Below are 51889 nucleotides of genomic sequence, written 5' to 3' on the forward strand. Positions count from 1 at the left end.
TTAAAAGGTCAACGCGGGACAAAAGTCAACAAGGGGAGTAAAATCAATTTGCTGTCAACAAAAGGTATTACTTTTGCCTATATGAGCAAGTCTTCAACACTATTCCAAACTATCTCCCTAATCATTGAACTGTATTCAATTATCCCCAATTTCTCCGAAGGTTCTTCTGACCACCCCGTGGAGGTTCACCTAACGGTGTGTTAACGCGCGTGTTGCACACACACTAACAGATGAAACTCATGAAAGAGATATCCAATTAATCGAAGAAATTTACGGTACAATCCAAAATCGCTTTCGTCTCCTCTGTACACTCCTCCCTTCCCTTTGTCAGTTTTTCCAGATCTCTTCCCTTCCTCCCAGTCTCCCACCAGTTCCACGAACGCAAGCTCGCTGTCAAAATTTAGAACCCAAAGTCCCAAACCCCATATTTCCACCAATTAATAATTAATAAGATGTATATATGTAATCAAACACCTTTCGCGTGCTTCTTTGAAGATCTAATTCTGGGATTTGTTTCAAACAGTCGTTGAGCATAGATCCTTCATCCTTGTTATAGAATGATAAGCAACATCGGAAATCAACCCAGAAACATATTAATTAGCTGTGAGCAATTTGAGCCTTGATTCTCCATTAGATTTCGTCAGAATTGAACTATTGAAGGCAGCAGAGGTTATCAACAAGGCTACAAACTTGATTGCATGTTTGATTTGTTGGAGTAAATAGACAGAGATTAAAACAGAGAAGATGATGGTGATGGTGACGCGCCAATTCTCAGTGAGTGAGTAAGATGGTGGGATTGGGGGAGGGTAATTTGTGACCAGAAGAGAAAGGGTGAGAAAAAGAGGAATTGAGAGGATGAGGTCGATTAGTCCATAAATGGATAACTAAAATTTTACACGTGCCATAAAGAATTTTAAGAGAGGACGAAAGGAAAATTTAGGACATTAACATTAGATATGTTTTTGGAGAATTATTTCTGTAATTTTCTGGTATATCTTGTCTTAATTAGTATAGGTTAATCTTGATAAAAAATGATATATAATCTCTTATTTAACGGGATACTCAATGTAATGCATATATATAAGGTCTCCTTATCAAAAGATGATGTTTCTCCCTATTTTTAAATATTTATGTAATACGCTCTATCAATCCATGTAAAATGTTTTCAAATATTTATGATCGTAAAACATAGCTACTCATATGGATCACGAATTATGCATAAGACTAATCGAGTGAATCAAAATCTAAATGTCACAAGGAATAGGTGAATTTGTAATCTTAGCCCTATTTCACTATATTTATGATATCGTATGACTGTTTTTCAAAATTTTATTTCATCAAGATAATTTGTCTAAGACATTGCCGACCACAATTTGAATTTGTAAAATAAATTTAAATGTTCAAATATCTCAAAAATTATAATTAATATTTTAGGTGCCCGAAAAATTCCGAACAAATTCTTACGCGTTTCCATTACTGCGCTCTATCAATTCATCTACAAATTTTTGGATAATAATGTTTGAGTAACATAGCTCCCCTTAAGAGGGTATGGGGTATAAAGAGCTCCTCGTGTCGATCGAGGATCAAACATTACCTAAAATTAGTGAATTTTTCTACCACGGTCATAGTACAATATAACGATGATATCTTACGGTCGATTTTTAAAAATTTTATTTTCTCAGTATAGTTAGTTTATGAAAAAGACATATATAACCTAATATGAATGTTATGCAACATAGTAGGCACGTTGTGATTCACGTGAGTACAATCTATAAAATAAAAACTCTGACCGTTGGATGTGGTCAAACTACAAAGATATTGATATGGTACAAAATTCACCAAATTATGTAATCGTTTGGGTCTCGATCTACACGGTCAATCCTAATTTAAACACTACCTCCCTAAGGGCAACCATGTTGAGCGATTAAAATTATTTTAAAATTTTTACATGAGTAGATAGAACTAACTATCCTGATTGCGTGCTAATTTTTGGATAATTTTTAGAGGGTCATAATTATTTTTTATGATTTTTAGAAAGATGTTAGATCATTCAAAATTAACTAAAAGTCAAATAAATGGACACTGGTGCAATTATGGCCACTCGTTTGTTAATGTCATTTTGTTTTGATTATTTTGAAATGATATCACAACTCAAGAACATTTAAAATATCATAGGTGCCCAAAAAATTCCACAAACATTCCTACGCATTTCCAGTACTGCGCTCTATCAATTCATCCCAAAAATGTTGGATAATAGTGTTTGAGTAACATAGCTCCTCTTAAGATTGTATGAGGTACAAAGAGTTAACCGTGTGGATAGAGAACCGAACGTTACCTAAAATTAGTGAATTTTCTACCACGGTTATAGTACACTATAGGGACGATATCCTTCGGTCGATTTTTTAAAATTTTATTTTTTCAGTATAGTTATTATATAAACAGACACATTTACATATAACCTAATATGAATGTTATGCAACATTAGTAGGCACGTTGTGATTCACTTGAGTAAAAAATTATAAAAATAAAACTATGACCGTTGGATGTGATCATGCTACATAGATATGGATATGGTATGAAATTCACCTAATTTTATAACTGTTTGGGTGTCAATCTACGCGGTGAACCCTAATTTAAACATTACCCCCCTAAGCCGTGTCAATCCTAATTTTATAACCCGTGTCGATTAACATTATTTTAAAAATTTTACATGGGTAGATAGAGCTAACTACCTGATTGCGTGTTAATTTTTGGAGAATTTTTAGAGCGTCCGAATTATTTTTTTATGATTTTTAGAATATGTTAGATTCTTCAAAATTAACTAAAAGTCAAATAAAATGACACGTGGCGCAATTCTAGCCACTCGTTTGTCAATGTCATTTTGTTTTGATTTTTTTTAAATGATATTGCAACTCAAAAAACATTTAAAAATATCATAGCACCCGAAAAATTCCACAAAAATTTATGGTCAGCCTAAAGCAAATCCAAAGACCATGATGCACCTCAAGCTAATTAAGCGAATGATATTTCCTGGTTTTTTAGAACTTCATGGTTTGCGACGTGCAGAGAGAAGGGAGTAGAGAAAAAAGAACATGATAAGTAGTGGGATTTAGTGTATTGCTCTTAAGATAGAACTCCTCAAGACCAATAATGAATTAACAACAATTATAGAGGCAATTATGTGTATGCAAACCTAGTATAGAACTCCTCAACACCAATACTGAGCTGACAATAATTGAGGGAAGGCGATTATGTGCGCGCATGCCTATGATAAAACTCATCAAAACCAATAATGAGCTGACACTCATTTTTGACTTTAAATTATGTTTGAATCCTTGAAATCTTCCAAGAATATTATTAAACAGCAACACCAAGAAAAAACAACAACAAATTTCTAATATGTCACAGAGATGCACTATTTCCACATATGTAATTTTTTGAAAATTTATCTTTGTAGGACATAGTTGTCCGTAGAGAGGTAAAAATATACATAAGGTTGATTGTATGGATTGGTAATGTTATCAAAATTCTATAAATTTTCTACCATAGTCATAGTTTACTGTAATGATCACAATCCTACAATCATTTTTTTTCTCTTTTCAAATATACATTTAATCATTTACAGGTAACATAGTAAACAAAATATACTATTGGGACTTATGAACAGTACACATGAGGTGAACATAATTCAAACATAATTTTTTTGAAACCATATTGTTAAAGTAAATTCTTTCAGTTACGACGTAATTAGGTATGTAGTACAAAAGTTTCATGAAATATTGACAAAATGTTTTAGATTACTCGTCTATTTATTATTTTAATTTATTAGTTTCATGTTAATATAAGAGAGGATAAAATTTGGAATTACCGAAAATAAAACCCGTGAGCCGTGTGCTTGTCTTTTGCAATTTACACAATTACACCTCCCACTGTCAGACAAAATTTTCTCTTTTTTACCCAATAGTGGCCCAGAGGGTACCTACTTTTTTTTCTCCATCCCTACTTGACAGTGATGTTAGGTAGCGGAGGAGAAATTCTTACATGCGGCGAACGCACCATGTGTCCAGTGCGACCGCCCACTCCTTTGTTGACACATGTTCCATAAATCCACATCGATAGCAAACGAAACAGACTGACGGAAACTGGTATCTCCGATCAACTTCTCTCCCTTCATCCTCAATCCTCCGGCGATCCCTGAGCAAGGTATTGAAACGGTCCTCCTATGCTTTTCACGATCCAGACCCTAGCAATAACCCAGCTCTTAGTTTCTCACTCAAATCTCCATCTCCTCTTTATACCCTCAATCTCCTCTTATTTCCAGCCATATATGTTCTCTGCCCCTAGTTTTTGTCGCGGATTCACAATGCTTTCCATCGCCAACGGCACCGTCGAACAATTTGACTCCACCGCCGCCAAAGATGCTACACCTCCAAGACGGAGGCTGAGATCCAACTCGTTGTCGATAAAGTGCAAGCGGGTTGCGATTGCTCCGTTACGCGCCGCTGAAGACGAATCAGAGAGGAGCGTCGACGAGATTGGAGGAAGCACCAGTGATTTGACTCCTCAGAAGCGGAAGTTGAGGTTCGATTCGTCGTCGCCGATGAAGCCTAGGCCGGTACTGGCGTGTGATAATATTGCAGACGTGTCGGCACAGAATTGGCTGGTCGTATATACCAACTGGTGCGTTCGACGCACGGCATAATTTCTCGTAGCGGAGTTAGTGAAAAGAAGCGGGGCCGACTATATATGTGGCTGATTATTCACGGGTGAATGCTCACTGGGTGAGCTGAAGAATTTTCGCAATTTTCTCAGCGGAGTGGTGCAATTATACATGCCCCTTGATTATACATGTGTGGCACCATGACCTTTGATCACACACGCGCATGTTCCATTGTAGCATGCCATCTATTATATTGCCTTATAAAAAGAGCATGACATCAAGTTGATTATCTATTCTGGTGGCTACCTCATGCACACGTGTCTGTTCATACTTATGGCTCACAAGGCTTCCACATGAATTATCATGGGCTGCTGCAGGACTGGAACATGCCACATCCACACTGTTCAATACTCTGATTACATGCCTCCGGGCCGCCACCACGTGTATGATATGGCTGCATATGCTAATCAAGTTTATTCCATGGTACATATTATTCTCCAGCCTCATGTCATTACGTACATGGCTTATTCGGCATCCACCCGACCGCATCAAGTATATTACCACTGAGGACTATTCTTATATATGCATTCCTGGTGCACTAACAAATCTCCTCTCCACACCCATGTCTATATATATTGATTCGCGGCCCCACTATTTGATCTTTATTATTCACCGGGGTTTATGACTTCATTACCGTGGCGCCGCCGCCTCCATTATTGGTTTTCTATTATTTATTGGGCTAATGACTTTTTGGACAGTTATTTGCCCAGACACATGTATCACATGTATGTCAAATCTTGGCTACATTTATATATTTCCCCCATGAGGTACAACTACCATCGGGACACTTTCTTATATGAGCAAGTTATGTGCCCGGATACTTATATATTTTTCCGGTGAGGCACAATTACTACTTGGATGTTTTCTTATATGAGCAACGAGCTTTGTTGACATTCCATTCTTTATATATTATCTATGACATCTTCAAGAGTCTCCGGTACGCTTTATTTTACACTCTTGAATCTTGATTACATTATCGTCATATATGTTTTCCATTACGCCGTATATACCACATCATTCTTGGGCATACTTGCTATATGTACACATACTAAGGTCACGCCTCATGGTCATGTCACACGGTAATGCCTCCGGGCTAACACCTAAATGGCTACGCCTAAAAGACTACACCTCATAGCTACCCCATATGCTTATTTCCTACGATATATCTCTGTGCATACTCTTTACGTTTGTTATACATAATGATTTTGTATTATTATTCTTGAGCATGCGTGTTACACTTACACACATTCACATATGTCACGCTAAACGCTAACACCTCACGATAATGCCACACGATGACGCCTCAGAGCTAACACATAAAAGGCAACACCATACGGCTACACATCTATGTTGATCACTTGCGGCTTGTCTTTATGTGAACTCCAAATGATTACGTTTCATGCTTAATTATATAATTGCCTATTGTTCATATTTTTACATATGCTTGCTTGCCTCATGATAGTCACATATTTGTGCGACTTTTATCATGCTAATTATTTCTATTACATAGTTATTTTGTTTATTTTATTATTTTTAATTAATTTTATTTGTTTTTAGGTTTATTTGACTTCCAAAAAGAAAAGGAGATTAATTGAATGTAAATGGGGTTTTAGATTTAGACACCTGGTTGGACGTGAGCTCATGTAGGTTAATTAACCTATATATTGAAGAGAAGAAAACTCTGGAGCGGTACAGAGGAGAGAAGAGGGACATAGAAGAGACGAAAAGAGAGAAGAGAGGCAGAGGAGAGAAGAGATAAAAAAAGAATAAGAAAGAACAGGGAGAAAAGAATTGGCCGACATATTCGTCCTCTACGGCTCTGCCGATCAAGTTTTGTCTTCTCCACCTTTAACATCTTTCATGTATTTTCTGATGTTCTTATTTAATATTATGTGTAACTAAACTCCTTAGTAGTTAGAGGCTGATCAAACCTCTAGATATATCTTTGATTTCAAACCTCAATTAATTTATATTATTTTATATGAGAATTTCTTCACTGATCATTGATAATTCTATTGTATGTTTCATTGGGTCGACACTTTGATGCATGTTTTATGGTTTATTATTTTCAAGTGTTTATGACCGACATATCGTTGCACATTCTATGAGAGATAACAAGTTCTTTGCAGGTACTTGTGTGAAGTAATTCCTTAGTAATCTAAGGCTATCAACATTGACCTTAGATTCTTTGTTGTTACTCAAACGTTCTTAAAACTTCATGATTTCAGTTCTTTTGGTCTAGATACTGACATTTCATAGATCAATTAATTGAGAATATAGTTAAGTTGATACCGACGTTTCGCTTAACATGACAAGTAAGATAACGTAATATGGTTAATGACCTAATGACATTGGCTTAACTGTGAGTGCATTCATCTATAATTATTGACATTGTTTTGAGGTGATTGAAGCATATCTAGTGGTGGAGAGAAGTTCCTACCTATTGTTTCTCTCATATTTACATCTATATTCATTTTTAATATTTTGTTTTCAGTAGTACTTCTGTTTCATTTATTTTGTTTCACCAATCAAACCAACTCCGATTACACTACAAATTTGTGTGGTAGTCCACCACTGTATCCAGTTAGTGTGTATTTAATTTAGAAATTTTTGGTTGAGTCTAGATTAGCTAATTAATTAGATTTCTGCTCCTAGGTCGAGTTTGGCAGATTTCTAGTTTACGCGTCTATTTGTGTTTTTTGTGTCTTTAAATCTTAGTTTCACCAATCCTCTGCGGGTAATAACCTTTATTTGTCATTTGCTACATTGATATAATTGTCTTGATAATATGGTATCATTGTAGGTGCTTTTGTGCCTATCACCTCACTATTTTTTTATGGTTACTCTCTCCACGGGTTCTAACACCCCAGGCTTAATCTCCACGGGTTCCTTACACCCACGTATACGCCAAGGGCTCTAACACCCGCGGTTTTTGCTAACGGGGATCCTAGGTCACTCACCAGATCCATAGACGTTCTGACTACTAGTTAACCCACGAGCCTAGCATCGAGGTCCTAGGTCACTCTCCAGATCTATGGATGTTTTGGCTGCTAGTTAACCCATGAGCCTAGCACTGAGATCCTAGGTCACTCTCCAGATCTATGGATGCTCCAACCGCTAGTTAACCCACGAGCCTAGCACTGAGATCTTAGATCACTCTCTAGATCTATGGATGCTCCGCCACTAGTTAATCCACGAGCCTAGCACTGAGATCTTAGGTCACTCTCTAGATCCACGGATGATCCGGCTGCTAGTTAACCCGCGAGCCTAGCATTGAGATCCTAGGTCACTCTCCAGACCCATGGATGCCCCGACTGTAGGTCCGCCTCTGGGCCTAGCACTTACACCCCTGGCCCGGCTATTCTTCTCCGCCCTGGGCGAGTAGGTACACTCCCCAACCCGGCTCCGCTTCTCTTCTATGGGCGATTACGTACACTCCCGGGCCTGATCCGGGCGCGTATTTAGACGATCCCCGACCCGACTTTTACATATCCGAAAATCGGGGGACTTGTGCATCCGCCCCACCATGACTCGAATACCAGGGAACTTACGCATCTTTTCCGCCACGCCAACTAAGGCTGGTCCCTAGCATTCCCTGGCACGGCCTGATTTAGCTCTAAAAGAATTATGTTTGGTTTGATCTCATGCATGGGTACATAGGCACTCTAGCACTCACCTAAAGGCAACCATCTAGCACATACATCGTCATATGATCTCCCGGATCACACATAGAATGCATCACCATATGAACCCCCGGATCATACATGTCCTACATATCACCATATGATCCCCGGATCATGTTGGCACATCGTATATACCACCACATGCTCCTCCGGATTGTAACATTCGTCTCTTGATTTCGGTTCTGCCAGAACCATACTTATCTTCTCACCTGGTCTTTCCAAGACCTGGCATCTTTACGCCCGGTCCAACCCAGATGGAGATCGGGGGACTTATACATCATACCCGCCGCACATACTAATGATTCACCACGTGCATACTCATCATACATCACATGCACACTCATCATGCATCGCCATCGCATGTCCACATACCATACTCGCATCATACAGTCTCTCTAAAACCCCACATCATTGTATACATTTCATCTACATGCTGGAAATAGCTCAGCTGGTTAGAGCTTCCGGTTGTTAACTATAAGGTAGCACCGCCCGGTCCATCTCTCTCTTGCATAAGGACTTAGGAGACTGGGGACTGGTATTGCCGCTGTTAGTGCTCTGGCACTCGTTCAGGCTCACATTCCCGATGTTGCGTTTGACAAAATCTCCATCCAAGAGAGTCTCTTGACCGGAAATTTGGAGACTTGTTTACATCACGCCATTTAAAGGGCTAAACATCGTAATTGTTCGCCATTTTAGGGTCTGATTGGTCTGAAAGCCCATTATATGCATTATTAACCCACGAGGGATGTTTGGTAATCTTACTAGTCACACACTATTTTTTGTCCCTATAAAAATGCCTCTCATCTCTACAACAAGGTAAGCCTTCTAAACCTCCACTCTCACTTATTTTCCTACCTAACTCTACACATGTCTATCTTTGTAACTGACTTGGGCATCAGAGTGTTGAAGGCCGGTTAGCCCCGTCTTCACTCCATAATGTCGTGTGCTTGTGGTTTACAGATGACAGAGTGATTCATCGGTTCGCCGGAATTCCCCAGCCGGAATCCCAACGTAACATAAAATAAAAACATAGTAAAGAGAAATTAATCACACGAAGTCTACACTCAGCAGATTGAGAAGTAGAAACTTACAAATAATAACATGAGATCAAGCTTTGCAAATCATTAGGAAAAAGCCGATTTCTAGCATGACATAATAGTGAGGTGGACTGGAGTTTCCCTGGTAAAAGAGAGCAAAGCAAATGGTTATACTTAATAGTAGAAGGAACATTATAACTTGAGAAAGAGGGAAAACATAAGATAAATATGTAATTATGTACACATGCAAGCTCTTCCCCAGTTAAGAGTCATGAAACTTCAACATCAGCAAGTCATACATACATATGAAAGACATACATTATAAGCAATGAAGAAGATGGTAAAAACAAGTCTACACGAAAGATAGGTAAATATGTTTAGTTCATGGTTTTTATTGTTATTTGCTTTAAATACCCTCCTTCCTTCAGTTCACTTGATAACTCTAAGCCATTAAGTTTGAACTTGTTTTCTGAATTCAAGTTCTTGATTCTATGCATCGTGTGAAACATACACAGTATTCAGTGAACTTGAACTCAGAAAAAAAACTATAAAATTTATGTTTCTGAGTTTATAGTGAGGGTATGCAGCGCTTAATATACATCAACAAATGTTGACTGCTCCTAGTCACCAAGTTACATTCTTCCTCCAAACCAGCACTGCCCTGTAATTTCATTGCATCAGTAATCTCCTAATCACACGTACATAAACTCATATGTTTCCTATACCGATTGAGGCGAAAACCATTTCGAAGCATATATGTTAGCGGATAGCAGTTTCGACAAGAGTTTACATGGATTAGTGCGACTAGTTGAATAGAAGAACTTAGTTGGACAATATCCACTAGTTTATGACATCAAAAACAACCGAAGAGGTTTGAACAAAATTGTACAACAAAACCGTAATATTTTTTCTCTCCGTCTGCAATGCAAAGTAGGATGTAAAATAAGCAGTATGATTTCGAACGATTCTAAGTTCTAAAGAAGTAGGATTCATGTTCTCTAAAGTCTAAATACTAAAGCTAGCGAGATGAACAACACAACATGAAAATTGATAAAAAGGAAAATTTCAAAGCTTAGCAGTGTATACCTTAGATTGATAAAAAAAAATTCACAGAGAAGCAAAAAAGCAAGAAGAATCTCAGAGCAACCCTCTTTCATTTGATACCATACCCACTCCGAACTGACCACCGTACAAGGTACAACAAAACTCGCAAGAGGTTGTCGCCGCCGATGGCGGTGCTCCAAGTAATTCCGACGAAACCGGAGCTTAAGGTTTCTTGATTCTAGATATTCTCTTCATTATGAGCATACTCATATCAATCTCCTTTGAATTTGAACATTATTTTGCATATTTAGATATTTCCTCTCGGCATGTCACACTCAGTGTCACACTACTTATCACACATTCTTTCACACCTCACATATACTGTCACACCCGCTATCACATAACCTATTACACTAACTGTCACACCATTTGTCACACTACATATCACACCCGTTGTCATACTACATGTCACACTTGTTGTCACACCCCCTGCTACACTACCTATTACGCCCGATGTCACACTATCTATCACACTAACTGTCATACCCGCTATCATACTCGCTGTCACATTACCTATCACACTAAGTGCCACATGACTCACACCCCCTATCACACTAACTGTCACATCCACTGCCACACCCGTTGTCACACCCGTTGTCACACCCGTTGTCACATTGTTTTATGTGACTGTTATGACAAGAAAGAAGAAGAAGAAGAAGAAGAAGAAGAAGAAGAAGAAGAATTGGTATGGGCACCCAGAGAAATGCTATGAGCACCCATGATTGCATCTGCATCTTCTCTGGTGCAACACTTGACATCGCCAGGGATGTGGTCGCTCACATCTTCTCGAACAAGCACGAGTGTCCTCATCAGCCTCTATGGCCGCAAATTAGCCCCGCCACTACTTCCTTCCTCGAACCGCCACCCTACGCCCACGTGATTTGCACTTCTCCATGAGCAAGACTACACCACTACTTCCTTCATGCAACAAAAATGGTGGAAGAGGTCGGGATCAGTGAAGAAGATGCGTGCAATAGAGAGGAAAAAAGAGAGTTTAGGATCAGTGAAGAAGATGGGCGCAGTTGGAGTCGTACCAGGCTTGCTCCTTAAGTCGGAGATATGTGGCCGAGCTTCTGGAATTGAGCTTTGGCGTCGGTCAAATCGGTTGGGTCTTTGATCGACCACTGCGGTTGGTGCTGATCGGAGTATGTGATTGTGGTGGTCGTTGATCCGGCGACGGCCAAGCTTGGATGGCAAGGGGGTCGGCGAAGACGGAGTCAGAGGCAATCGTCAAAGGAGAAAGAGAGAGATGTGGAAAAGCTGAGTGGCACAAGTCATAATTATCAAGCAAATTCAGGGCAACAGTCTAACAAATGTTATGAGGTGATTTTTTTTCTAATTCCTACATCTTTCTTAATTTTTTTTTGGATTAAATACTTGTAATACCCTATATTTTAGGTGTAAAAACAGTTTTGTCCTTCTACTTTCAAATTTAATCTGTATATCCTTTAACTCTTATTTTTTAACAGTTTTGTCCAATATTCCGTTAGTTGACCGTCAAAAAATTTCGTTAAGCCGTTAAAATGTCTAGAATATCCCCAATTCAAATCAGATTTTTTTTTCTTATGCCTTTTTTATTTTCTTTTTCGGTTTTTCTTGTTTTTAAATTTAATTCATCATATGTGCTATCAAATATATATAATTGTAATCAACACAAAATATCAAATTAATTGTAAACAAGAGAATGACGATCTTGCTCCCTATTAAGTTATCTTTAATTTTGTTGAACGCTTACGAGAACTTGGAGCAGATGTAAAACAAGTAAAATGGAATGACTCTCCTCACGTATGTGTGCTTCAAAACTCAAACTTAGAGCGAATGATAGTGAATGCATTACTTGAAAACTTTATAACTAGTCATTGCACTATGTTTCCAATTATAATCTAATCATTGTCGTACGACAAGAGGTTTAGTTCCAAGCATTACTTTTGAACCTTTTTTCTTCCTTTGGTCAGAACACCCAAGTCCATTATTAGAAATTTTCTTAATTTGCTTGTGCAGTAAGAGGAGAATTAATGACAATTTCTTAACATCAAGTTGGAAATAAATAATTTGAAACTATTTTGGCATCAAAGTATGGTTATGATAGTAGAAGTCTTTCTTGTCTTAGCATTGTAGAAAATAATCAAAATATGTTTGTAGAGCATCATAATATAAAGGAAGTTTCTAACTGAATTTGAGTACTGACACTCACATGTCATTTTAGGCATTATCCAATTGATTATAAGATGTTTACAATTAATTTGATAATTTGTGTTGATTACAATTATATATATTTGATAGCACATATGATGAATTAAATTTAAAAAGAAAAAGAAAAACCAAAAGATAAAATAAAAAAGGCATAAGAAATAAAAGAAAAAAATCTGATTTGAAATGGGGTAGACATTTTAACGATTTAACGGAATTTTTTTACGGTCAACTAACGGAATGGACAAAACAGTTAAAAAATCAGAGCTAAAGAATATACATATTAAATTTGAAAGTAAAAGGACAAAATTGTTCTTACACCTAAATTATAGAGTGTTACAAGTATTTAATCCATTTTTTTATGTTATGTGTCTAAAATACTTTTTTATAAGAAGCCTAAGAAAATACCCAATATTCTAATATTTAAGCAAGTGTAAATAACATAAAACATAAAAGCCCGTGGGGGTAAAGTGGCTCAGAGCCCATGTGGACGTGTCAATATCCAGACTCCAGTTGGAGGCACCCGCAACCTTCTCTCCTTCACTTGTTGCTGTAGACTCGCTTCTCTCTTTGAATTCTGATACATTTTGCTTCGATGATAAGTGCATGCCACCTTCACTTTCACTTCCACAATTTCACCCAGTTACTCTTTCACTCGCACAGTTTAGTAATTTCACTTCATTTCTCTTTCACGTATTAGCCATTTCAGGGTTCTATTATGTCTGGCCATTTGAGAAGACCGCCGGAGGACATGGCTTGCATGAAATTGGGAGTGAAGTCTGAAGCGTTTCATCGGGAAGGCCAGACATGGTAAACACTTTTCTGCTCTGATCCAACAGATTAATACATATAATATAGAATTCATTAGTCACATATTAACTCCCATATGTATGGTGTTCGATAGGTTGCTTCTTGTATTTTAGCAAGTGTGATCTTTTGTAGTAGGCTTGAGAAAGCAAGAAAGTAGAATCTTTTGTTCATCAGTGATCAGTTTATGCATTTCTAATGTTTATGAGGGATGGCACCATTGGCACAGATACACAAGCTAGTCAGAAATCATATTGTCTAGTCCAGGACTCCAGGCTACTCAAAATTTTGAAGTTGACAAGGTTCCACTGAGATAAAAGCTATGGAAATTTAGTTTGAAATGGGGTGTGGTTTTTCAGAAAAGAAATATTCTGATGGAAAATTCATTAGCAACAGAAAGTGGTGAGAGTTTGTGGAGATAAATCCATCCGTGGGATCAAGATTGATTTTATATAGAGGGATAGCCGGATAGGATGCAATGATTTTGATTTTTGGTTGGATATATATCTAAATATTGAATCAGAATATCCATGCATGTACAAGATGATCGTGGGTTTATTTCCTGGATCTGATTTATGTTTTTCTTACAGGGTTTGCACAACTGGGCTACCAAGCGATATTATTGTTCGAGTTGGCGAAATGTCTTTCCACCTCCATAAGATAGATCATAGATGTGCATGAGATAGATCATAGATGTTCAGTAGTTAATTAAAGCATGTTGTCTAAGCAGTCTAGTCAGTGTGTGAGCCATTTCGAGTGCACAAGGACCTCTATGTGTTGTTATTTCTGCATTCGCTCACGACAACTCTTCTTTTTATGTACATTACCATTCTCTAATCGGCATTTTTAATTTGGAACTACTGCAGTTTCCATTGCTTTCTAAAAGTGGTCTACTAGAGCAGCTTATCGAGGAGTGTTCTGATGAGGAAGGCTCACCTTGTACGCTGCAACTTCATGGTGTGCCTGGAGGAGCTAAAGCTTTTGAGCTTGTAACCAAATTTTGTTATGGTGTCAAAATAGAGCTGACTGCTTTAAATGTTGTCATCCTTAGATGTGCAGCAGAGTACCTCAGGATGACTGAAGAGTACGACCAAGGAAACCTCGTTGCACAAACAGAGATTTTCCTTGATGAAATTTTCGGCAGTTGGAGAGACTCCATAATAGCTCTTGAAACATGTGAAGAAGTGCAACCATATGTTGAAGAGCTCCATATTGTGTCAAGATGCATTGATTCACTAGCTACAAAAGCTTGTTCAGACCCAAAGTTGTTCACCAGGCCTATGTCAAGAGGAAGTGACATTAAGAAGACAGCAGGCACTGTGTCATGGAATGGAATAGCTGCTGAAAGTAAGCCACAATCACCCGGTGAAAATTGGTGGTATGAAGATACATCCTTCCTGAGCTTACCTCTCTATAAACGCTTGATTCAAGCTGTTGAATCAAAAGGCATGAGTCCTGAGAGTATTGCGTCTTCTCTCATAGCTTACGCTAGAAAGTATCTCCCCTTGATGAATCGGCTATCAAGCTTTAATGATGCAACTCATGCAAATTCAGGCACAAACATTTCTGATGAAGACCAAAGGGCTTTGCTTGAAGAAATTGTGGGGTTGCTTCCTAATAAGAAAGGAGTAACATCCTCCAAGTTTCTGCTCAGGCTCTTAAGAACTGCTATGATATTACATGCAAGTCAATCATCCAGAGAAAATTTGGAGAAAAGGGTAGGTGCACAGCTGGACCAAGCTGTTCTCATTGATCTTCTAATCCCAAATATGGGATACTCAGTGGAGACTCTCTATGACATAGACTGCATTCAGAGGATTCTTGATCATTTTATGTTGGTAAATCAGCCTTATCCATCTTCTCCATGCATAATCGAAGAGGGGCAATTGATGAGTGGTACTGATTTTTTGACACCTATTACAATGGTGGCCAGTCTGGTAGATGGATATCTTGCCGAGGTAGCACCAGATGTTAATTTGAAGTTACCAAAATTTCAGGCACTGGCTGCAGTTATCCCCGAATATGCCAGGCCGCTAGATGATAGCATTTATCATGCCATTGATGTTTTCTTGAAGGTAAGGCAAACTTCTAAGTGCATATCATGCATTCATGCCATGTTTAACTGAAGTCTGATATGTACTTGCTCATTATGTCTTTTTCTGAAGTACTAGCATACTAGGTACTATATATTGAGATCATATGTTTGTGTAACCTTAGTTATGTATCCGTTTGTGCCTGCTAACTAGTAACCACATTGTCTATCAGGCACATCCTTGGCTTACAGATGCTGAAATGGAACTACTATGCAGACTGATGAACTGCAATAAACTGTCATTGGAAGCCAGCACACATGCAGTGCAGAACGAAAGATTACCTCTTCGCGTAATTGTTCAAGTCCTCTTCTTTGAACAGCTTAGACTACGAACATCAATTTCTGGCTGGATGTTTGTTGACAATCTAGAGAACTCGCAAAGTGGAAACCTTGGGCTCCCCAGCAAAAATGATGGTTCCAATCGAGTAGACACCGCACAACTAGAACGAGCTGTGGGGTTTGATTATGAGGTGAGGGAGCGTGTTTTGGAGCTTCAGAAAGAGTGTTCAAGTATGAAAAAGGAGCTTCAGAAGTTGGTGAAAAACAAAAGAAGTTGGAGCATTCTTCCCATAAGGTTAGGGTTTAGAAAAAAGGTTGATCCTTGTTGTCCAAATGAACCAAAGGCCTCTGATAGAATGACACCAGCAGCATGTTTCAGTGAGCCACAAAATCATGTGAATGGAGAAGTGCCTCATTCACCTGCAAAGCATCAAACTTGAGGAAATCATGTACGTTTTCCTTTATTTCTTTTAGATGTTATTCTTTTTTGTATGCCTACCAGTTAATTATCATCACCGAATTTCTTCGTACACAAGAGAAGTCATAGCTCAATTGCAGTTGGGGTTGAATTTCCTATCGATACCTTGATTGTGATCCCCAGTGACTTCTAACCGTAAATGAAAATATCGATTCGGCGGATCCAGCCCAAGGCTTGCCTGGACTGGAGTCCATGCTGAAATTTGAAGCCCAAAAAAATAGTACATTAATGCTAGCCCAAGAAAAAATAGTACATCGATCAGTTTCTACTCTCATCTCCAGAAGAAGAAGAGTTGTGCAGCGTTCGTACTTCTTAGTCTCCACTACTGCTCCAGTCCTCCGCCACTCTCCACTGCTGCTCTAGGCCTCTAGTCCTCCGCCACTCTCCACTGTTGCTTCAGGCCTCCAGTCCTCCCACTCCTCCGCCACACAGAAGAAGAAGAACTCAACTCGATTTGGAAAGTTAGCGTATTTCTTTTAAAGTTATGATTTCGAATTTTCGATCTGTGTAGCTGTATTAGGATTCAGGGGTTTTTGAAATTAAGTTTAATGTTTATGGCTTTTTTCAATTTAGAGATGAGGTTGACTAACTTAATATTGTCAAAAAAAAAATTTGGCATTCGGCTAAATTTGAAGCCCTCCCTAAGTCCCCTAGATTTCGATCCAAGATCCATGTCCACTAGGGGACTAACATCCATCAACAGTTGGAAATCACTCATACCCCTGAAAGCGACTGTCTTTGAAATTTGTCACAAGCTTTTGCACAGATTGAAAAGAGCCAGAGGGTCTCGAACTCTCTATTAAGCTGACATGAGAGACAGTAAACTGTTTCCTTTTTCTCTTGTACTTAATATTCCAACCAATCTTCACTACTCACAAGCACCGTTAGTGGAATCAATCACAGAATGATGTTAGAACTCAGATGAAGAAACTGGGTCCTGATTGCCCCTAACCCTTACTCCCTTACTCTTCTATCTTCATAACTAATGTGACCCTCCATAGGCCACATCACATGTCACACTGTCTCCATTGCTGGAACTTGGAAGGCAAAGTCACTCCCTCTTTTTTTCAATTAGCGAGGTCCCTCCCTCTTTTTTCAATTAGCGAGGTCCCACCCTCTTTTTTCAATTAGCGAGGTCCCTCCCTTTCCATATCCAATCAACATGACTTGTCCTCTCCTTTGTATTTGCTTGTAGTTGGTTAGCTTAACCTCCACTGCTGGCCATAGCTCCCAACCTTAACAGAGAGCCGTACTTGAAAAGATTGGCCAAGTAGGCGCGTATCATTCTGTTGCCATTTACTTTCTTGAATTTTCTTTTGTTTTGTTTTTGAACATTAGAATCTCCTTTATGAATTCATTGATCCTGCACAGCCATCTTCTCACTAAACTAATCATTATATCTCAAGAACATGTATAGAGGGAGTTAAGAACAGTCAAACATTTGGTTTAATAAAAAAGAAAGGAGTAGATTATAAATCAGTTAACTACCAATAGGGGAAGGTTCACAAGCCTCTACTACTTGCTTACTTACAACTAAAGCAGGGAAAAGATAAATCCGCAAGAACAAATGTTGAAGATTGACACAGTAAGGTCCAGAGCAATAATTTACAGCAAAGAAACTTCCCATATTAGAGATTTAGAGTTCTACAAATTACTGATTAGCCTCTTCAACTACTGAAATTTCCACAGGCATCTTTGCTCCAATGCTACAATTTCCTTTCACCTAGAAATACCGAATTCTTGGGTGCAGCCAAGCTATGCCATCTCCCAGTTCAACTTTGAAGCAACTCTTTCATGACAGGGAACATAATCCTATCACCATAGGCAAGAAATCAATACCATAAACCACAAAGGAGGTGAAGGTCTTAATTTTTCGGTGTGAAGTGTTTAGGGAGACTTACAATAAGCAATAGTAACTTTACATGTGAAGTTGGTGATTATTTTAAGTAAAAAATCAGAGACAAACAAACAAAGAAAATCAAGAAATGTTTTGGGTTACCTCCAATTTCTTCACCAACTCCATTGCTGTAGGTGCTGATATTATAATGTGGCGTGCATTTGGGCTAATAAATCCTTCTTCCACAGCAGTATCAATGAAAGATAGCAAGGAGTTATAGTATCCATCAACATTCAGTAATCCCACCTGGAACAAAAAAGTTGATTTAAGCCCAAATTTCTGTAAATTAAATTACGATTGATTTGTTTAAAGTTATCAGAAAAGCTTTACTTACTGGTTTGTCATGAATTCCAAGCTGAGCCCAAGTTATCACTTCAAGTAACTCTTCCAGAGTCCCATAACCACCTGCATGTAAAATGTCATTAATTTGTCTCACAGTTGAAACAATTAGGTCAAACAGTAATGTGACCCCTAGGACCAGAATCATGATGTTAATCATTAGTATGATAGTATCTCTGATAAAAGATAAAAGGGCAGATTAATTTGTCAGTTCTATTTTTGACCTTGGTGCAATATGTTTTGACTACATAAAGTTCAAATTGTACTTTGCTCATTTGCAGAGGGTGTTTATATTTTTTCAAAAAACTTCCTTTGTTTTTCTTTTTTTTTTCTGGACTATCATCTTCTTCAGGGTTGTTGGAAGAACTTAGACAAAAGAAGAAAAACTGAAAATTTTATCAAGGCATAATGATTATTTTTTCCCTGAAGATCCTCTCCCCCTTCATATATTCTTGATGTTCAAAGAGTGTGGGACGACATGAATGAAGTTATTCATCAGTGTTCAGCATCATTCCATATCAGGTGTTTGTGCAAGTTGGCAAAGACTATTTAGTGAAAGTTTGCATATGCTGAGCTGTTTCTTTAAAGGCAGGAAACAATTGGTAAATTCATTTACTGGCTACAATGACAATTTAGGACAAGAGAATAAATTTACAACAGAAGCAAGGCAAGGTTCCTCAGAAACTCTAATTTTCAGTGTAAGGATGTTGATGGGTCAAGGATTGGTTTGAATGGTTGCTCTCTAATCATCATGGCTCTTGGGGAATGTGAGATTCACACAATCACAATCATAATAGACACATATCATGACCTGATTTCTAGGCTTTTAGTACCATAAAAAACAAGAACCCTCAACAGTAAATCATCAACTTACTTTGACCTATTATGGCCAATATGTTCACAAACACCCTTTTAGTTATTTACTCAGCCTTTTTTGGGGTCAAAACTAAAAAAGTATTTTACTCAATTCATCAAGGGTTTAGGGTTCTCTTCTGACTTGCTTGTTCTGTCTCACTCACCTCTCTTCCATTTCAGTTCATTGGGTTTGTTAAATAATAGCTAAACACAAGAAGGGGAAATGAAAATCTTCACACAAATCAAAAATTCCAATCTGGGCCAATCTTTACATGCTGATATTGGTAAATAAAAGCCATGAAGGATCATATGTGTTAGTGTTTGATTGGTTCAAGAATTCTGGTCCAAAACCAAAACAACTATGCAGGGTCAGTGCAGGGCGTATACTAACCAGGCAATGCAATAAAGGCATCCGAATGCTTAGCCATCTCTGCCTTTCGTGTATGCATGTCTGCAACTGCCTTCACTTCCCCCACAGTTTCACCAGTAATCTGCAAAATGGTACCACCCAGAAAACCATTAAACATATGGCAATTTGGAGCTTTGTGCAGAAAAATAATGATGTTTCGCAGAGAAATGATGAAGTTAATACAAAACATCAACCCAGCTACTCCCCAGCCAGTCCTTTTAGTGGAAAATAAACAAAGTTCCATACATGGAAAAAGCCAAGACATAAAAGCACAAGAAGCAAAATACTTTTCAGTTAAATGAGCATCCTCTATAGACTACACAGAAAAACCAGTAGTGTAGTCTTAGTGCCAAGTACTTGAGTGTAAGGATAAGCTTCCCCAAGCATACATTAAAAAATCACTATATTCTAGAGAACCAAGCAGAAAATAACAAGAAACAAAGCAAGCAACAAAGAACAAAAAGGAAGCAAAAAATAAACAGACAAAATAAAATTAAAATCCCAAAGGGTGTCTAAAGGTTCTCACATCATCCACAGATTCTACACCAAAAAGAAGAAAAGGGAAAGAAAAGAGAGAAAGCAACGAAAGATTGAAAAGAAAGAAAGATGCAGAAAAGATTTGAACAAGAATCTGAATCCCAATGACCTATCTCACATATAGAAATAAACAGTAAACTAAAAAACCTTGTATAATTAAAACGAAAGTAGAAGGACTTTTATTTAGCTAATAGGAAACATACCTCTCGAGGCATGAGCGTCTTGGGAATAACTCTACAGAGAGACAATAACATGACAAAAATCAGTCCCAAAACTCACTTAATTGTTTCTTAATCTCTGTTGTGTTTGTTTAGTTCATTTTTTTCATGGTTTCTGAGATTTCATAATGAAGGAGTAAGACTGTACCCAATGACATGCCGACCACCATCATGAACAGCTTGAGAAACCAAACCCATTAGCCCTATGCTGCCTCCTCCGTAGACCAGATCTATGTTCCTTGAAACCTACGAGGAAAAACCAAACCAAACTCAGCTCAGAAACACTAGACTAATTACTACCAAGTGTTTGTACAAATGGACAGATAAATTTCATGATCATATGAAAGCTATCATTATCTTCATCTTCAAATGGACTTATATAAAATTGAAAAGATTTTGATAATGGCAGAGAGAAAAATTATCATTTACATGCATTATGCTAGAGACAAACTTAGTAGGGAAGAGTTTGAAGGGGTCAATCTTAATTCAGAAAATGAAAATTTAACCCCATGAACCATATGACAAACAAGTTGCAATATCATAATGAGCATGCCCCAAAACCAGAACAAGTTAACATGAAAAAGTTAGAAAGCATAAACAAGATGAAGTTCTGAGAAAGAGCAACTTCCAGATACTAGCTAAATCCATTTGACAAGAAACCAACATAAAATGAAGGCCAAAAGCCATCTACGTACCAACACACCAGTAAGTGAAAGAGTTTAAGAATTCTCAAGAACCCAAATTAGCAAGCACATAGTAAGAAGTATAATAAAAGAGTTTGTGAAATAATGAAAGAGTCATTCTATACCAGCTCTTTCCCAAGCTCAGTGGCAGCATCTTGGTAGCTAGTCTTCTTGCCTTGGCTACTCCCACAGAACACACAAATCCTCCTGAACTTTGAGAGCTTCATTTCAATGCTGTTAATATCCATTTATTTCTCACTCACTCTCTGGTTTTTTTTTTTTTGCTTAAAATTCAAAGAATCTCCTCTCTCTCTCACTCAGTAGTAGAGTATTTCCCTCTCTGTTTCCTTGTTCTTCTCGTTGCACTTCTCATGCGTATTTATAAGCCCGCCTCGCACGTGAGTACTCTTCACACGTTTGGCACAACCGATACTCTCTCACACAAGAAACCTTAGGCACGCGTGGACCACCCTCTATTTCATGATTTTCATCTGTTTTCTATTTTCCCATTCCATTATTTTTTTAAATTACTATTTATTTTTATTTTTCAGTCTCTCACCTTTGTGCTTTAGTACCATTATGATTAAATAATAATAATAATAACTTGTCTATTTATGAACATCCCTCAATGATGTTGTAATGTTTTCTTATCTTGTTTGTTCATTTAGTGATGCAACTCAATAAGGGTGGACCAGGTGGTAGTTTCAATTAATACATTTATTTTGGTGGAGTGTAATTTCATGCTTTGTGGCAAGGAAAATAATTTGTTTATTTACACTAATTTGGTGTAGTGTACATAATTAGTGTATATGCTCAAGATTTTCTTCATGGAGAGGTGCGACAGGGGTGCCTAAGGTTTCAGCCACCACCTCCTTAATTTGATATGTGCAGCAACGGGTCTTTGATTTACGACGTCGTTGGAAGGGCCTCCTTCTTCCGCTCTTATATGGGTGGTGAATGTGGAGGAGAAGGAATGAGCACCTCGGCGTCTGGTTATCTAATTCAGTTTTGATTTTAGATGTTAACAATTTGCCGCTTCGGATAGGGGCAACTCTAGTGAGATCAAGCGTATTATAGATGAGCTCGAGGGAAAAGTGGTTGTCAAATGCGTATGGATTTGTAATAGTCTCACATGTTCTCTTAGGTTGTCTCCAAGGTTAATCAGATAGAAAGTCGAGGTTTAGTTTAGTTCCAACTTAATTTTTAGTTTGCCAGAAAGACTATGACTTTTTTTTTTGGTTTAAAAATCTTATGATTAGGTTACATGTTAGGATGCTTAGTGGTTTTAGACCAACTATGGCACCTGTCACAGGGGGAAGCACTAAGGTTGTTACAGCCCCCTATGAATGGCGAGCTATTTTGTTCTGCAACGATAAAACGATACTTCATTGAAGATTTCCAAAGGGCAGCCTATAATATGAAAGAGACGAGCTGATAACTCATGAGACGAAACCCTATAAGGCTATAATAGCAAAACAACCATCGAGCTCGAGCTAAACAACCCTCGAGCTAGAGCTAAACAACCGTAGGCCAAAAACAACTATATGTAATTATATCTGCTCCAGCTACTGTACTGTTCTTTTCTCTTTAAATTTAACAGAAGTTAATTTGTTTTCACTTTGAAACAAAACATATATATATACATGAAAATGAAGATATCTGTCTTACACTCTTACATAACACAAAATAGTTAACAATTAGCTATATACACTAATCTAGCTAGCCCACTATCTGGATACAATAGTGTTCTTGCAGCTCAAAATCCAGACAAACATTCTTTTTTTTTTTTCTTTCAAAAAAAAACCTCGAAAAGGTCCAACAATGGACAATCCCAGAAGGGTTTATTTATTTAAACATCCCAAGATGGGCATCACGGACTCATAACTAATTTGACATTATAAATTATGAGAGTAACAGAGAGCAAAGTATGGGTAAATTTCCACAGGAGTGAGCTAATACTAATACTAATACAGTAATACATAGTCATATATGGAGCATTGTGCATATGGGAGTGACGAGTCTTTGATTGAGAATAGAAACACAAGTGGGTTATGACCTATCTCCCTTGTGCCCTCATCCACTTCCCTCACTCGACAAACTTGCTGATGCATAGGAAACATTTCATTCTTATTACCTTTCCCCATATCCACCACTCACTCACTTCTCCGAGCATGATGTCCCCAACTCATCTATACTCACTAATTCCATTGCCCTCTTCTCCACCAGTAACATCCTCTGGCTAGCCTCCTCTCCTCTAATCCCCCCCCACACACTATTTTTTTTTTATGAGAAGAAGAGATATTAGTGACCTGAGTTAAATTATTTATCAAGGTGTCCTCCAAGAACGAACTAGGAACACTAAAATTAGAATAAACCCTATAACATGAAGCTCTCTAAGATTGAAGTAGCTACGTACCAACTTTGAGGACTAGAGTTGTAGTTCTAAACCCTATAATTAAATTCTATAAACTAAACTCACCTCTCGGATATTAAATCTAGCTACGATCTTACATGCAGAGCAGCAGAAGAATGTTGAATGAGTGTCATCGTATGTACATGTCAAAATATGCAATTAAATAAATTAACTTAATGTGGATGATAAACTTTGTAAGAGAAAGATAAATTTTGTAACTATGAGATCGTGAGATGTTAATGTTCTGAAATTAAAAATTTTGTAACATTTTTTCGATGATGACAATTTTGTAACATGACTTCAGCTATAAACTACCCATTATGTAATTAGTTATTATGATGTTGTGGGCTAGCTTCTGCGGTTCCAGTTGCATAAAAAATGTATTAGCCCTCATATATTTTAGTGTTGCTCATTGTCTGGGTTGCAGGAACTGAACCCATATTCCCTTTAAATAGTATGCATCAGATTAATTCATTTTTTTGCATCCTCAATCCCCAAAAATTTGGCCCCTTCTGGCTGTTTCCCTTTACCATTTTGTCTGTCTACTTCTTCCCCACTCTCCAAGTCCCCCCAATTTTTGGAGATTATAAACTCATAATTACTATTCTTAATAGGGGATTGAAGAGAACACTAATATACTAGTTTTTGCCTTGTGCATGCTTGCATGCGCGTTTACTGGTTTTGTGTGTTTGTTAGTTGCTGTGTTTATGTTCGGGTTTCTACTTATGGAACAGTTTCCCCTTCATTGATTTCATAAAAATATTACCTACCCATTGAAAATTCTTCTATGCTAAACTACTACTCCCACTAATAAATTATAGATCCCACTTCTTGAATCTCTAGGGAATATTCTTCAAGTAGACCCATTTGGTAAACAAAACAACACCATAATACATGATTCGATTTGCCTATCACTATTCAGAGCTCCAGCGGTGAAGCCCAACCAGCAGCACATGACCTGCTTTCGTAACAGAGTTAGTCTCCCCATCTACCCAAAACAAGATCTGCATTACTAGTTCACTACCATTCTCATCTAGCAACCTCCGCGCCGCTTTTGGAATCCAACCCCCGTGAACTCGATGTCGCCGACCGAGAACCTTACATTGCATCATCCACTTAGAATAAATCTTTGATGACGCGAACCACTAGAGACTGGACATCCGAGAGCACATACCCTTCTGCTGCACACTCCTTCCCCAATCCGCCGGCAAGACCTCAAAACCCGAACGGAAACCCAAACCCAATCTGAATCACCCCCCACCTTCGATCTCTCCCTCAAAGTCCTCTCCTCCATCGAGCAACCAAAACCTCTCCTCCTCCCTCCCCTCCGAAATCCAATCCAATCCTAGCTCCGCCACCCAATATCGACGATCTCTAATTGCAATTCAATCTGGCTATTTACCCGTCTATATATTTCTGCTTCATTTTAGGTTTCAGTTACGCTAACGGCGTCAGTCTCGGCGTAAGTGCCACAAGGAGACGAAGGATTAAATCAATCGTTGGGTATTAATTATTATTTTAACGGTCGGTGCCTGAACTCGACGGTGCACCGAATCCTCTTCCTGCCTATTATGGTAATAAGTCTTCTTTAATAAGATTCAATTGCAAAAGGAAGAACACAAGTTCTCATAATACATATGTGAGAAACTGAGAATCATTATTTTCATACTAGCTCCTACAACAATTATCTTCTTTTTTTTAAATCCGAAACTACAGGTTGGTGCCTATAATGCAAATAGAGCCTAAATTATCATAATTGAATTTGTATGAACACAGTTTAGGATTTGGTAATGGCACTTTTAAGAAATTGGGAGGGGGACAAAAACAAAGATAAATATGCGGATCTCTCTCTAATATTTTACAGCCAATACAAAATCATAAATATGGGAATGGGATACCATTTTGTGCGACAAATGCCTGCAGCACAGCTTGAATTGCAAGATGTGAGATTTAGTACAAGCATAAATAGAGAAACAATTGCAAAAATTTCTGAACCCTGAACCCCTCTCTCATGCTTTGAATTTCTTTGACTGCAGAAGATTTTTTTTGATCTAAAACATTCAGGGTTGGATTGATCTGTCACCACCTAACATTACTCTTTATTACCTATCATTTTCCAATGCTACCATGACTCTTATAATTTGTTGTAAAGCCCCATATCTTGTTACTCATAGATTTGAGACAGATTTATAGCAGTTGTTGGTAGAGCTTCAATCTGTCCCTATTCATTATCTACATTTCATATTAATCCCTACATAAAACTTTCAGATATTCCTACAAGTTAAAAGGTTAAATCCCACTCTCACAGTCTGAAATGGAATCTAGAATTTTGGGTAAATGGCATCAGAACTTTGCAGCTGCCATGATGCTCTGATAAAAACTTACCTTCTTGCAATGCATAATCAGAACTCAGAGCTCAGAAGCACTCAGATTTAGTGGTAAAGCCTGGGGTAGCCATTGTCCATTGCTATAATTACAAACTTCCCCTCGCTAGACATATGTCCTCTTGTGATTGGAAAAAATTGCTTCAATTATATGCTCTAAGAATAAAAGTTGCATAGTATGCAACTTCAGCTGTTACCCCAAACTCAAGGTGACACCTGTGAATCTGTGATGAACATGAACATTATTCATATCCAATCCACCCAAAGTTTTGAGCTCCCTTTTCAGTTTCAATTCGGAAGGGCCGGGAAGGGGTTTATCTCTTTTTCAATTTGGTCTCTCAAAGTTGAAGCAAAACCAAGACCCTTTTCCCTTTGTCTGAAATCTTTCATGGTCATTGGGTTCTTTTTGACTTGTTCTGCAGATCAATTTAGCACAAATTTTCAGGTCCTAACTACCAATTGAACTTGAGCTTAAGTGATTATTGGCTTAAGTTTTTCCAAAGTTTTGGTAATGTCCCTTGTGAACTTTACTCATGACAAAAGACCAAAAGTTGTTGAGGCTCAAAAGGGTTTTAGTGACTGGTAGTTTTAGTCTAGATAGCTAATTACTTAACCTGCACTCAATCCATTTCTATATCTTCCTTCTTCCCTTTTTGCAATTTGTTCTCCCTTTTGGGGGGTCTTTGCTGTAGCAACAGTTGGAACTGATGTAATAGCTAGCTTGGAGGGAAAAATTGGATCAAAGGAAATGATTAAGAACATCATGCTTAGACTGTTAGTTCAGGTTTTATTTTGACTCGATCTCTCTCTTTTCTTTTTACTTTCAGAACATAATGTACTTTTCTTTTAGAAAAGGAAATTGAAAAGAAATAAAAAAATTTAAACTCTATGTGCACCGAAAGAAAGAAGAGGGATTAGAAGTCTTACCAAAAAATTCAAACTGGCATGTATTAGGGATTTAATATTAGATTGTTTGCTTTATGGAGTTTATGCCGCTTGAAGAAGCATGCTGGCCATTGTTGTTTTAACTTTATAGCTTGTTAATTTATCTTTGATTATTTTTATTTTTCTCCCACTTGGGGAGACCTTAAGCAAGTACCCCTCCCAAGTGCAATGGAGGTCACTTGCCTAGGCCATGAGCCTTCTTGATCGCCCATTGACCCCGTGATTACACATCAAATGGCATAATAAGAGTTCATTTCACATGTACGTACATGCAGATAATACAAGTGCTAGCTAGGAACTTGCTTCAACTCCAAGCAATAAAAATTACCAGTTGCGCTTCAGCCGTATCAATGCCTATTTTCTGTAAATCAGCTTCATATAATAATTTTATCTGGTGAAAGAATGACAAAACAAAAAGAAAAACTCTCGGAAAGAATATCGATCAACTAATTGTATCCAAGAGCTAACGAAATTGCACGCTAATATGCTTGCCAATAGCAACCGACCGGCCATGCTAATCGATTGTGAGTGTTAATTAGAATTTAGAAGTACCTATCTTTACGGTGGAAAGGGGTCGATGAAGAGAACATAATTAAGATCATGGCTAATCTGACAGAGATAGAACAGGAGAAGAGTTCAAAGAATGGTACATGTCACGGATCCCAAACACAAAATTCATACAGGAGTGCAAGATTTATGGAGCAAGATAAGGATCAAACTTTCCAAGTCGCAGTTGTCCTCAAGTCATTGTCTTCTTCCGCAAGTAAAAAATGCGTTCCAAGCAGATTCAGGAAATGACAAAATGTACTCATCATGATCAGATTAGAAAGCCTACGTGTAACTCAAGGCAGACCAAGACATAGTGGTTTTCTACATCATGTACGTGGTACATAGAATCGTACGTGCATGAACCCGAGCTGGAAATGGGGAAATTGGCTAGCTAGCTAGCTAGTAATCTAGTAACAAGCATTAGGTTTTTGAGGTTAAGTACACTATAATAATGCCTGGGATTCTCAAGTTACAAGTTGCAGGCAATTGGTGGTTACCTTTGAATGTGGGTAAGCACTAAGCAGTGCGATTTTACAAGTTGCATGAACTGCAATGGAGTGGTCTGTGGGCAACTCCGTCTGTCAGTTCTCTTCTTGGACCCAATAATACGATATATGATATTTCCTCAATCCGCATCATGATCAGTATGCGCTAGGTGTCAGCATTGTTATCGTCGAAAGATCGATTAACGACTGGTTTTTCGACAGAGCTAGGTAGACGTACACGACTTAAATTTGAGATTAAGTGCATGGCACCCATGGCGGTCAAATGATCATTCTCAATTTTTAAACTTTGAGTATAATTGGTTGAAATATTAGATAGTACAACTTCATTATTGCATTTAAGTATGAATTTTGACCTTCATGACAATATGTTAAAGTCATATGATTGAGTAATTTTACCCTAATTTTCAATTATTCACACAATTCTTAAGACTTGTTATCATCATTAATCAATGAATCTATAATATTTTATATATATTTTCTGTACATATATATGTAAACTAATATATGTAATATTTTTAACAATTAATATGAAAGTTTTTTTCATTTTTATGCGAATAGATTATTCTTCCAAATGAACACTTATTAATTTAGAATCAGTGAAAATTCTCTTATCGTTACATTTTATTTACTTATAAACTTTGACCCTCTTAATTCATGTTTCTGGCTACGCCACCTGATATCCAAATGTAATGAGTGGTAAATGGAATTTAAAATGTGTGCGAATCAATATATACGAGAGTTAATATGATCACTCTATGATCTCAAATGGCCGGAACACGAGAGCTAATATGATCACTCTATGATATTAAATAGAACGATCAAACACATCAACATGTATTGCATGCCACCGGCAGTTTAATTGTATTACTTAGATTTCTGTGTATCCGTGTACGCATTCATAAATTCCAGAGAAATTTAGAGATAACATAATTTTTCTAAAAGAAATTTGCCGACAGATATCAAACAAGAAGATTTTAGCTAGCTTGACATACTAGCTAGCTATAAATTTCTCCTAACTAAGACTATGTACTGGGGGCGTAATGAGACATTTTGGGGGATTCACATTTCAAATTTCAGATGAATAGTGACATGCACGTTAGTTGGTGGCTTGCTTGGGAGACTTGAAATCACTTGATCGAGCCAGGACGTACGACGGTGCCTCTGCATCTTAAGTTGGGCGTTTTAAAAGCCTAATTGCATGGTGTTGTCTTTGACTAAGAGATATATGAGCCAAAATAATAAGAAAGTAAGACAGCAAAGGACCTAATAAGAAAGCAAACGAACTTTAGACACATCTTACCTATATATTTTGGTTTGGTTGGTTTCTTTTTGGAGTTTCAAATCAACAAGGGCTAGCTTTGTTAGCTTGCCCACCAAATTAAAGAGTAAACAAACGAAAAGGCAAACAGAAAACTATCTAGTTCTGCTTGCTGGTGTGAGGACTGTTAAAGACAAGTGAAAGAGACTTTTATGCATGAATATTGACACGAAAAGATAGATTCATTTTCGAATTCGAAACAGGAAAGCGTTTTCATGTGGGAAATTTGGTACTATATTATTTTGGTGTATCTGAATAGTCTAAACTCCTTAAACCCTAGCTTGTTTGAAGGACTAGAATCATAAGCTGCAGCTAGCTTTTTGACTCCTTTTATATACTGATCTATATATAAGTATAGATATTATATCGTTATCATGCCGACAGCAAATAAAGAGGAAAATTTAGTATTCGAGAATTTTCATATTCAAAATCTTTGAATAATTTGGATGGCTTTTTCTATTTGTATGCAGGCCTTAGTGCCTTGAATAAGTTTCGAAGAATATATACAGATTTCTATGACCCCATGCATGCACTTTAATACATGTGACGGTTAATATAGTTAATGTATGTCCAAATTGATCATTTCTTCTAATCAATTACTCCCTCATTTGTTTAATATAAGTCGTTTTAGGAGTTTTCACACAGATTCAGAAACAATTTTAATGACAATTTAACCCATATTTAAGGCTTCATTACTCTTAATTAATACTCATCGCTTTTCTCTTTTATTCGTGTCATTATTGTAGCTCAGGGATAAATTATGAAATACTATGAAGTTAAAGCTAAAACGAATTATATATTAAAACGAAAATCAAAACTTAAAACGATTTATATTAAAAAATGGAAGGAGTAATTAATTAATCGATTGTTATTAGATCTGTGACCAATTAACAAAACCCATATGACAATGTCACTCTATTAATATGCACTATGTTTGGAATTGAAGAAAAAGTGATGACAATGGCAAGTAGATGTGGAATATTGCGGCCAATCGGCCATGACTAGATTGTGAGTAAAGGGATGCATGCATACTGGAATTATAATCCAACAACATGTGTAGAACTAATTTTACTCAGAGGGCCAATTACAAAGCTGAAGGCATTTTAGTATACTGTATGTGAAATAAAAAAATTAAATGAAATTGCAGGGGAGAATTTTTATGGTGGTGGATGCAACGAATTAATTTTCGTTAGTTCGTGCTAGTTCTTATCTCACAGTTTGGGATCATATAATTGGGGCATTTGTCGAGGACTAATAGTACTATCCTCGACAGATATCTATCATACGATGCAGCCGACTATTTCGGAAGAGAAGACATAGTGACCTAGTGAAGGGGAATTGGAACGTGAAGATCATATGATTTGGTTTCCTTAAAGCTAGCTCAAATGTCTCCTATTTTCTTTGACACTATTGATCGTCCAACCCCCTTCCCATCATAATTTGTTTCACTTTCACTTGCTGCTCTCACAGTCTCACATGATCAGCAAGCTCTCAATTCTTACACGAAATCAAGTACATTATTCCTGAATGTGCATTTCAAATTGAGAGTCTCATAATGGATGCATTCATATGTTTTTGTAAAGAAATATTAACGCAGCGGAACTCAAAGATCTATGCATATAAAAGATCTCCAAATACAAAAAAAAATATTGATGCTTATATAGGTATCAATAAACTAAACAAAATCAAAGTCATAATCTAGCATAAAGAATCGAAATTAAAAAGAAAACAAAGAAACCTAATAAAAGAATTATAAAAGGAAAATATAACTAGCCAATAATACTAAATCTCAAATCGAAACAATAAAACGTCATTAATTGGCTTAAAACTGATGGGACTCACCAAAGTGAGTTTTTTAGATCTCGTTGTTTCCATTACATAAAAATATTTTGCATTTCAAACAGACATTTTGGCAAAAATCTACTCAAATCTGATTCACAAATTAAAATCTGCAATTTTGTACGAGCAACCCGAAAAGTCCAAAAGATCATCTTCTTAAATATTCCAGCAACTAATTATCTTAGAACGCGCGAAATATTTATCTTCAAATCATTCTTCTTAATTGTTTGCCGCTCCCTTGCCTTTATATTTTTCTGATTTAACTTACCACATCATTGTTCTGTATTAGTCTCCTCCACTTCGAAATAACTCGACCTCGAGTTCCTCTTAAATAAAGAACAAGAACATGTAGATAACAAACCCCAATTGAACATGTGGCTTGTAGACACGATCTTCAGCAAACTCTAATGGCACCACCATGAAGCCAACTCCAAAGATGAGCCTGTCAAACGCTACTTGAACAGATTTTTCTCGCATCCCAAAATTACAATGTTGAATAACCTCTTATGAATAATTAGATTGAAACTTCAAATTTTCTTCAACAATAATAACCATGTCAACAAATGTAATTTCTTCTTTTAACTCTTCATAGATAAATTCTGGTGGAGCGTCTTCCATTGAAAATTCATCGACAATTTCTTGGGAGACTTCCTCCACTGCAATATATTTTGTCTTTTCTTCAATTGAAAAATTATTCTCAATAGGTAAAGCAAACTCCTCAAGCTATATCTTCTTCTTTTCCACCTTAGAATGGTACTTCTTAATCAAAAAATATCTTGGCATAAATTTTTCTCTAAGAAGACCTTTCATTTTTCTCCAGGTTCTAACATGATCTCTACCTTCCATCTTTCTGGCTTTTTGTAATCTATCCCACAGTCCCTTGAGATGGGAAGCAACCGTCTTGACTTTCTTATGATATGGAATCATTATGATCTCTAAGAATATTTCAACCTCATCCAGTCAGTTTAGAAAACTCTAGCACCTCGTGCATGTGACCGGAAAACTGGCAAAAACTTGTTACTGCTTCCAGGGGCGGACCCAGGAATTCAACATAGGGTGGACTTGAATTTGTTAACAAAAATTTGCTTAACAGCGGTGTAAGAGAATTTTCACACCTAGTCAGTAGAGAGAGAGAGAGAGCTAATTATGTAAGGCTCCCATTGTTGAGATTTGGGATGCACCTTGAGAGAGAGAGAGAGAGAGAGAGAGAGAGAGAGAGAGAGAGAGAGAGAGAGAGAGAGAGAGAGAGAGAGAGAGAGAGAGAGAGAGAGAGAGAGAGAGAGAGAGAGAGAGAGAGAGAGAGAGAGAGAGAGAGAGAGCTTTTATTTTTTTAGTTACGTGAAAACTTCTTATATACTAGTTTAAGTGGGTTGAGTTCAATAGACAGTACTAGAAGCATGAACACAATAACATAATTGATATCTGAGGACCCAAATCAAACGAAGCAATAGGGCACAGAGGATAGAAACTAAGCAAGGCTCTCAGTGCAATTGTTATGTTATTGCTTCGCAGCTGCGTCAATCTGTGGTGGTGTGAATAAATATATCTCTTGCTTTTGAAATCACTCTTTTTTCTTGAGAAAACCAACTTCTATAAGTATATAGTAGTAAGTTTTTATTTTCCCCCAAAAATCTGGGTGGACTTGAGTCCACTTTAGAATACACGTAGGTCCGCCCCTGACTGCTTCTACAATTTTGACTTGAAGTATTCTTTCGCCCATTTGATCATCCTTCCATGTCTCTACTACGATTGATATTATGTTCTTCCAACAACTCGCGAATTTCTATGAGCTGATTAGATCAAGCAGCCATTGATGTAGAAAAATATGAAGAAGCAACATCTGGATATGCTATGGTAACCGGATTGTTACCATGTTGTTCGTCACCCATAGATAAGCAAAATAGATAAAAGAGACAGGTTAGACATGCTTTGATACCACTTGATGCAACAGAATTAATCCATTGGAATCCACCAATGGTATCCTTGAATCCACAAGAATAAGGTTTCACGAATCCACGAGAAGTTATGAAATTCACCAGGATAATTGAGAAAACTCAAAGATTTATTGATATAAAATATCTCCAAAAAAATGATGCTTATATAGGTATCAATAACCTAAACAAAATCAAAATCATAATCTAACATTGAAACCCAAAGAATCCAAATTAAAAATGAAACAAAGAAACCTAAATAAAAGAGGTCTAAAAAGAAAATATTATAACTACCCTATAATACTAAATCTCGAATCAGAATAGTAAAACGCCATTAATTGGCTTAAAACTGATTGGGCTCACTAAAGTCAGTTTTGTAAATCTCGTTATTCTCATTCCAAAAAGATAGTATGTATCTCAAACAAACATTCTTACTAAAATCTACTCAATTTGATTCACAAATTAAAATATGCAATTTTATACAAGCAACTTGAAAAGTCCAAAAGATCATCTTCTTAAATATTCAAGCAGCTAGTTGTTTTAGAACGTGCGAAATACCTATTTTCAAATCATTATTCTTAATTTTCGTCGCTTCCTTACTTTTATATTTTTCTGATTTAATTTATTACATCTATATCATGTATCAAATATCACCAGACATTATGATTCTTATTGTGAACTATTATTGATGTCGAAAAGTAACAAATAGTTGTAGAGTTTAGTAATCATATCACCATCATCATTGTCGAAAAATTACCACACAAGGTGGGAGCACTTGAACTGTGGTAATCATATTCATTTTGAGTCTTTGACATAATGAACACCTACGTACCCTCCCTATCCAGGCACGGATGCAAAGTCTGCAGCCCACCCCATTTTTTCAAAAGAAACCCAAATTTTACTAGATATTAGAACATAAGAAAAACAAATAAGAAAAAATAGGTTGAAAGTCAAGACTTTTTCTCTCGTCGTCCACTCCATGACTACACTATCTCTCATATAAGTCCTCTGCAATTTTTGTTACTCTAAAACTCTAATCACTCTATTTGAAAAATCTTCATCCATAAAATTCTAATCATTCGTATCTATTTCTTATATTAGTTTTTTGAGTTTATTTGCTATGTTTTTCTTAAGATTCTCTATCAATACAAAGTACATATGATAATTCATTTAACTTGAATCTCAGTCTTCTATCTTGTTCCAATAGGCGTAAACTATTATTTACATGTTGAAATTATCATTGTTCTACTACGAAGTCCTTAAAAAAAAATTTGGCCTTCGCCCAAATTTAACACACCCTATTATTAAATCATGGATCCGTCCATGTTCCTATCTATTATCTTACGAGGTCGATCATTCTATCTATCGAGATGGATCAATATCATCTGGCCATTGGCCTTGTTCAGATTCAAGCATAAAACCTCAGTCATGTTCTATTGGGTGATTGTAACACCACTTACCTGATAACAAATTACTTTCAATTTACATCAGTTAACTAATGTCTCTTCATTGTAAAGGCCGGGCCGGGCATACTAATAAAATTGAGGCCCACGGACTACACACGGGCCTGGGCCTTACAGGCTTTTTGAAACAGACCGGGTCGGGTACATTATATTTATGTGTAATGTATATTTTTTATATAAAAAATAAGATATGATAATTATTTAACTAAATATAGTACAAAAATTAAGAAATATAACAAAATAATTTAAATAATTAACATATACAACAAATAAATACATATAAAATTATTAATTTAAAAATGAATGAGTTTTGATCGGGCTTTTTAGGGCCGGGTCAAGTTTTGGCCTTATGGGCTCCAACGGGCCGGGCCGAGGTTTGAACCCTCGGTCTCTACCCGGCCTTATACCCATAGGTCGAGCTGTGATTGGGCTTTGACCGGGCCAGGTCTTGGGCCGGGCTACCCACAGGCCGCCCACGGGCTTTTAGGCCTGCGGGCCAAGTGATGACCCTTACTTCATTGTTTGTAGTAACTTACAAACAGACCGAGAAAAACAGTTTATAGAAACTTACAAAATATGATATTCACACAAAATCAATACACCCCCAAAAAAAAAATCTGCATAACTAGCTTTCTTGCATAATAATAGTGCCTATCTGCTTCAAGATGGATGCACTAGCCCATTAGGAACTTTTTTGCATATGCTAGCTTAATTTAAATGATTCGGCTCTTAAAACATTCGTCGTGGTTCCTTGTTTTATTTAGCTTTTTGTTGATCAACAAAATGATTGGACCTTATAATTTTAGAGAATACATATGAAGTCTGGAAGACGTTTAAAAATTATCAAGGTGAAAGATGAACAAACGGTAATGGAGTTTCAGGAAGCAAAACTGTTTCACAATTGACGGGATAGAAGATACCACCTAATTTAGATTCCAAAGTTTGGGTAGGTATTCCTTGGTTCATGCCTTTTAAGTTTTAACTAATCTTTAAGAAGCACTTTGATTTTCCAATTATGGTTCTTCCGAAGTCAAATAACCCTTTGTCCTTGTAAGAAATCTCTGCTTTTACAGAGAATATTTATCTTGTCAAAACATTTTGAACATAAGGTCAAAAGAGTGATGTAAAACCGTATGAGCGCTTCAAAGTATTGGAAGATGAATACTGAACTGTGAAGATGTCAATATCTTACTGAAAATTTGGTCAAACCGCAGGGGCTTCGTACTATAAAGGTCACTGATGAGTTTAAGAGTGCCCCTCGTTACCCAAAATTCTTTTATGTTCATAATACGGATTATCTGTAATCTCCTAGAAATGTTATTTTAGAGCCAAATGAAATAATTACAAGTCATATCACTTATGTGGTTTGCTCTAGATACACAAAGAATAGAGACAACGTATATATGTTCCTAATCCTATGCAAGATATATCTGATCTAAAACGGGCGCATAAAATATTCACGTGTAAAATGAGTAATTATATAATTTCTCTAGAACACTTAGGCGTCAAGTCAAAGATTACGAACTACAATGCTGTAGTAGAATCATTATGCTCACAAACATTTGTCTTTCATAACAATTCATATAGCAAGAAGCTTATTGGACGTATGCTTATTTTATTTGTATTATGGAAGAAGAAACCGCATGCGAACCCACTAATCTCTATCAATCTGTGACATTAATCCATGATTGCTTCAACTTCATTAGTGATCTAAAAGAGGATGAGAAGCACCCAAAATGAGTGCATGTCTTCATAGGATTCGACTATGCGTCCTGGATACCAAAAACTCAAATTTTAGAAAGAGTTATGTTTCTACTTTCTACTATGCAAACGAACTTAATGCTACACCTGAAGTTTAACACTCGAATCTCCTCCCTCCATCAATGTCGTTCATTAAATAAGAAAAGGAAAAACATCCAATTGTCATTTGCAAAACAAAAAAACAGAGGGGGTGTCGAATCCTCGAATTCTCCTTCCACTAATCTGAGTAATCTCAATGGCTGTTTCCTATCTGTGTACTTGGTTACAAATGATTGCTTTTCAATGTTCAGCTTCCAAGTTTTGCGGACTTATGTAGATCTACAGCTCGTTTTGAAATGCTATTAAGCCCAAAAGACTGAGGTCTTTCAGATAAATCCATTTCAGAACTCAAAAGGAGTTGTTGAGAAATCAGGAACATTCAGCATGAACAACCAGTGCCATTAGAAGATTAGAATGTGTTCCAGAATCCAGAAGAGTTGTATTGAGTCCTCCCAACACTGGGTCAGGAATTATGGTGTACGGTATCTCAACTACTCAACAATATCATTTCTAAGCTTTTGAACATGATGAACATGATCAACCAAGCATACAGCTAATAGCCCATCACAAACAGAAGACCAAACAATTTATCTCCAACACTCAAAGCAGGAGACCAACAATTGGTCTCGCACAAGAACTGGAAATTCATTTTAACTTGGATATCAATCGAGTGAAAAACTGATCTGGTTGTACATTTCTCCTGCAATTCATTACACATCAGGATTTCTTTCAGTGACATGTCAAGGTAAAGCAGACTATTAGATGATGATTCATGTACTTGAATCTATAAACCGTTGTTGAAAAGAAAAAATAAATCACAAATCAGTTCCTTAACTAAACCCAGCACTCAGAACATAGATTTAAACTTTCAAAAAACATTCGCTCTTGCCCATCTATAGGTCGACGCCAAAAACCACCACCAGTCACGAATTCAACCGTGGTGCAAGGGAGCAAAATATGAGAACTCTTGACAAAACGCAATGACTTACAGCTATTTGGCTCCTAACTCCCTGTCAATAAGGTCAGCACATATTAGAATACCAAGAAAGTAGCAGGTAAAACTTTTCTATTCATACCCCAGAAATATGAGTTATTAGCACATCAAATTTGCCAAAGTATTATCTACGTATAGGCCGCCAAACGATAAGCCAATTAACATGGATAAGTGATAGACTCGTAGAAGTAAAGAACAGGACTGGATATGAACACATAAATTACGGTCACATCACTTGGTAAACTATATGAGTAGTTTGGTGTCTCTACTTCTATCCATTCAAAACAGTGGTAATACATCTGCAATAGACTAATGCTTCAAAAGAGAAATGTGATCATACAAAAAGGAAAGATTCAGGCCAAAACTTTACATCAAATATTCTGTTGGCCAATGACTCTCAATGATCCAACACTCAAAATTGACGCCTTGGCGGCCTTGGTTCTGCTGGGCTGACGCGAATAGATCTTCCACCCAGATCCTGCAAAAAAAAATTATAAAAGAAACAAAATTAGAAACACAATGGTGACACACCTGGGATATAATACAAACACTTTTGGTGATAATATACGTACAACACCATCCAAAGATTCAATGGCACTGTTCATTTCTTCAGCAGAACCGTATGTCACAAAACCAAAACCCCTCGACCGGCCACTATCCCTGTCAAAAACTACCTTGGCCTCCAAAACCCTTCCTTGCTCGTTGAACAAGTTCTCAAGTGCCAAATTGTCAACACCCCATGCAAGGTTACCCACATACAGGCGGTTGGAAGAGTCACCACCATAACCTCCACCACCTCTGGGAGCACCTCCCCTGGCACCTCTGAAAGAATCCTCAGTCCTAGGTGGGGGAGGTCCATAGTTTACCCTCAACGCCCTTCCATCAAGTTCCTGCAAAAAGTCATAGATGTTAGGTATAGAGTTCCATAGTTTACTCTTGCTTATATACAATGAACAGGGCCCTTAAAAGCCAATATAGATGTTAGGCATAGAGCATAAAATTCACATCAAGACAGGTATTATTGAGCTCAAAAACAAACTTCCTTTTTTACAGAACTAATCTTCACAAGTTTCACTTCATTACCAAACTTCTCAAACCAATTCTATTTCAAATAAACAAGTATTTTCATGAGCCCAATCAACTAATTCACTTTCTGCAAAGATGTACCTTTGCTAATACACAATAAATAGGTTCAAGGTTCTCACGCACGAAATGTAATCAAATATATCCATCACTCAGACCAATAGAGCAATCACTATAGTAGCCATAATTCAAACACAAACTTTTCTGCTTAACCAAATCTTCAACAATTCTCAATCCAAGTATCCAACGTTCTCAAATTTCAAACAATTTGCCACATTTACACAAATACACAAACAAATAAAAGACACAATAGGGCTACTTACATAGCCGTTGAACTGCCTTGCAGCTGCTTCTACTTCCTGAGCACTCGACATGGTCACAAACCCGAATCCTCTGCTTCTCCCAGTGGTCTTGTCATATATCACCTGCCCAATACATAAGAAAATCTTCCATTAATCCCAAAACAACATTGAACCCACAATTTATCTCCACTCAATTCACAAAAAGATTCGAACTTTCACACGAAACCCATACCTCAACCATCTCAACATTCCCAGCACCCTCAAAGAGCTCAGCGAGCTGAGCACTGTCCACAGTGAAGGGAAGGTTCCCGACGAAGAGCTTAAGGTCCGGCGAGAAATTGGGCTCGCCGCCGTCGTCGCTGAGAACCTCCTCGTCCTGGTCGTAGTCCGAAACGGCGACGTGTCGCACGACCGACCTGGACGACTTGCCGGAGCTGAGAAATGAGGCCGAAATCGAAATGGGCTTTAGTGATGAGAAAGAGAGAGAGAAGAGGGAGACGGAGGTGGGTTTGAGGGAGTAGAGGGCTAGGGTTTGGGGGGTGAGGGAAGGAAGAACCAACGAAGCTGTAGAGGCAGTCATATTTGCTTTGTTCTTCTTCTGAAACAAGATAAGGTTTTGCAAAGCAAAAAAGGATGTCCGAGGGTTTAAGAAGAAGGAGTTTAGGATATTTTTACAGACGGATATACCCCTGGAGTTGGTGGGAATTACGGATAACGATTTTTAGCCCACTTGTGGCTTCATCGGAGCCGTTGGTTTAGAGAGCCCGTTGGCTATGGTTTGAATCAGATGTGAGAGAGGGGGACAAAAAATGCATGGAGATATTTCTGTGGGGAAAGATGGGCCATGTTGCTTTCATTATTATTACATTGCATGGGCCATAACTCTGGCCCATAAAGATCTCAATTGAGGGAGCTCGACATTGAGGTCAAAATACAAACACCTATACTTGCTTCTGAACACAACACTAATGTGGCTGAGAAAAGCTCCTAATATCAAATTGAAAACGACTAATGTCAACTGCGGTGTAAGCGATTGACGACTATTGATTCATTTCCAATCTCCCAATTAGTGGATGTACAATTATCGGTGACTATTGTTAGAAGTAATTCGTTACTGCAAAACCTGTGATGTCTGTCATGTGGTACTCCAGTGCAACTCGACGTGTAAAACACCATTTTTGGAGTTGATCAAGTTGTACTGGCCTCTGATGCGTCCATTGTATACAACATCACTGAAATTGATGTCAATGTACCCCAGCAGTTCCTAGATAGAGATGGATGATATTCAGGTGCATGGATTTGAATCAAACATAAAACTAAATGACATTATGGTATATGAATTTACCTTTCTTCTGAAACGATAGGCGAAGAGGTTTCTTTTCTTACTCTTTACTTCAAAACGGATCTTCTCCTTCAGAGTTGCCTCTTCTACCACAAACTGAAATTCTTCATTCCAATATGGCCGATGGGTTTTCTTTATCATCTACACAAAGTTTACACGCATTAACTCATGAGATGAACAAAACCGAATGTGTAATACATACATTACAGTAAATCAGATAGAAATGTGTTTTTTTTTTCTCTCAGATTATGCAGATAAATAGGAAAGCACAGAAAACACTCAAAACAGTCACCAAAGAGAGTGCATGATGTGTTTCTATGCTCATTAACTATATCTTCACCTTGGTTTTCCTCTTTTCTCCTGAAAATCGAACCAGTACGTAAGGATTAGGGTTCTCATAAAGCTTGCTCTCGAGTTCTTCTGCTCCTTGAACTGTAACCAAAAGCAGACCAGCTGCATCTAATTGTGAAGACATGTCAAATGACATGAATCGCTTTCGGCTCTTAATTCCAAGCTTCTTCCTATCTACCATTCGATCTCCATTCGAAGGTCCACTGTTATGTCTTCCACTACCGCTCTCTTCTATAAAAGGACTATATGTCAACTGCACCACAAGTTGGCCTCTTCTTTTCTTGTTTTGAGGATCATAAGGGTTTGTGTTCTTCACCAAATCAAGTGTAAATTCTTGTGTATTATCTGGGCTTAGCGACTTCAATGGAAGGATTTGCAATCCGATAGAATCATGTGCCCCAATCTGATAAAGCAGGCGTGATATAACTGTAAATTTGCTATAAGCTAGCGCAGCAAGGTATTATACCATGCAATCTAGCATAACAAACCGAATACAACTAGTATAACATACAGTAGGGTCACCTCTGATAATTTTTTTAGGTAACCAAGGCCAAGAATTTTGTAAAGATCATGTTGGTTTGAAAGTTTTCATATGTGGGGAAATTTACTCCATAATTGACTTTTTGGTTAACCGAAAAATGAACATCATTGCCAAAATGCTAACAATAGACTTAAAACTCGGTTAAAAAAATGATCACTCAAAAATATGTATGTCGTCTTATATTGCACCAAAGGTCTAACAGGACAACAGTTTGATGTATTTATTGCATAGCAAACCTGATCCCAGTCGAAGACATGAAACTGAATGAATTGGGACTCCGGATCTTTAACTGTAAGCTTGAAATCCTCATTCCACTCAGGGTTCAAATTTCTCATTTTGATGCTAGTTTTCTTGGGTGGAAGCCTGTCCCCGGTTAGTTCGATTTTAACATAAGGATCAGATGTTCCAATGATGTCCATCTTCAAGAGTTTCTTGGCTCTTAAAACCTTGACATCCAATATGCCTACAGGCTTCTTTATAGTTCCTGATCTGGGGAAATAACATATCATATGAGCAGACACATCTATGTATTCTGGAAACTGGTTAGTGTCATTATTTAGATTTACTGTACTTTCAGGTAAACTTACAATGAATCCTGAAGAATTGGTATGTTCAAAGTTTGGGGCCATAAATAAAGGCTAGCAACTTGTTTTCTTATATAGTCCTGCTTACCACCAAAAACAGAAGAAGATAAATATGAATTGCATCATACCGGACTCTTGACGATAAACATGCAAATAAAATTTAATCTTTCTGAAGAAAATGGTAGAATGAGAAATTTCACTTTCTATTGAAAAAAAAAACCAAAAACTTTGATGAATATACAATACAATACTCGCCTACTGAATTCTCAAATTCCAATAAAAGCATTGAAGCTTTACAAATTAGCTACACATGGTAATTGATTTAATTCTTATGGCTTCCACAGAACATAAAGTAGTTTCGAGTGCAGTTTATAATGTGTAACCACTTTGAATGTTGTTATCTACTTCTCTTTCACTCAAAAATAACAGCATTAAGCTTGAAAAACAAGTTAAACAACTCCAACTTACAGAATACAGGGAGAGAAAAAGAGTGACCTGAACAAATTGATAAAATCCGGGGACTGCCATAACATCCGCTCCCAGTACTCTGAGTCCAAAGTCCACATATGGCTGCATGGACATATATGACATATCTGCTCCCATAAGAACATACACTCACACGAAGTGTTATATATTACTGTGTGTAAATTTGTGTCAATTTACCTTGTCTATCAAAGTCAATGTTATGTTTCCAAAACATGGGAATGTTGGTACAAGAGGCCTTAAGATTATCCTTGGCGTTGTAAATACTTGGACATCCATCAGCTGATAAGAACAATAATGAAACAAAGTGATTTTCGAATGCATCTCAATTCACATTTCCAAACTGTTGTTAGATCAAAACTGTTTTGTTGTCCAAATATCGATTTAATTAGACCATTGGCGACTTTTATTTCTGCTTAAATATGTATTGTCTTTTTTATCAGATTCAGTCGAATCATCAGCACTGTATGTCAGACTGTTTTGGCAATGGAATATTGCTGACATGAAGATTTTTTTGTAAAGAAAAGGCTTTTTTACAGCTGAAATTAGTTCCAACCTGAACTATAAGCCGAGCCGACAGTATTTTTGCCACAACAGTTATGTGTGGAATTCCTGCCCATCTAATAGCAGGTTCAACTACGAGTTCGTTTTCATTTGTTTCATGCACCCTGATACCTGCAATATGATGAGTTAACTAACAAGAATTGCCACAGAAAAAATAAAGTTTTTTTTTCTTTCTAAAAAACAAACAAAAAACTACTTAAATGATCCTCATTGAAATCTTGCTGACACCTACATTCTAGTACATATGCACAAGTTCACTACACAATGCCTACATATATGAAATTACATAAGAACTTGCCATAGATTGTAGGAGGAAGACTTCCAAGATTCAAGCTCTGAAATCCTATGGAATTTATCAGATATTTTCCAGTGTACTCTGCAAAAATTGACTCTGCTGTGTTTCTGATAATCTTGCATATTCCCTTTCAATAAAATAACACAAGGGAAACATTTAGCTAGGTGGTTCTTACCAATTAATTCAAAGAAATATGTATTGGGAAACTTACAAATCACCTTATCAAGGTAAGGCCACATATCATGTAAAGCCTTGTTCAACCAGTCAATCTGCAAAAGTATACAGCTTGTTCATACCACTTATTTCAATTTGGTCTAGAAATAAAATGTGACAGTGCAATGTATATAACAACAAACGAGAGACGCGCTCAATGAGTTCTTTGAACTAACTCTTTCAAAATCAGGGTGCTTCACCCATGGAGGAATCTCTGAGAAAAGATCAACCAGAGAGTTCGGATCACAGTCATTAAGTGATTTTCTATCTGGATCCTGCACATTTTACATCAAAACAATGGCCATATATACTAGGTATTTCAACCCAAAATTTGTCAAAAGCAGCAAAAACCAGTTGAATATTTCAGTGAAAGAGAATCAGCCATCTGGGTATGTGCATATGAATTAACCTATTCAAAAAGTGCAGAATTTCAATGGTATAATAGACATCACCATATTGGAAACACAGTTATCAACCCTACAAACCAATGTCAACCAAAATTAAAACTGGCATTAAACAAGGAAAAATGAGGAAAGGGTAGAAATTATGATCACCACGAACCTTCACATCTTTGGGCTTAGATGAGAATATGAATATGAAGAAACCCAGTAGAAGACCGATTGGAAAACCAATAAGGAACCCAGTAAACTCGAATATGAAATACAAATGTCTCATTTCCGGCTTGTAATTTCCAATAAACAAAAATATTACGAATTAAAAACCGGAACAAGATCGGAAAAACGCAAGCGGGGGCGGTTGAAGTTGAGCATAGGGGCAGAAACTGCCAAAATAGAGTATCGTTGTACAGTCCACGTGTCAGAATATTTGCTTTTGATTTGTAAGTACATTTTAGTTAGATTGAGCTCTTGATGACGAGACCCGGACACGTGTTGGAAGTATGATTTGTCCACGTAGCATCTTGACTGAGGGTGGAACATGTTCTTCTTTGGGAGTTTAGGGAGTTGTCCAGAAAAGGAAGCTGCTGAAGAATGTGTTCTAATTTCTAAAAGCTAAGCACTCATTCGTGTGTAGTGGGACCTGAAAGAGACTTTGTTACGAACAATTCATTGAAAACTCTCTAGTGATGGATTGATGTTATGGTAGCACAAGTACTTGAACGATTGGAAATGTGGAATTTCACCCCGCAAAATGAACTTTGGGGGTCAATGGAACATTTTGTGATAATGTTAAGGAATTTCACAAATAGTTCACGATCCCTATGCATATAATGTGGCATGGATGCATGGTGTTAAGTTATGTAGCAAATGTCGACATAGTTTCACCTCTAAGTAGTTTTATCATTTGAAGCAATTCACTATAACGAGGTTTGATAACAACAACTTCCACACTGCACACTAGATAAAAGCAACACGTCCTTTTTTTTTGGTTATGAAGAAATTCATTAAGAGTACAGCCCAATAAGGCCCAATACAAGGGAAAATAAACAAGATACAATTAGATATACCATATAGGAAATAGCAACAGACTGTACGACTTGAAGACAACAAAAGAGAAATTTCAACGGAAGTCGACGAATAGAAACTACTCTGCATGTGGGCAAGGAAGGCCATCATTGCGCAAGACAAGAGTGAGGGATGGTGGTCGATGGTTAACCCATTGCAAAGGATCCACCAATCTATAGTCAATCGTAGCAGCAGCATGAGCTACTCGATTAGCCTCTCTAGGAATCCAATCCCATTTCACATTGGCAAAACTAGAGCTCTTGGATCGGATCTACTGTATAATTAGTTGTGTTTTCTAATCAACCTTCAATTTGTTCAATTTGATCTCCTCAATAACTTCCAAAGAGTCAGTTTCCACCGTGATATTGTGCAGGTGAAGACTAGCAGCAAGGTCAATTTCAGTTAAGAAGGAGTCCAATCTTATTTAGAAATTGAAAGCATTCATATAACTTGTTAAGGAGTCCAATCTGCCTGGCTATTAGTTGGAGTAGAGTGACCGATATGCGCATTAGTCAGAAAGTTTGCCTCACGTTATCTAGGTTTGTGCTCGTGTAGTTGTGTTGTGATAACATCTTTTCGCGTTGGTATATTCCGGGCTAGGTGTTGCAAATATAAGTGAATATGATGGATAGTACATAAGAGCGGATTATCTGCGCTAAGATATATGTGTGTCAGTACTTGTGCTAATAGTGTGCAAGTCATGTAAGCCTTCATAAACTTCATTTATATTTGTTTTTGCGGGAGTGTGCAAGTCATGTGTTTTGTGGACGTAGTTTTTTTAGTTTTGTTTTTGCGATCTCTATAGTTGTTGATTATGTTGAAATTGTCCAATATGTTATTTTTCTCTTTTATTATATATTTTAAAAGTTCATTTTCACATACTACATTTTTTTTAGAACCGCATATACTCGGATTATAAGAGTCATGTAAATAGTTTGTAATTAATTAATGACTAACATTACAGATTAACTATCAGTTCACTTACACAGACAGGGGCCCAGGTGAAAATGAAGCTCGGAAAAAAAAATTCAACCCTATATTAAAAAAAAATTAAAACATTAGCATGTCTCTCTCTCTGTCTCTCACATTTTCGCGTCTTCTTCTTTCAGTTTTTGAAGACTTTCTCGTCTGCTTCTGCTGATCTGCTCTTCACCCTCTTCTTTTAATCATATTCTCGAGTTCTCATTCAAGCCTGCCTGTCACCAGTTACCACTTGTCATCTCCCGTCTATGTTCTCCACTTCCCCATGCGCGCCGCTGAAGCTCTGGTGTCTAGACCAGTCCACAGGTTTAGCTCTTTTTCCTCTAATCTCTTTCAAAATTGAATCAAATTTTAGCTTATGGAATGATTGATTTGATTTTTTGGAATGATTTGGGATTTTGGGTATATGGGTTTGTTGGTTAAAGTAATGATATAGAATGATTGAAAATTTGAAATCGAAACTGGGTGTTAATATGTACTGTCTGTTACATAATGGTTGGTGACTATGATAAGAAATTGAGTATTTTATTTGCCTATTTGAAAATTAGAATCAAAGTAGTGTTTATTAATTAACATCAGGCGAGATAGATACATAACTATGAAGCACGGACACGTGCTATGGGCACCGTATTACGTGTCCGATATGGACACGGACGCGCGAACTGATTTTGGACACATCCCGAACACACACAAACTCATAATAAAAGTGAAAGTGCTTATGGTGAGATTTGAACTTTGGTCATAAAGGCACTCAACAACTCCTCAACCATTCCAACAGATTCAGTTTTTGTTATATTTATGCACACTTTAATATATAAGGAGAGAAACTCGTGATAAAAATAAGAATGTTTGTGGTGGATTCGAACCTTGGATAACCAAGGTTCTTATCAATTCCTTAGTCATTCTAACAAGTTATGTTTTCATCATTTTAATGCACACTTTTACATATATATACATCTAAAATTCTAAATACTTTCAAATTTATAAATTAATTTTTTATATATATATATATATATATATATATTAAAAAATAATATTTAATTAACGTATCCACCACGTGTCCGTGTCAAAAAAATTATATGCCGTATCTACGTATTGAATCGTGTCCGTGCTACTTAGATACATAATGAAAGATAAAAATAGAGGCGTGTTGAGATTAATTTGAAACAACTTCATTTTGATGACAAATATCGACATACCTAATATAAGGAGAAAAAAAAATTTGCGCTTCGCGCAAATAAAAATGATTTTACGCTTTGCATAAAGTTAATCCTAATGTCATTTCAATCCTTGATACCTTTCCGACAATCGAGTTCTTGAAGTACATACAAATCACGCCATGCTCTTTGATAAGTTTTCTTCCTCTCATCTAGAGCGTAAACTAGTGCAACTGGGATTATTTTACTTATCTCGAAGCTTAATGTAGGACTTGTATACAAGATATTGATAACGTGATCATAACATTAGAGTATGCGAAAATTAAAGTTGACGCTTCAGACTATACAAAGTAAAAAACCCTCAATCATAAGCCCAGATTATATAACAAGGGTTCGATGTTTACCGATGACCTTTGGGGCTAGCATGCATGTGTTACCGTAATTCTAACCTGACCGGCCGTAACTCATATGTATTGGTGGTGTCGTGAAACTCAGCAAACGGAAGTAGAGAAGTAGCAACAGAAAGAGAAGGAACGTACACAAGTCCATGACTTACTTAACGGCCAAACAAGATAGCTGCAAGGAGACATTTCCATAAATGTTTATTCTATTTTCGCAAAATAAAATGTTCTTGGAAATTCATAGAAACTAAAGTGTCTAATGGATCGTCTCAAACTAAGCAGCTTTCTCTGATTCGATTCTAAATGCCTGGCGGAGGGACCTCATGAGGTACTGATCAAAACAAGGTTCATGCTGCGTTGGCTTTGATGAGATCGACGTTTAGTGTTCATGCCTCAAAAGGATTTGAAAAGCAGGCTAATTCTAGTAAAAATCAACGTCGAAATCGAAAGTGCATTGGTAAATGGTTCGAAACTTATGATCGGTTGGTGTCGTTCATGTAAGTTGGAAATCTTGTCATATAGCTATGGCGGGTAGACCATTCAACTAAAAGCATCCATGTAGGAATAGTCTGCTTATTAAGAACTTCGACAAATGAAATCAAGCAAGTTTAATTGAAACTTCTTCTAAATAAAACAAGTTTAATTGAAACTTTGATCTCACAGATGATAAAATGCTGAGTTTGGCCCCAGAGTTTGGCACATATTATGGACTCAAATTTTCAAATAATATGACCAAGATGTTTGGTGAATCAATTTATTTCTTTAATTTACGAACTTCAATGTAAATTTTAAACAAATTATGAAAGCTACGAAATTAAATTTTTAGAAATTATTATTGATTAAATTTGTAAACGCATATTTTTCAAACCACATGTCAAACTGGGTCAAAGTGTCATATTCTCAACTACATATCCATTGAACCATTATTTCGAACGCGAATGTGCTCAAGTTTACTTGTACAGTTGTACTTTTATATTATATATAATCATACTATGTCAAATGTAATCTCTAGACCCAATTGAAAAATAATGAGTTGTGCATTCATGAGATTGCTATTTGATCATATTAGTGCTCAGACACTACAACAATGACACTTTTTTCCGACCACGGATTTCTGACTAAAACCTTTTTTCGTTGGTAATAACGGTATTTCCGACCATATACACTTGTCTGTCGAAAATGCAATTTTTAGTCGGATTTTATTTCCGACCAGTAGCCGATCCGTCAGAAATTTGGTCAGAAATAAATAAATACAACCAGGTTTATGTTTGGTCGGAAAGTTGTCGGAAAAAACGTAGTCATTTTCAATGATATTTTGTTTCGTCGGATAGTCGTAAAAAAAACATTTCTCTTTTATTCAGTGATCGATAGTTATGTACCACTTAGAGTTTCTCTTTTGCTTTTAAATACATAGTATACGCACATGCAGCAGAATTTTGACAGAAATATGAAATATCTAGAAACTGAACCAGAACTTTGAAAATTCATTAGTTTTTAGAGCAAAATTATTTTAAGGTGATTCCAAGTCTGAGAATTAATCTACTGTGTGTTCTATAATTCTTCTGAAAACCTCAAAGTCTAAATCCAAAACTGATTTGTTCATGAATAAATGTGAAAGTGACTGGTTCAGGTTACTGGAAGGTGTTTTTTCTTTTTTGTGTTACAGTTTTTATTTAATACTCTATATATATTGGTAAAATCAAACGGAGATAATAAAACCTCTTTCACCGTATACTTAAAATAATTCTATAATTTTATAGTCATGACAAGGAAAGCAAGGGGAAAACAAATGGCAGCGACCACTTTAGCTCCTAAGTCTTCTAAAAGCGCTCAATCTAGAGACTTTCCCCATAATGAAGCAACAAATAATGTGGAAGAGGAAGAGGAAGAAGGGTAAGACACTCAACGAACCAAACAAATAGGAATAGGCCCTGACAAAGGTTCCAAAGGCTACAGAATGAAAGGGGTGAGTTTTCGAAAAAGGTACAACTAATTCAATTGTGCATGCTACGTTTTTAACATTGCATAACTACAGGACTGAATACACTCAAACAATACTAAGGTTTATTGTGTATGATATTACAGTCGTGATTCAGTTTTTACTCTCATATGTAATTGATTTATGTTTGTTCTTCCCAATGATCATATCTACCGATGTTGCAAGAAGTATTTGCCCCCTAATAGCTTCACCAGACTTTTGATCTTCCGATTTGGCCCTTGATGGTGGTAAAGTTTAAATGAAATAAAAGATATTGACAAAGGTTATTATTGTAAATACGGATAGAAATAGAAAGAAATATACTTACAAAGTCTACGAGCCGTGCGACACATAGAATATATAGCGAAGGAAGAAAATAACTATAGTCGCACATGAAAGTAGAAACTGCCCCAGCGCACGATCTCCATAAAACAGAGACCTCAGGACGACACTGAAAGAAAAGACACCAACGCAAGAATCAAATCCAAAAGCCGAAGAAGACAACTATCAACTCAGACAACTTTGAAGATTTCGATTGGGTAATCTATGTTGCTTCTGTTTATATTCTCCTATGCACAATTGGATTTTGGTCTCAATCTATTATTGATTGATCGTATTGCGGCACAGATGAACTTGAATTCCCTTGGTTTTGGTAGTAGATGGATTCCTGTCGTAGTTTCACCCTTTTCTCCTCTATTTTAATTGGGAAGGACTGATGTGCACTTTATATATATGTTTTGCGCTTCAGATCATGCTTTCTGCATTTGCGAGAGGATGTTGGGCTCAATTGATCACTGTACATGACGTTTGCTCATTGTTTGCAGTATATATTTTGTTTGGAGACTTTGATTTCATGAGTTGGATGCAATAGTTGCAGTGTTGCACCATTGGGTATTAGTTTGTGCTTCATTCATCTGTCTAAATAGGATATAAACATGTATATTAAATTATTCATAGTTTTAAGCCAAATTTATTTCTTCCGTCTATATGATTCATTGGCAATTGTATTTAGCAATGTTTTTATAATGATGTAATACAAATTAATGGTATCTAAACATCCTTTATCTTTCATCCTTTCAATGTTGTTTGTAATTAGCTCTGTAACATCTTTTTGAGTTCATATATTTGTGTTGCAGGGTGCTTCTTCAAGTTCACCTCCAAATGACACAATCATTTCACCTACCCATGGAGATTATGAAGAGGATCGTGCACCTTGATTAGGAGTCGGTAGTTGTGGGACAATTTGTCTATCTACTTATCACCTTTATAGTTATCTAGAAATATCTACGAGGCAATGTAGCCTCTAAGTGACTAAACTCTTTGCTCTTGTTTTCTCATATCTCTTCACTATTTCTAATGTTATGGATGTTAAGAATGATGTCTTGCATTATTTGTATTAGTAAGGATGCTATGGATAATTTGTTATGAGTGAAATTTCATTTGTCTAAATGTTCATTGTGCATTTATTTTCTTCTTTACTTTGTTTGAAATTTATTTATTTCAATATCATAATTAAAATTAATTGTAATTGAAAATAAGAAATCCATACAATCAATAGAGGTCTGACAACGCCGGTTGATAAAATTGTGGTCGGAAATAATTAGTGGATAAAAGAACATCCGACGGAACACGAGGTCGGAATTAAATGGTCAGAAATAAATATTTCGACAATGGTATGGTAGGAAATACTTTGTCGGAAATGATATTATTCCCGACCATTTTCCGACGAGGGTTTTTTAGTCAGAAAGAATGACATTTACGACGGAGCTTTCGACTTTCATTTGATCGTAAATGACTATTATTTTCAACCGAAATGGTCGGAAAATAACATTTGTGACCGGGGTAGTACCGACCGAGCTCGACCAAATTTATTTGGTCGGAAAGAGTTTTAACGACCAAATGAAGGTTTTTTTTCGACCATTTCCAGAGTCGGAAATCATGTTTTGTGTTGTAGTGAGATTCGATCTGCTCGTTTCTATTATCGATAGCGAGCATAGTATTGAACTCACAACTCAGTTTATTTCTTTCACCTTGGACCAGTTTACAACCGTAATTAGTCTAATTAGTAATTACTTAGTTCATTACAGATATGTGAGCATCTCATGTCACATTCATGGAACATCATGGAAATCAAAGCCACCATATAGGGAACAAGCCACCATTAGAAGTTTAACAAATGAAATGAAGCACGTTCAACTGAAACTTTGAGCTCATTAAAAACTACAAACTTATAACTGAAAATGCGTATAATTTATCAAATATTCTCATCTGCAGGTACAATGAACCAGCTGTTCTTCAAAGGCTAAGGTGCTTCCCCTAACCCTCTCTATATATATTAATTTTGTGCTACAAGGACCCAAAAATCACAATCTAGTAAATAAGAGTTTCACAAACTAGATTCTTGGCCATGTTGGTTATGTGTGAGATTGGTCTCCTTCAACCCCAACTTTAACTGCAGAAGTGATGAAGGAATATTAGTAATCAAAGTGTAATCTCGAGCTCAGTACTCTGAATTAAGGAACAAAATTTAGTTTTAAACAAGTTGGATTTTTGCAGTTCAATGAACATGTTCATAAATTCAGTTGGATCTATCTTGTTGTCTTTCAATCTCAAATAAATAAAAATCAAATGATAGAGTTGGGGACAGGGATATCGCGTTGCAGTTTGATGCATGCATTGCA

The 51889-nt window shown here is 36.9% G+C and overlaps 4 protein-coding genes across 4 annotated transcripts; 1 reads left to right on the plus strand and 3 right to left on the minus strand.

Moving 5' to 3' along the window:
- Nucleotides 1–14411: 14411 nt before the first annotated feature.
- On the plus strand, nucleotides 14412–16352 carry LOC126798373 (BTB/POZ domain-containing protein At5g03250). The gene is made up of 2 exons (XM_050525324.1): nucleotides 14412–15616; nucleotides 15807–16352. Exons 1-2 carry the CDS (start codon nucleotides 14615–14617, stop codon nucleotides 16350–16352), a joined length of 1548 nt encoding a protein of 515 aa, XP_050381281.1. The 5' UTR covers nucleotides 14412–14614.
- Nucleotides 16353–17843: 1491 nt separating this feature from the next.
- On the minus strand, nucleotides 17844–21641 carry LOC126798369 (cytokinin riboside 5'-monophosphate phosphoribohydrolase LOG3). The gene is made up of 7 exons (XM_050525319.1): nucleotides 21454–21641; nucleotides 20794–20891; nucleotides 20631–20661; nucleotides 19873–19972; nucleotides 18622–18692; nucleotides 18390–18533; nucleotides 17844–18202 (listed from the first exon to the last, which is right to left on the minus strand). The coding sequence occupies exons 1-7, from the start codon at nucleotides 21574–21576 to the stop codon at nucleotides 18146–18148; spliced, it is 624 nt and encodes a 207-aa protein (XP_050381276.1). The 5' UTR covers nucleotides 21577–21641; the 3' UTR covers nucleotides 17844–18145.
- A 15470-nt stretch (nucleotides 21642–37111) lies between these two features.
- LOC126798367 (29 kDa ribonucleoprotein A, chloroplastic) lies at nucleotides 37112–39461 on the minus strand. The gene is made up of 5 exons (XM_050525317.1): nucleotides 39088–39461; nucleotides 38877–38978; nucleotides 38043–38360; nucleotides 37841–37948; nucleotides 37112–37486 (listed from the first exon to the last, which is right to left on the minus strand). The coding sequence occupies exons 1-4, from the start codon at nucleotides 39433–39435 to the stop codon at nucleotides 37883–37885; spliced, it is 834 nt and encodes a 277-aa protein (XP_050381274.1). The 5' UTR covers nucleotides 39436–39461; the 3' UTR covers nucleotides 37112–37486; nucleotides 37841–37882.
- Nucleotides 39462–39990: 529 nt separating this feature from the next.
- Nucleotides 39991–43903, minus strand: LOC126798363 (synaptotagmin-3-like). The gene is made up of 12 exons (XM_050525312.1): nucleotides 43790–43903; nucleotides 43405–43503; nucleotides 43234–43284; nucleotides 43019–43142; nucleotides 42713–42831; nucleotides 42337–42438; nucleotides 42169–42243; nucleotides 41677–41753; nucleotides 41326–41578; nucleotides 40538–40951; nucleotides 40201–40338; nucleotides 39991–40119 (listed from the first exon to the last, which is right to left on the minus strand). Exons 1-12 carry the CDS (start codon nucleotides 43901–43903, stop codon nucleotides 39991–39993), a joined length of 1695 nt encoding a protein of 564 aa, XP_050381269.1.
- Between the last annotated feature and the right edge of the window lie 7986 nt (nucleotides 43904–51889).

This window comes from Argentina anserina, chromosome 6, assembly GCF_933775445.1.
Source record: "Argentina anserina chromosome 6, drPotAnse1.1, whole genome shotgun sequence".
NCBI classification, from domain to species: domain Eukaryota; kingdom Viridiplantae; phylum Streptophyta; class Magnoliopsida; order Rosales; family Rosaceae; genus Argentina; species Argentina anserina.

Bases quoted from the DNA above. Each gene is read 5' to 3' on its own strand.
- LOC126798373 (XM_050525324.1), top strand. From the start codon at position 14,615: ATGACTGAAGAGTACGACCAAGGAAACCTCGTTGCACAAACAGAGATT. The intron at 15,617-15,806 runs GTAAGGCAAACT...ATTGTCTATCAG, and splicing joins CCATTGATGTTTTCTTGAAG to GCACATCCTTGGCTTACAGA.
- LOC126798369 (XM_050525319.1), bottom strand. From the start codon at position 21,576: ATGGATATTAACAGCATTGAAATGAAGCTCTCAAAGTTCAGGAGGATT. The intron at 20,662-20,793 runs GTACAGTCTTAC...GTCTCTCTGTAG, and splicing joins GGTGGTCGGCATGTCATTGG to AGTTATTCCCAAGACGCTCA. The intron at 19,973-20,630 runs GTATGTTTCCTA...ACCATTTTGCAG, and splicing joins AGACGCTCATGCCTCGAGAG to ATTACTGGTGAAACTGTGGG.
- LOC126798367 (XM_050525317.1), bottom strand. From the start codon at position 39,435: ATGACTGCCTCTACAGCTTCGTTGGTTCTTCCTTCCCTCACCCCCCAA. The intron at 38,361-38,876 runs GTAAGTAGCCCT...GACTTTTTGCAG, and splicing joins CAAGGCAGTTCAACGGCTAT to GAACTTGATGGAAGGGCGTT. The intron at 37,949-38,042 runs GTACGTATATTA...TTTTTTTTGCAG, and splicing joins TTGAATCTTTGGATGGTGTT to GATCTGGGTGGAAGATCTAT.
- LOC126798363 (XM_050525312.1), bottom strand. From the start codon at position 43,903: ATGAGACATTTGTATTTCATATTCGAGTTTACTGGGTTCCTTATTGGT. The intron at 42,832-43,018 runs GCAAGTTCTTAT...ATCATATTGCAG, and splicing joins TCTTCCTCCTACAATCTATG to GTATCAGGGTGCATGAAACA. The intron at 40,952-41,325 runs GTTTGCTATGCA...CTGCTTTATCAG, and splicing joins ATGTCTTCGACTGGGATCAG to ATTGGGGCACATGATTCTAT.